Source organism: Apium graveolens, chromosome 6 (assembly GCF_009905375.1).
Source record: "Apium graveolens cultivar Ventura chromosome 6, ASM990537v1, whole genome shotgun sequence".
In the NCBI taxonomy this organism is placed as follows: Eukaryota; Viridiplantae; Streptophyta; class Magnoliopsida; order Apiales; family Apiaceae; genus Apium; species Apium graveolens.
The window spans coordinates 299272479-299344567 of NC_133652.1; the positions used below are offsets into that span (position 1 = coordinate 299272479).

At 32.5% G+C, this 72089-nt stretch overlaps 5 protein-coding genes and 1 long non-coding RNA gene across 7 annotated transcripts in view; 4 read left to right on the forward strand and 2 right to left on the reverse strand.

Annotated features, from left to right (window-relative positions):
• Positions 1-160, forward strand: part of LOC141666289 (uncharacterized) — a 761-nt gene extending 601 nt beyond the window's left edge. Inside the window, exon 2 of the mRNA XM_074472280.1 lies at positions 1-160. This exon is cut by the window's left edge and continues 524 nt beyond it. Within this exon, the coding sequence (XP_074328381.1) occupies positions 1-160 (160 nt within the window).
• An 11350-nt stretch (positions 161-11510) lies between these two features.
• On the reverse strand, positions 11511-13557 carry LOC141664252 (uncharacterized). Its single transcript, XR_012551927.1, has 3 exons — positions 13513-13557; positions 11673-11765; positions 11511-11573 (listed from the first exon to the last, which is right to left on the reverse strand). It is a non-coding gene; the product is annotated as an uncharacterized LOC141664252 (long non-coding RNA).
• Positions 13558-22250: 8693 nt separating this feature from the next.
• Positions 22251-24012, reverse strand: LOC141668128 (berberine bridge enzyme-like 8). The gene has a single exon (XM_074474834.1). It carries the CDS (start codon positions 23983-23985, stop codon positions 22345-22347), a length of 1641 nt encoding a protein of 546 aa, XP_074330935.1. The 5' UTR covers positions 23986-24012; the 3' UTR covers positions 22251-22344.
• Positions 24013-34221: 10209 nt separating this feature from the next.
• Positions 34222-43281, forward strand: LOC141663609 (ribosome biogenesis protein BOP1 homolog). Of its 2 annotated transcripts, XM_074469395.1 has the most exons (17): positions 34222-34392; positions 35289-35366; positions 35624-35752; positions 36696-36813; positions 36943-37044; positions 37778-37928; positions 38053-38161; positions 38246-38348; positions 38447-38597; positions 38855-38987; positions 39083-39192; positions 39280-39350; positions 39466-39526; positions 40001-40228; positions 40356-40440; positions 41640-41818; positions 42859-43281. In XM_074469395.1, exons 3-17 carry the CDS (start codon positions 35643-35645, stop codon positions 42942-42944), a joined length of 1797 nt encoding a protein of 598 aa, XP_074325496.1. In that variant the 5' UTR covers positions 34222-34392; positions 35289-35366; positions 35624-35642; the 3' UTR covers positions 42945-43281. The 2 variants fall into 2 exon arrangements, with proteins under 2 accessions (XP_074325496.1, XP_074325497.1); XM_074469396.1 differs by lacking the exons at positions 34222-34392; positions 35289-35366 and adding an exon at positions 35868-36022 and having other exon boundaries at positions 35619-35752.
• Positions 43282-44398: 1117 nt separating this feature from the next.
• Positions 44399-45305, forward strand: LOC141663611 (germin-like protein 9-3). Its single transcript, XM_074469397.1, has one exon. It carries the CDS (start codon positions 44640-44642, stop codon positions 45267-45269), a length of 630 nt encoding a protein of 209 aa, XP_074325498.1. The 5' UTR covers positions 44399-44639; the 3' UTR covers positions 45270-45305.
• A 1316-nt stretch (positions 45306-46621) lies between these two features.
• LOC141668663 (putative germin-like protein 9-2) lies at positions 46622-47338 on the forward strand. The gene has a single exon (XM_074475634.1). It carries the CDS (start codon positions 46660-46662, stop codon positions 47290-47292), a length of 633 nt encoding a protein of 210 aa, XP_074331735.1. The 5' UTR covers positions 46622-46659; the 3' UTR covers positions 47293-47338.
• Positions 47339-72089: the final 24751 nt, after the last annotated feature.

Consider the following 72089-nt stretch of genomic DNA (forward strand, 5'->3'; position numbering starts at 1 on the left):
TTCAAACATTAGTTCATTGTTATTCATTAAACGATCTGCAAATGTAGTTGCTCATTGTTTTGCAAGGGCTTCTTACAAATATCCTGATCGTAATTTCAATGGGAGTTCTGTTCCTGTTGATCTCCAAGATTGTATTTTGTCGGAGGCTGTTAGTGATTAAAATTCCAGCATTTTGTCAAAAAAAAAAAACTTAGAAATTGTTTTCGAGATATGATTTGTGTAAGAGAATGAGGAAAGTTCTTTTTTTATATATGCGATGTTCGAGGGTATATTTCCTTTAAATATTTTAGATGTAACAAAAACATTTGCTTAAAAATTTTAGAAGATTCAGTACCATTTTTTAGTAAGTCTGTATTAACAGGTACTTTACACATAATATATAACTTACGGATATTATATAAATTTTAGACTCTGAAATTTATCTATTAGAAATTTTTGATAATATAATTTGATAATTATTTTAAATATGCATGTGTATAATTTAGTGAAATTTTAGTTTGTAAAGAAATATCACTGATTGCAAGATTTAATTTTGTTCAAATTCAAAGGTGCGTTTATAAAAGATAATTATGTTTTAATTAAAAGATAAATTTTAGCTCAAATCAATAGTAAATGAATTATCTTTATTTTGATATACCGAACAAATCTAAATAATTATATTAAAATTTATTTTGGTTTAATTTGTTTAAACCCGAATCAATGATAAAAATTTAATGTATCAATAATGAAAATTAATGCTAACCGGAATAAAAGTACATATTATTTTATTTTATCCGATATAGTTATTTTCTTATTTTAATTTTAATTTATCATAAATCAACTGTATAATTTTTTTTAGCCCGGATGAATAACATGTATTTATTTTATATTAGTCCTAAGCAATTATACTGACTAAGGAATCATCTATATTTTCATTTTATTAAAATAATTTGAATATTACAGAAATTGGAAAAACCCATAATTATATAAACCCAAACATTCCATACACAGATCTTCAATCAAATTTTTAATATTTCGGCTAGGGCGGATCTTAGTTATCCCACAATCCTAAACCTATATTATACATAACAACAAATTAGGTTGACTTTAATTTTATCTTAACACTAATCAATAATATCCTTTAGTTTGAATTTAATTTTAGTTTTAGCACAAATCAATAATATACATTGTTTTATTTTAGCCCTAGGCCCCTTATATCAACTATCTAATTACATTTATTTTGTTTTTAATTTTATTTTAGCTCTGATTAAATATTATTTCATTTTAAGGCGAATAGATAACATATTTTATTTTATTATGATGACATTATAGCGACGAACACATTATGTTGTAGTCCAATTTGATAATATTATTTTTATCTATATCGGTAGTATTTATTATAATGTTTTATCCCGAGATAGCAAATCTTGATTTTAGTTTCAGACTCCTTATGTCAATCAAATCCAACTAATTATATTTATTTATTTTTGTTTAATTTCATTTTAGTCGGGAATGGATATTATTATGTTTGAGACCAAATGAATTATAAATATAATTTTATTTTAGTCGGATGATATTATATATGCCAAACAAATTTACTTTCAATTTATTTTGTTTTAACTCGTTTATTTTTTTATTTTAGCCTAACATTATATCGACCAAATGAATTGATTTTCAAATTTTTATCAGTATTTATTATTTTATTTTAATCTGAGGCTGCAAATTCAACTAATTGTACATAATTTATTTTTATATTTTTATTTAGGAACAGATCAATAGTATAATTTTTTTTTAATAATATATATTATTTTGTTTAAATCAAAAATTAAAACCATTAGACATATTACAATTCTATTTGTATTTATATAATTATATTGTGAATGATAATGTAATTATGAGAATATTTTATTTTAAACACTACTATAATTACCGTGACCACACCGACTACCAACCAAATTTTCATTATTTTTAATTTAATTTTAATTCTGGTTAAATATTATTTTGTTTTAATCTGAATAAATAACATATTTTATTTTGTTATGATGACATTATATTGACCAACACATTATGTTGTAGCCCGGTTTGATAATATTTTTTTAGCTAGGTAGTATTTATTATTTTGTTTTACGTTGAGGTAACAAATGTTGATTTTAGTCTCAGACCCGTTATGCCAACCAAATGTAACTAATTATATTTAGTTTCTTGTTTAATTTCATTTTTAGCCCGGAATGAATATTATTATATTTTAGACCCAATTGATAATATGTATAATTTTATCTTAGTTTGATGATGTTATATCTGCCAAACGAATTTACTTACAATTTATTTTATTTTAGCACGTTAATTTTTTTTGTTTTAGCCTGATGACATTATATCGACCAAAAGAATTTGCTTTCAAATTTTTATCAGTCTTTATTATTTTATTTTAATCTGAGCCTGCAAATCCAACTAATTGTATGTAATTTATTTTTAATTTTTATTTAGGATTGGATCAATAGTATAATTTTTATTTAATATTATATATTATTTTGTTTAAATCAAAATCATTAGACATATTACAATTATATTTGTATTTATATCATTAGACATATTACAATAGTATAATGATAGTGTTTTATTTTAAATATCATTATAATTACGATGACCAGAGTGACTACCAACCAAATTTTCATTGTTTCGTCTTTAATATAATAGTATAGATATAGATAGATAGATGGTATAGAAGATTGATAGATTGATTGATAGATAATCAACATATATTAAAAAGAATTGTACATAATATTTTTAGAGTAAGAATAATTTTATTTGGAGAAAATAAAAAAGACAACATGTTTTACTTAAAAAAGGTAGAAAATAAAAGGAATAGTCTAAAATGTTTGTAGAGAAAGAGTTATTTTAGTTGGTGAAAATAAAAATGGCAACATATTTTACTTATAAAGGTAATTGGTTAGATATTAATTAAATAAGAGTAATTGAGTAAAATATTAATTTTTTTAAGAAAGGGCAATTATGTAATTGAAGGAAGAACGGTAAAGTTTCGTATTTAATATAATAATACAGATATGTAAGTAATTCGACTTCAAAAATCAAATATTTTTTTATTTTGTTTATGTAATTGAAGATAATACTTATTTTAAGTATATTTGTATTTACATTAATAGTAAAAAATATATAAAATAAATATTTTTTACTGTGAACCCGTACAAAATATATTTGCGACAACTACTGATTAGAGGTGCAAATAATTTTGACTTTTGCATTATTTTAAGAACAGGGGGTTTTTGCATTGTCTAAAATGATGAGATGAGATTGTCGTTGTTGGAATAAGGATGATGATGTTAAGAACATTAAAAATTTATGGATTGATAAAGTCAAAGAGCTTAACAAAGTCATATGCAAACCAATATTTAAATAAAATAAATAATTAAATTGCTGAAAAATGTAATTTACTAGTCATTATTGGTTATAATATTATTATTTTATTTTATTAAATAAACATGTATGTGATATTTAAAAGAAGTTATTTTAATTGAGAGGAATAAAAAAGGTAACGTGTTATGGTTGAAAATGATTTTTATTTCTTTTTCTATTATAATTGGTTACTAAAAGAAGTTGTTTTAGTTGAGAGAAATAAAAAGGTAACGTGTTATGGTTGAAAACGATTTTTATTTCTTTTTCAATTATAATTTGATTACTAAACAAAGTTGTTTTAGTTGAGAGAAATAAAAAAGGTAACGTGTTATAGTTGAAAATGATTTTTATTTCTTTTTCTATAAGAATTCGATTAGTAAGGCTAATAAATTTTTTAAGTAAAATAAAGGTAATTCAGTAAATTCAACGTGTACCAAGAAACAGGTACCGTACCAAAATTTTCAATATTTCGTCTTTTATATAATAGTAATAGACTAGCTTAAATCTCGTGCGATGTACGGGTTCCCGCTAATGTTTAAAAATTTTATTTATCTCGTCATATTCTAATTTCTAATTTTTTTTTGTAATATATAATAATTATAAATTCATAATAAAAATGTTGGAAATATTGACTATTACAGCAACATAGAAGCAGTTATATATAATATTTAACAAGCCAAGAAAACAGTTAACGAAACAAAACATGTAGATAAACAACATGCATATCAGTAACTGTAAGAAGGAAGAAAGAAACGAAAGCGTACCAGTAACCATACTTTAACACAGTAAAAAGAAACAGAAAAGCAGTGGTAGCGAACCGGTACAATGAAACAAGAAAACTAATCAGCTGAGTCATCAGGCCTTGCTCGAAGCCCTGACTACTCTTGAAGAGATAATTGCCCCCACCTGCTGCGTTGGGTTGCTTGCAATTCCTCCTCCAAGATAAAACAACTCCGGATTTGATGTTCACGGCAACAACAAATCCTACTTTGACTAGCACCTCAGTCGCTGGAAAAATCAGGAGCTCAAAATTGTGTTTGGGAGAGAGGAGAAAGAAGAGAGAAGAAGAGAATGATGGTGTGGTACATTTTCATCAACAACTTAGACCTCTATTTATAGTAGAGGCTAAGTGTAACTTGCCATCCTGACATTAATAGACTTTAATATAAGGAATCAAAACTCCTCATTTAATACATGAATCAAAACTCCTGATTTTGAATTTAAATAAAATATAACAGCTTTTGTATTTAATCCACACATTAAATCAATTTTAATGTTTTCAATTATGAATATATATTATCAGTTACATGTCCAGATTCATTGAATCTAACCCAGCCCACTTACAATGTGACCAAGCCCAACATAAATAAGAACCCAGCCCGACTGATAAATTAATTCTGATTAAAAAATTATATGACAAATAAATAAAATCCTCACTTTATTTATTTTCAATGTGGGACAAATGACACATTCTCCATTTCAAACTTTTACAAGCTACTACTTTCAACTCTATTTCTCTATGGATTTCACTAAGAAATTACTTAAATCCATATATAAAAGTTTAAATTCACATATCATGGAACAACTTTCAATCATTAAATTTTAGTATTATCATCAAGAACATAATAAAATTATGATCTAAAATCCATTTTTCTAACAATCCCCCACAAATCCATACAGAATTGCGATCAGGTTTTTCATCATGACTTGTTTTTTAGAGTAGGTACCCTTCCGGATTTGAACCCTCCTAAGTCCTCTACTTTAATGGCTACCGGATTTAGATAGAATGTTTCACCTTGAATATTAATCCATTTAGTATAACCATGTTCCATAGATGACGACAAGTCAACAGCTATGGTGCTAAGCTACGGCTTTGAGACATTAATGGTCTTGTCTCGATCCTGTTCGTCGAATGCTTCAAGGAATAACCATTTCCTCTAATTGCGACCACACAATTATATTCTCTTAGCTGGGCATCTCCAGAGATATACTACTACTATCTCGTCAAATGACTTGACCCCATTCATAGTTTTAACACTCTTACTTTTCTAGCAGTGTCGGTACCTTCTAGGTTTACAGGGGATAGACTCAGATACAGTAGTATCATCTATGTGGCAAAGGTACTACCAATTCATCCTTATAGCTTGTTATTACCACATTGAATACACTTTGAGGGATCTCCTCTCATGTATATTGGGTTCCTACTATTGATGAATTATGATGGGTTGACAGTCCCATCCCCAACCTTGACTTGAGGACCACTGCAGGTTCCAGTCCCTTAGTCAAAGGATCAACTATATTATTCTGAGTTCATATGAACTCTATAGCTATAATCCTATCAGACACTAAACCCCTTATAGACTTGAGTCTAACTTGGATGTGTCTCTTTATTTTAGCATTATATTTTTTACTGCTAATCTTGTCGATAGTTTTTCGACTATCACAATGAATAGCAATAGCAGGAAGCGGTCTGCTTACTATAGGTATCACAGACATAAGTCCGTGTAACCATTCAGCCTTCGTCCCTGTGGCATCTAGTGCACACAACTCAGCCTCAAATGTAGACCGAGTCACCATAGTCTGTCTGCTTGACTTCCAGGATATTGCTCCACTTTCCAAGCTGAACACATATCCAGTCGCTCCATTGGAACCAGACTTCTTAGCTATCCAACTTGCCTCACTGTACCCTTCAAGCACACCAGGAAATCTCTTGTAGTGTAAACTAAGGTACATTGTGCCTTTTAGATATCTAAGTACTCTATCAAGAGCATCCCAATGAATTCTGTTTGGACAGCTTGTATATCTAGTCAACTTAGATAAAAAAATATGAAATATCTGGTCTAGTACAGTTAGCTAGATACTGCAAACTCTCAATAATCTGAGAATACCTTAACTGAGACACAGGCAATCCTAAAGTATTCTTGACAAGGGCAACTTTAGAATCATAAGGTGTACTAGCGATTCTACACTGTGAATAACCATATTTCTCAAGTATAGATTTCTCTATATAATGAGATTGAGTCAAGGTTATTCCCTCAGCTGACTGAATCAGTTTGATTCCAAGAATCACACTAGTCTCACCCATATCCTTCATTTCAAAATGCCTTTTCATGAATTCTTTTATCTCATTAATAATCTCAATATTGGTTCCAAACAATAAGATGCCATCCACATATAGGCACATGATAACACACTCACTACTTTTAACTTTAGTGTAGACACACTTGTCACTTTCATTAATCTTATAACTGAATGGCAATACAGTTTCATCAAACTTTTTATGCCAATCACTGGGAGCTTATTTTAAGCCATGAATGGATTTGATCAACTTACATACTTTCCTCTCATTTCCAGATGAAACAAATCCCTCAGGTTGGTCCATATAAATCTCTTCTTCAAGTTCACCATGAAGAAAAGCGGTCTTTACATCCATCTGATGGATGATAAGACCATGGAAGGAAGCCAATGCTATAAGCATATGGATTGTTACCATCCTTGCAACCAGAGAGTATGTATCAAAGTAATCAACCCCTTCCTTCTGCTTAAAACTCTTAGCTACCAGTCTACCTTTGTACTTATCTATTGAGCCGTCAGGGTTCAACTTTCTTTTAAAGACCCATTTGCACCCGATAGTAGAACACCCGGGAGGGAGATCAACCAACTCCCATGTTTCATTAGTAATAATAGAGTCAATTTCACTCTTTACAGCGCCCTTCCAATGCCTAGACTCCGAAGAATCCATATCTTTTCAGAAAGTTAAAGGTTCGTCCTCGACATTGTAAGTGATAAAATCACCTCCAAAGTCTTTAACTACCTTTGCACGCTTACTTCTCCTTGGTTTCACTACTTCCTCAGGAATAGAGCTACTACTAGGTTCCGCCCCCACATCTGTCATCTTTTCCACATGATTAGGAATAAAACTCGATGTGTGAGTAGGATCTTCCTCAGAAGTCGTTTCCAGTCTTCATAGGGTAGACATCCTCAAAGAATGTAGCATCTCAAAATTCAACTATCGTGTTTGCCACTATACCATTTAGTCAGATTATAATATCAAAAATCTCATAGTTGTAGTGGTTTCAAGATAGCCCAGAAAGATATAGTCAACAGTTTTCGGACCTAGTTTCTTTCTCTTGTGTTCATGAACAAGCACCTTAGCAAGGCACCCCCACACACGAAGATACTTAAGACTAGTCATCCTGCCTTTCCACAACTCCAAGGGTGTCTTTTCCACGTGTTTCAGAGGGACTCTATTCAAAATATGGCATGCCGTATTTAGAGCCCCTCCCCACATATATTTAGGCAACCCAGAGTTAATCAGCATACTATTAATCATATCTTTAAATGTTCTGTTCTTTCGCTCAGCAACCCATTCGACTCAAGTGTGTATGGTGGAGTAACTTCATGAACTATACTATTGTTTGCACAAAATTCATTAAAAGCGTTACTCGTATACTCAACACCTCTATCAGATCTCAATCGTTTAAGTAACTTACTAGTTTGTTTTTCTACTTCAGTTTTATATAAAATGAATTTAATAAGTGCTTCATCCTTATGTCTAAGTAAATAAACATAAAAATATCTACTACTATCATCTATAAAAGTAATGAAGTATCTAAACTGGTCCTTGGTCAACACACCACCAAATTCACAAATATCAGTGTATACTAAATCTAACAGGTCTGAATCCCTAATAATGTTATAAAAAGGCCTCCTTATTTGTTTAGCAGACACACATACTTGACATCTAGAATTCTTTTCTATGGTATATTTTGGAATCAACTCTAAGTTCATCATATTATTAAGAGCACCAAAGTTTAAGTGACCTAGTCTAGCATGCCATATATCCGAGGATTCAACACAGTTAATAGAAGGAATAATATCATTATTCAAATTTCCCAAAACGGGTTCAGCATTAATAACAAATAAACCATTTGACAAGTAACCCTTTCCAAAAAATATACTAGTGTGAATAAGAACTACTTTATTACACTTGAAAGAAATTTCAAAACCACTAGAAACTAAACAGATTCCACTTATTATATATCTATGCATGTCGGGAACATGATGCACTCTAGTCAGAGATAGTATACGCCCTAAAGGGAACTTCAGATCCACGTTTCCTATTCCAAGTACTTGAGCGGCACTAGCATTCCCCATCTTCACAGTCAAGATATGACTTTGTTGATAAGATACAAATAAACTAATGTCAGCATAAATATGCACATTAGCTCCAGTATCTATCAACCATTCATTTGATAGATATGTAGAAAATATTACAGGGTTGTAGGATACATACCGGTCAACGTCGGTTCAGAAGTCGTAGCCTCGCCAACGACCATGTTCACTACGGGCCCACTTGCGGTTCCAAGCACAGCATTCGCTTGCGCTACCACCTCGGCTTTCTTCGCTTTCTTCGTAGGGCAGTCCTTACTCCAGTGCCCAACCTGCCCACAAGACCAACATGGTTTGTTTGCTTTGAGTTTCTTGGCCTTGTCATTGTCACTCTTAGGGTTATTACTATTAACTTTCTTACCAACAGCCTTCCCCTTCTGTCCTACAGTTGCTACGTTTACCTTCGAGGTACCGTGCTCAGTTGGCATCACATGTCCATGTTTGAACTTGTGTTGTTCTTGGACCGAGATGTCCAGCATAAGGTTGGTCCAGGTGATCTCTCCTTTCTGTCTTTTCAGGGAGAGAGAGAGAACTCTTCCCAAGACTTCGGGAGCTTTTCAATCACGCTCATAACCTTGAACTTCTCAGGAAGGTCCATTCCAGACTCCTTCAAAGCATGCACTATCATCTTGAACTCATGCACTTACTCAGTCATAGACTTATTGTCCACCAGCTTGAACTCAAGGAACCTTGCCACATAATACTTTTTCAGACCTTGTGAGTCAGTATTATGTGTCTGGTCCAGCTTCTCCCATAAGAGTTTTGCGGAGTAGGCATCAGAAAAATAGACATCAAACAAAGTGTTTGTTAGAGCAGCCCATCCTAGCCACCCCATTCTTCTCCGCCCACTTCGCAAAAGCCTTAACTGTGTCAGCCTTTTCTTGATCTACAACCGGTTTCTCATACTCCATAACCGGCCACAAACCCTCTATAGTCAACCACAATTTCATCCTTTTCTGCCAGCGAGAAAAGCCGATGCCAACATTAAATTTCACCGGTAAACCAGTTAATTCAACAGCTTGTGAAAAACTATAAGTGGTCCAATCAATGACCCCAGCAGTTGCACCAGAACTACCACTACCTACGGGAACCTCAGTTTCGCTGACCATTATACTAAATAATATATAACTAATTATCTCTTCAAGAATGTTGGAAATATTGACTATTACAACAACATAGAAGTAGTTATATATAATATTTAACAAGCCAAGACAACAATTAACGAAACAAAACATGTAGGTAAATAACATGCATATCAATAACTGTAAGAACGAAGAAAGAAATGAAAGTGTACCAGTAACCACAGTGAAAAGAAACAGAAAAGCAGTGGTAGCCAACGTCCGGTACAATGAAACAAGAAAACTAATTAGCTGAGTCGTCAGACCTTGCTCGAAGCCCTGACTACTCTTGAAGAGATAATTGCCCCCACCTACTTCGTTGGGTTGCTTGCAATTCCTCCTCCAGGATAAAACAGCTCCGGATATGATGTTCACAACAACAACAAATCCTACTTCGACTAGCACCTCAGTCGCCGGAAAAATCAGCAGCTCAAAATTGTGTTTGGGAGAGAGGAGAAAGCAGAGAAAAGAAGAAAATGATGGTGTGGTACATTTTCATCAACAACTTAGACCTCTATTTATAGTAGAGGCTAAGTGTAACTTACCACCCTGACATTAATAGACTTTAATATCAGAAATCAAAATTGCTCATTTAATACATGAATCAAAACTCCTGATTTTGAATTTAAATAAAATGTAACAGCTTTTTTATTTAATCCACACATTAAATCAATTTTAATATTTTCAATTATGAATATATATTATCAGTTACATGTCCAGATTCATTGAATCTAACCCAGCCCACTTACAAAGTAATCAATCCCAACATAAACAATAACCCAGCCAGACTGATAAATTAATTCTAATTAAAAAATTAAATCACAAATAAATAAAATCTTCACTTTGTTTATTTTCAATGTGGGACAAATGACACATTCTCCATTTCAAGCTTTTACAAGGTACTAGTTTCAACTCTATTTCTCTATGGATTTCACTAAGAAAATACTTAGATCCATATATAAAAGTTTAAGTTCACATATCATGGAACAACTTCCAATCATTAGATTTTAGAATTATCATCAAGAACGTAATAAAATTATAATCTAAAATCCAATTTTCTAACAAAAAATAATAGAATAACTTGAGTAGAATAAGTAGACTGTGTCTAGTGGTTTAACAATTTAGTAGTTTAACGGATATATAACACTATGATACGTTGTGGTCATAGTTTAGTATGATAAGTACATTATATCTAGTATTTTAACAATTTAGTAGTTTAGTGGATATATAAACGACCGAAATCGGTGGATTTTACTATAAAATCCACCGTCCCCTTTCGGTGGCTTTTAACCTGGTCGAAATTGTTTTCAGCGGTGGAATTTATATAAAAGCGACCACTTTGTGGGTTGCTTTTATTCCAGGTCAACTTTTCAGCTTTTCCTTAAATATTTTGGTAAAAATTTGAATCTCCCGCTCTTGATTTTCGTTAAAATTTAAACTTCCCGCTTCTAGATTAAAGACACCAAAGTCGGTGGCTTTTTTATGGTCAAATATTGCAACCAAAATGACCAGGAGCCTGCCATTTATTCTCAATTTTCTTGAATTCTTACAAACAAAATCAAATTTAATAACAAAGGCTAAACACAAGAAATGAGAAACAAGCTTAAATGAAAACAAGATAATAGTGCATCAAATCTTAATTACATTCATTCCCCACAAATCTGTTAAAAACTGTCACACAAATACCAAAATATTACATCAACATTAAAATAAATGTTCCATATTTTACTTTAAAACACCAAGTACCAAAAGTAAGTGACCAAAAGTATGTTCCATAATTTAGCTGCCTCGTCTGGCTTTTATAAGGAGAGCCAAGTATCGCTTCCTTCGACTAGCCGGAGAGAGAGGTACCTCGGGGGCTGGTTGAGTGCTCATCATGGCCTCTAAAGATTCCTATCATACATTTTGTAACAAATAGACCAAATAATGAATAAAATATACAAAGTTATTATTGGTTCAATTCAATGAACTTGGATAAAGTTTGCCACATACCATTATCTTTTTAATTGTTGGCTCGTCAATGTTGTAGACATACTTAAAAAATTCCAGATCTGTCATAGGTGTCTCCAAGTTAGCATCCAACGCCTGTAGACACGTACACATTATAAAAGGAGTAATAAAAATTACTAAATGCCACTTTATGTTCAAGTAATGGTTGCAATGGAATAACTTATATGCCTATTATATAAACTATGTATTTTAAAGAATTAAAGTAAAATGTATTGGAATTTAGCATAGCTGCATAGGCTGTTTGTTTCTGCGGCTCCCAACAAGGTATAATTTGAATGTTTGTCTATTACGAAATGGAAGACTGGAACTCTCCTAAGTTTCTGATTTCATATGTGATGAATACATAGTTGGCTGGTCTATAACAATACCAGTTGCAATTTAGTAAAAAAACACTATTTTCAATATCAAAATTTAGTTTAATTATGGATCTAAACTATATATCTCTGTAAACTATGCAAAATTCATGCAGTACCTGACAGAAAAACCTAGGTTTTAAATTCTAACTAGTTAAGAGTTCTTTTCACAGTATCAATTATCGGAACATCAACTTTAGCATAGTAAACATCTGTGTATATAACTAACTAACAGTTCCTTTTTTACCCTGATTATCAAGATGTTCTTATAACTTGTGTTTTGTAAATTAAGGATGTGGGTAACAAATATCGTAATGCTTACAAAAAAAATTAACAAATATCTTAAAAATTGTCTCACCTAGTCCTAAATAAGAATACACCTAATAATCTATTCATCCAACAAAATTAAATTTTATAATAAATAAAAGTTGGCTTTAATTTAGCCAAAAAATAGTTAGCTTTAATCTTAAATTATCGACATAATATTAATACGAAAAAAAATATTATCAATTCCTTGCTATACTAGTAATTACAGATCAATGAGAGTATTAATTAGATATCATCTCAAATCTATACAAGCAAGCTATAACTATACATATACAAAAAAACAACAATCTAGACAAGTAGGTTATGAATTTTGAAAGTATTAGTTCTCTTAGCTTGAAAAAAAAATTAAAAGAGGGTACTCGGAATTTATCATATAACAGGAGACTGCAAATGTGCCAGAAAAAAGAAATTTGCAGTTACTGATTCTCTATCCAGAATGTACAAGATGGTACAAAAGATGTTATTTTTCATGGGGGTATGAATTATTCATGGACAGTGTATCAGGTAAGCTGAAGCATCCATCCATAACTATAAGTATAATGACACTCAATCCAACACTGACACGAGTTGGTCAACTATGTAGTTTTCCTTTGAATTGCCTACAAATGCTAGAACTGACAGAAAAGTATTAGTTCAGTTCAATAACTGTTTGTTATGTCGGTCAAGTCATTGCTAACTTTAACTCAGAGTTGGTGACTATTATAGTAAGCTTATAAAGTATTCTATAAATACCAACACTTCTGTTCCGGTCCTTACAAAGTATACATGTTTATTTAAAAATGAATCCTAATAGAGGTGCTATCAGATGAGAACTCTTAGGCCTGATTCTTGTTATTCCAAGAGACTTATATACGATAAGTTTTGACTTCTCTAAACCTAGTTCCTACAACAAAGGCAACATTTCACAGAATATGCTCGTATTATAGATACGCCTAATGTAAAGCTCACAAATAATATATGGTTATAAATGCACTTGTAATGTTCTTTGTCATTCAGTTAAATCCAGACTCCAGAGTACAGACCTAATGCAACAATAATGTTTCAACAATATCTCCAAATCACCTCTGAATAGAACATATCAGAACACATGTACGTATAAATTGCACAACTATAAATTCATAACAGAAGGGATAAGAATGTACCCATCTTCTCACACAAAAAGGAACAACACCACTTTTGTGATTGAAGTCCAGCTTGGCCCGATTTTGTCTCCCTATATCTGAAGCCTTCTTAAATCTTTCCGTCTCCCAATGATTAGTGATGCTTTCCCATGCACCCTCATTAAAATAATGCGGCTTTATCATAAGTCTGGTTGCATGAGTGTAGCCTAGACTAATGGCTAGTTTCACTCTCTCATCCCGCTCGACTCTTCTCCTTGCTAAGAAGTTGCTTCCAGTTATTTTGAATATGAGCTTTAACATATCTGTCTCCTTCTTCATCTGTACATTCATAGTTGTAATAAACCTGCCAAACAAAATACATACAATTCTTAGCATAAATTCCAGTGGTAAATGTACCAACTCATAAGTACTTCAATACCCTGTAATCAATTGCACAACTGTCCATAAAAGTTTCTCTCATTTTTCCACTTGTATTTATGGTATCTTTGTCCCAAAGACTTCGAACTATAGCCAATAGAGTCTTTTTATAATGAGCCTCTTTGATACTGTAATAGTTTAGATACACAAACGTTCAAGGTTTGGCAAAGAAAAGGATTAAAAAAATAAGACTATAACAATTCTAACAAAATAAATATCAAGTTATATTACCATCCGTCGGCAAAGTGAACAGTCCCAAGTTTAACCCCGTTTATCGGTCTCCTATGAAAATCGCCTTGTGAAGCTCTCCGCTGAAGACGTTCAACAATAATTGCTATATCTTCCTCCCCATCGTCAACTCTGCCACCATTTTCAATATACATGGCATCATCTCCATCACCTCTTCCCATAGCTCCTCCCTTTCCCCTGTCTCCTCCATCACTTCTACCCCTATCCCATCCACTTCCCCTTCCCCTTCCCCTTCCCCTTCCGCCACTGCTAGTACCCCTTTCCCCCACTGCTAGTACTTGCGCCACCCAATGCCATGAGAACCAAAAATACAATCAACAACCAAATATGACTCCCAATCTGTTACAAAAATAAACCAAATTTACAAAAATAAACCAAATTTTCTGTCAAATTGGTATAAACCAAGTTTTAGGTCAAACAAAATATGTAAATATTTCTCAAGATACTTACTGTTATTTCAGTATTTTCTCGCGCATGAGCATGGTTGAACAAGTAACACAATGAAAGTGTGCGTACCATAAACTGAATCTTGTGGACAAACTGGAATATGGATATAAAAAATTAGAACAAATAAAACTAAAACAAAGGATTTCAATCAAAAAACTCAGGAATGGCAGTCAAAAGATAAGCAGCATTAATCACTTAATCAAAACTATAGCTCCTTGAGTAAATTTTTCCTTCTGCCAGTAGATATCAAAACTATATCATAGTAAATCACAAAACAAATAACGGAGAAAATAACTAAAATATAACAAAAAGAAAAGACTCAATCAAAAAACTCAGGAATGGCAGTCAAATCCAACTATAGAAAAACTAACAATACACATGGATCGGCTTCCCATGGTAATAGGTACGAATTACACAGTCCCTAAGACTCAATCCACGCCCCAAGTTCTTTAAACAATGTCTGTAGAATTTAATTATGGCAAAAATAAAGTCATCCACTAAATCTGAGAAAGCTGTATGATAACACTTATTGTGTCCTTTATATACCTACATAATACAAAGTATCAGGACAAAGTTTAAAGCAGAAAGTTGGCAACGGCCTGTCTAAATAGTATCAGGACAACGTTTTACCCACAAATACAAAAACTAATGCCCAAGAAAAGACAAAAGCATAATAACTTGCATACAGGGATTTTAGCATTAATGATTTTAGCTTTATGCCTTTAACATCTTGATATTTAGCAGTCATTTGAGATGGCAGAACTTTTTCCCCACCCACCATTTCACCACTATCATTACACATCACAGATCAGATATCACGTACTATAAACCATTTAATCTCTAGTAGAAACCATGGTAAACTTTATATAATCTTCACAAAGCTTCAAAAATCCACTTAATAAACATAGAAATTCATCAAATATTCAAACAAAATTCACAATAAAAGTATAGCCTATAATACACTAAATACAAAGTAAAACCTTAATAGCATTAAAAAACTTATTACGTTCATGTACCATGTCTCAAAATAACATATTATGTCATTGACACTAAAAATTCATTAATGAGTATCAAGTTTCAACACCAGAAGCATACACAAATTACCTTATAATATATAAGCACACATTTACAAACATATGCACCATCAGAGATTTTAACAATAACTAAACATTAAATACTTTAAATTATATGACTTTACACCATAATGATGGAACCTATTTATAACAAACACTTCTAATCAACTTAATAAACACATAAAACACAGCCAATCTATACATAAACTGGAAGGGCCTGCAAATTTCGGAAACGTGGAAAGCAGAGATCAGGGTTGTTTTAAAGACCACTGCAAAATGAAATTATAATATTATATTTAAAAATTGTACTCACAAACTTCACAAGCGAATAAGATGAAATTATAATATCATATATATAAATTGTACTCCCAAGCTTCACGAGCGAACAAGAAAAATATTCTTGTGAGTTGTGACCACCTAGATGCAGATAATACTGATTACAAAATTTAAAAAACTTAAACATAATGTGTTACCCAATTCCCAAAGAGGTAGAAAATTTGGCTTAGTATTTAACAATATTTAACAAAAAATTGTACAAGAATGTGAATATATTATAAAACAATATTATAAAACCCTAATCCCCAAATCTCAATCCTAATCTCAAAACCCTTATCCCCAAATCTCAAAACCCTAATCTCAAAAACTCAAACCCTTAATCTATAAATCTCAAAAACCCTAATCCCCAAATCTTAAATACTAACTGAGATTTCAAGAGAGAGAAGAAAGATTTTAGTCAAAATCTTTCAAGACAGAAGAAATCGATATTAAAATCAGTTAGTCATACAAGATGAAGCGAAAATCGATACAAGAAGAAGAAGAAGAGGCTAACCTGTTTATTTCTAACCCGAGAGTACAGAGAGGTGGGAGCATCAATTTTCGCCGGATACAGTCGACCCGCCATTGCTTAGCCGAGAGAAAGATGAGATATTGGTGGAGAGAGATAACAGTAAAAAGAAAGAAAAATAAATGTGAGTTGGTGTATACATGTACCTAGTAATTTTAAAATCGACCGATTGTAGTCGTTTTTATTTATATAATTTCGACCCAAACGGTCATTTTTAGTTTACTGTATTTGTCCAGTTCCAGTAGCTTCTGCCTCTTTTTTTCCCCTCAAACTTGAACTCCCAAACACATTATATGAATTGCATAAAAAATAGATAAAAAAAGATCAAATTGAATATTACATTAAAATGACTCAAATAAATGTGATACATAAATTCGACAATTTCAAATTTAATACAATAAAAATATTAATCATCGTCATCGTCATCGTTATCGTCATCACTTTTATTTTGTTCGTCATCACTCATGTCTTGGTCATTTTGTTGTTTAATATCTTCATGTATAGAGTAGTCATCTTCAAAACTTCTCAAATCAATAAAAAAATTTGAAGGATCACGAATAACCACTCTTTCAACTTGTGATGATGAAGCATTTGACACGTTATTTTGAAAAACATCTTCATCAAATGTATCCTCTTCGGTTGATGAAAAAAATTCATTAACTTGTCGACTCTTTGTGGTGAGAATTGTGTACCATGAAGACTTTGCATTTGTAATACTTGGTGCATAATACACTTGATGAGCTTGACTAGCTAACACGAACACATCTTCGGCATTCAACTTTATTTGATATCAACCGTTGTAATTCGGTTTCTATCCACTTTGACGTGTGTTGTGTGATCAAACCAATGACATTTGAATAAGATAACATGATGACCATTGTAGTAGTAGAGGTCAAGTACTTCTTGGAGTCGTCCGTAATAATTTCCAAAACTTTCTTTGTAAGAACTTCCTAAAAATCAAACATAGGAAAATTAAATACAAATGATACAAAATCGGTATAATTTCTCTTTTAGTAGCTTCTTTAATCTCTTACCAATGACAAGTACACCGGAATTGGGAGAAGTACGTTCACTAGGATTTCCGCAGTCAAATTTATAACCATTACACTTGCAACATTTGTAAGATTCCACTTCATGTGATGGCCCTCTTATTAGGTCCTTGAATTTGTTTTTAAGTTCAGTGTCATCTTTTACCTAAATTATTTTATAAATGAAGCATATGGATAAGTATAAGAGTGCTAAGATAATGTCACAAAAATACACACTTACACATTTATATATTTATAAACGTACCCTTCTTTCAAACCAACCCGCGAATAGTTCTTTTTGCTTCCCTTCCTTTTATGCATCATTAAAATTCGGGTGATGCCGACGTACCAGGCTTTGAAACTCCCTATAATTTAAGAATTTATTAAATTACAATTTACAAAATTCAAATTTGTTAAATCTAAATAAATAAAAGTAAGAAATAATATAATACCGTAAGTACTGTGCAACCTCCGGTGAATTAAAGGACATAGTATTTCACTAGTCTATGTTCAACACTACTCAAAAGTCTACGCCCATTACGTAGTATAGGTTGTGTAGGATACCTATAAACTTCCAACAAACTCGGATCAAGAAACCTTCTAGGAACCTCATTTCGACGAAGTCGATTATGCGCTGTTTCAACTTTGGATTCAAAATACAACTCACAAAAGTGTACAGCTTCCTCCTCAATATAGCGCTCTGCCATTGAACCTTCTGCTCGTGCTTTATTTTTAACTTTCAATTTCAAGCCATGCAAGTATCTTTCAATAAAATACATCCATCGATGATTAGATGGGCCTCCCAGCTTACACTCAATAGCCAAATGTAGAGGCAAATGCTCCATGGGATTAAAAAAACCTGGAATATAGATGGTTTCGAGCTTAGACATTATCTTCACTATATCTTTTTCCATCTTCCCCAAATCTGTGTATTTCAAATTTGCTGAGCATAAATCTTGAAAGAAGTTAGACAACTCAATAAGAACATCAGCTATATTCTTTGGTAGCAAGTCACGACAAACAATGGGCAATAGCTTTTGTATGAAAATATGGTAATCATGTGATTTCATCCCGCGAATACATCTTTTTTCCATATTTACACACCTAGATATATTTGAGACATGCCCATCTGGAAGATTCAAACTTTTAATCCAATTGAATAGCTTATTAATTTGCTCTCTCCCAAGCACAAATGGCGCAGTTGGCATCGTGCCATCATCTCGAATCCACAACTCACGGTGTACAACTAACTCCTTACAATCATTTCTTGCATTTGAGTTGTCTTTGGTTTTTTTCTTATCACCAAGCATTGTGTAGAATATGTTATCAAAGACATTTTTCTTCGTATGCATTATATCAATATTGTGACGAAGACTTAGTGTCTCCCAATATGGTAGCTCAAAAAATGGAGAACAGTGTGTCTAATTATGTGTCACGCCATAATCCCTCGGCTTTTGCCTAATAGTTTTTCCTGGAGGAGGAAACTGTATCTGCTCACAAAGTATTTTTGCCCGTGATCCTGAATTTCGAGTTGTGACTGAATGTCTCTCACATCGTCCAAACTTTGTGCTTCTCCTTAGTGGATCATCTTCTTCCAAAAAATAACGTGTTGTACTGTAGAAAGTCGATTTACCACCATGGTTGAGTTGCTTTGCCTTTACCAATCCCATACATACTGGACATGCGAATTTTCCCTTAGTCGACCATCCACTAAGCATACCAAGTGCTGGAAAGTCATTTATTGTCCACATCCATGCTACTTTCATAGTGAAATTTGAGCGTGATACTCTATCATATGTTTCCACCCCAGTACACCACAACATCTTCAATTCATCAATTAGTGGTCGAAGATAAACATGAAAGTCTTTTGTCGGATCATTTGGCCCGGGAATGAGAAGAGGCATAAACATGTATGGAGCTTTTGTGCACATCGATGGTGGAAGATTGAAAACAACAACAATCACAGGCCACATTGTATATTCCCTTGCATGTGCATCTCGAAAGGGATCAAATCCATCACTAGCAAGACCTATTCGGACATTCCGTATTTCTTTTGCAAATCGAGGAAATCTATGATTGAATTGTTTCCATTCATCTACATCAGCTGTATGACTTAATTGACCATCAACTGCAGCTCTATCATGATGCCATGTCATACATTTGGCAGTCTTGTCGGACATGAATAATCGTTGTAGTCTCAATGTAAGAGGAAAGTATCTCAAAATCTTCTTCGGAATTAACTTTTTCATAGAATCCTTCTGCATCTTGTATCGATCTTCATCACATATGTCACAATGTATTTTCTCACTATTTTCTTTGTAAAATAACATGCAATCATTCACGCAAGCATCAATTTTTTCGTATCCCATGCTCAACCCACTTACTAACTTTTTCACATCATAATATCTCAGGGGCAACTTGTGATCTTCAGGCAACACCGATCCAATGAGTTCAAATAACTCATCAAATCCCTTATTACTACAACCATGTCTGTGTTTGAACTTAAGTAGCTTACTCACAAATGATAATGTTGTGAAATTGTACAATTAGGATAAAGTGGTTCAGAAGCACTATCAAGCATCATATAAAAACTTTTTGCTGTTGCATTCGGCTCTTCATCCATATTTTCAAAATTATTATTTGCCTCGGCAAAATCTCCAAGCATTTCACGTGCATCATAAAAATCATCATGCGTGTTATCAATATTCATAGAACTCGTCCCAGTGTCAACCCGCGATCTAACACTCTTCTCATGAAAATTCCATGTTGTATATGCGGGCATGATGCCATGTCGATATAAATGTAATATCACATCATCGGGATATTTTATATAAAAATTTCCACATTCATTACATGGACATCTTATTCTCCCCTTTGAATCATCCGTATTTGCAACGTTAAATTTAATGAAACCATCAACACCAATTTTATACTCTTCCGTTATATTTTTCCTTGCATCAAATCGACGATTCATCCAACTACGATCTGATGTCATCTACAAGATGTATAGATACTATAATTAATAATCTATTACTAATTAAAAAAACATACCTAAATAAATTCATTATGTGTGCAATATATTTAGTGAAAACAAATGAACAATAATTATTTCATTTTTTAAAATTATTTCAATGATTTAATTCAAATTATCTTGTATCAAGCGGAGAAAGTTAACAAATATATTCAACTCTTTTAGTTTTTGAAGACTACATTTAAATTTTTAACAATTAAAATTTAAAATTTCATTTAAATTATATCAATTAATATTACATTTATGTGAGAAATAAACAAACAACAAACATGATAAACAAAGTGTAAGTAGTTCAGAAATTGTACTTACTTGACTTGAAAGTAGTAGAAATTTGAGCTTGAAATGGAAGGAAAATGGTAAAAATTTTGAAGGAAAGGAAGTGGAGATGGGGAAAAGGAAAGTATGGACAAAATCGAGAGGAAGAGGATAATGCAGTAGCTTTTAATTTTTTGGAGTCTAAATTCCACCATATGCGGTCGCTTTTATATTCGGTGGATTTTATAAAAATGACCACTAGTGGTTGTTTTTATTAAAATGACCGTTGTATTTTTTTAATATTTTTTGGTAATTAATTTAAAAGCGACCGTCCGGTCGCTTTTGTTTTCTAATTTCAGGCTTCATTTTGGCGGCAATTTTCTCACAAAATCGTGAAACTTTAAAATCGACCGCTGAAAAATAGACGGTTGCTTTTGTTAACAAAAGCAACCGACTAAAAGCCACCGACCTTAAATTCCACCAAATAAAAGCGACCGCTTATAAAATCCACCGATATCGGTGGCTTTTATGCGCGGTTTTTGGCCAAGTGGTATTGACCTTAAAAGCCACCGTTTTTGGTGTAATTTATAGTTGGTCGCTTTTGTTTGGTCATTTTAACTCTTTTTTCTTGTAGTGACACTACGATATGTTGTGATCGTAGTTTAGTAGAATAAGTACAGATATAGTAGTTTAACAGATATATAACACTATTTATTTATTTTTTTAATAACCAAAATTAGTGAATAACCGTTGAACCAAATTAAATCCATTCCGATTATTATAATATAGTATATAGAAGTATAATATTTTTTCGAGTATGCCTTATACAGGAATAATAATCTAGTTGGGTAAAAATTCCTATATAAAATGTTTCATGTTGAGATTGCTCAATATTGCAGGATGTTTCTTCGAGTATGCCTTGTACTGAAAGTGGATTAATGTAACCGAATTTATAAATATGCTATACAGATTTAAAACTTGGTGGAAATCTTTGAGATTTAATTAATTATCAGCTTCTTAACAAATAAACCAAAATGATTCCATGTAAAAAATTAAAATACAAATTGGTTCGGAAGAAATTGACAGCTACGGATTACCAACCATTAATTATATGTAGTTGTGTTATTTACAAAAATAAAATAAAATTTGTAGTACTAAGGTCCCGTTTGGTATTACTATTGCAGACAGCTACAGCGTAGCTTTTTGCTGAAAAGCTGTCAGAAATGTGTTTGGTAAATTCTAAAAACTGATGTCTGAAAAAACGTTTTTGATCTAAAAGCTGCTGTTAGAAAAATCATGTCCCCGTACTTTTGGAAAGAGCTGTTTTCTAACTTTTGCAGGAAGTAGCTATCAGTTTCACCATCAAACCTTCTCAAAAATATTATTTTTATATATTATATCTCAAAATATGCATAAATTAAAAAAAATTACCAAACAGTCATCTAATTTTCCTGAACAGTTTTTAACAGCACGGCAGTTTTTAACAGCACTTCCAAACCGAGCCTAAGCCTAAGAGAAAGGAGGAATACTCTGCTCATGCCTGAAGAAGTTATGAGGATCCACAATGGACTTAATTACGACGAGCCTAGCGAAATTATTCTTGAAGTATTTTTTACCCCGTTTGCTTGCTTGCTTGTAGCTGGTAGGACCTTGAAGATTGTTCACTCCCAAGTCTAGATCATTATAATTTACGTATGCACTTCTGGGAGAATTAGTAACGTAAGGAGTCAAGTACTTGTACAAGCCTCTAATCCATTTCATGGAATTTGATGTGTCTCCATCAGTTCGCACTCTCATGTACATCATGTACAGTGTTCCTGCTCTGTGAGGGAATGGAATTGCGGATTCTGATATTTCAGCCATCTTCCCTCCATACGACGTCAAGAGGAAATTTGTTCTTCCGGGCTCTTGCTGCAGAAGTATTTTCCACAAACCCTCAAGTCCTTGTTTGGAAATAGGTTTTTCCACAAAGTCCGATTTGGCCTTGAAAGGAATTTTATAGGCAGTCCTATTTAACAAACCAATAGGCGAATCATCAGCTCTAAAAAGAGAGAAAAGGAGCACTGATTGTATATAAGTAACTTCAGTGCAGGCTTCTTCCACCAATCCTAACTCTGGAAACCTTCGGTTCATCATTGAGAGCAGTCTGTCTTTTCGTCCAAGATACTGTCCTAAGAAATCTACTCTCACAGTTTTATTATCATCCAGACTTCCAGAAGAACCATCATCCTGTACAGTTTTCTGAGGTTCATTACGTGAAGTCTTCCATATTGTGTTTGCTGCAACTCGGAGTTCAACATCTTTGGGAAGCCTTGGGGCTACAGTCTGCCAACGGTGAAGTACTTCAGTTGCATTCTGCTCTAAAGTTCTTTGAACTTGGAAGATTGTTACAATTTTCGGAACATTGACTAGCTTGAGTTTCCAAGAAAGAATGACACCAAAACTAGAAGCGCCACCTCCTCGTATGGCCCAAAACAGATCTTCACCCATTGATTTTCTATCAAGAATTCTGCCGTTAACATCAATCAACCGTGCATCAAGTATGTTGTCAGCAGCAAGGCCATACTTTCGTCTTAATGTGCCATATCCCCCACCACTAACAAGCCCGCTAACACCCACTGTTGACCATATTCCAGCTGGAAATCCAAGTGTATTACTCTTCTGAGCAATGTTATAATAGACCTCACCGAGTGTTGCACCGGCTTCAACCCATGCAGTTGCTTTTACCGGATCAACACTAATAAAACGAAGATTAATCATATCCAGTAACACAAACGGGACTTGTGCTACATATGACAGACCTTCATAATCATGTCCTCCACCTCGAATCCTCATTTGAATGTCATGCTTCTTGCAACAATAAATGACAGTCTGGATTTGCGAAGCATCTTCAGGCTTGACGATAACAATAGGTTTGGGAGTACTTGGGGTGTCAAACCGGAGGTTATTAATTGAAAACTTTAACACAGATGTGTAAGTAGAGTTCTTCGAGGTGTAAATAACTTTGGATATGGAAGATGAACTCGAACGGATAAGACATTGAACGAAATCTTGAGGAGAACTATTGGGATTATTACTAGCTTCTGATGAAAAGGTTAAGAAGAAAAGAAGAAAAGAGAATGAAACAACTGAACAAACTTGAAACTTCATTCCTTACTGTGTTTTTCCTTATAAAAGAATTGTGATTACTTTGTGTAGATTTGTGTTTTTGTGCTGAAGATGGTGTGCTAGGTCAGCTATTTATAGGAGAGGGGCAAGTAGTTCTGTTGTTACAGACTGACTGTATCAAACACACAACACGATGTACAAAAAAGTAAACGTGACCCGCGCTTATTATAGAAAAGGTCTATTTATGGTTTTGCCGAACATTACATTATTTATACATATACAAGGTCAAAGTCAAATGTATAGGGAAGTTATACATCAGTTTAATCTTTCAACAGGTTGACGTGCATGTTTTGGAGTCCGTAAAGTCGTGAGCGCTAATGGGGGGTGTGCGTGTCTTCGCATTTTTATCTCAAAAATTTTGTTTTTATTTATTCTAGTTGATAATCTGCACGAAGTTAATTAATTTAAATAATTTTTAAAATCATAAGGGTATGGATGTTATGTCAAAATTTCAAATTTTTACTCATAAAACCCAAACTAAACTATCGGGCGTTCGGGAAAGATTGTCCAAGATACCCACTAAACACGAATGTGAATATTATATCACGAAAATACATATTTTGTATATATGTAGGCATAAACATGTCAAACATGCATGTTCTAATAATTTTCTTTTAATATATGATACGCATATTGAACATTCGTATTCAACAAATTTAAAACTTTAATTGTAATGATTACGCATAAAAACATAAAAACATGTGTATAGTTCAAACAAAATATTAGTACGCATTAGTTGGTCGGTATTTTAACCACTATTCCACGTTAATATGTATTTTCGGGCATCTAGTTTTCAGGCATCATACAACTATATGTTGAAATCAGTATAAGAATTATAATTAAAAAGCACGTAAAATAATACATATAATATTATAAGTCATATAATAATTAAAGAAGAATACCTAGGTGATACTTAGAAATCAAGAAGTATAATTAAAGCAAAATTCTACTAATTATATTAAATCAAAACAACTAAAAATAATATATTTTCAAGTAGGAGTGTATCTATATTAATATATGGAATTAGGATGGCTTGGGTGTTGTTTAGAAATCAAAAAGTATAATTACAATAGAATTTTAATAATTATATTAAAAAAGTATATGATTAAAAAATGTTAAAAAGATAAAATTACTTTTATTATAGTGGTATAATATATTTTAGACTGAATAATTAGTATATATTATTTTATTTTTGTTGGTCGAATTATATTTTTATTTTATTATGTTTTAGTCTGAATCAATTGTATAATGTATATTTTTATCCTGGATACATAAAATATATTATTTTGTTTATCCAAGTTCAAATATATAATCATTTTAGGAGGACCGATAGTATTATTATTTTATCTTAACCCGGTTCACATGACATATCAACTAAATCTTAATAATTATATTTAGCTTGCTTATTAATTTAGCCCGAAGTAACAAATTAGAATAATATAGAACTCGATATGAATTAAAATATAAATTGGTAGAAGAAGTTGAATTTAATATAAATTATAATGATACAGAGTTCGATATAAATTAGAATTGAAATTGGTAAAGCAATAGAGGAAGTTGACTTCAATATCAATTAGAATTAGAATTGATGAACCCAATAATTAGAATTGAAATAATTAAGTAAGGGTAATTAAGTAATTTCACCAAGTACCGACCAACCGACTACCAAACTTTTAATGTTTCGTCTATTATAATATATTATAGATATAGATGACTTCATAATAATTATATTAGTAAATGTATATGTTCATAACTTTTTAGAATATTTAAATTATTTAAAGTGATATCGTTGGTAAGGGGGTGAATGTTATTATAACGAAATTATTATTTTATTGAGGATAAAAATATAATATCTCCATATGTTCGGACCTTATAAATAGTATTTTAGCATGATTACTTAATCGATTAATATTAAGTGGCATTTATGACACTTATTTACACTCTAATAGGCTTTGAATAGGTGTATTTGTACTCGAGTTATTTGCGTTTTAATGTGTTTTCAAGTGTTTTTGCATTTCAGGCTTTACTTCGTGAATCAGGTGAATTAGCATTGTTTTTATGCTAATATGGTGTTTAGGATGTGTTGGAATAAAAACTTGAAAGATTGGCTCAAAACTTCAAGGAATAAAGAAGAAGAAAAAATGAAGTTTTGGCAGAAGGCAGGCGCTCCCGCGCTGTTGTTGCGCGCGGCCGCGCCGGGAGAACAGAAAGTCAGCGCGTCCGCGCTGGTAAAGCGCGCGGCTGTGCTGTGTCGGGATATTAAAATCCCGATTCTTTTATAATTCGATTTGCTAGACTCTTGGGATGCATGAACTGCTATATAAGCATAACTTAGGTCGTTTTTCAGGATATATTGAGAGATATCAAAACATTAAGCAAGGAGAAGACGACAAGAGACCTTTTGGGCACAATTCAACAAAGGCGAAGATGATCTAGTTTATTCTTGTGTATCTTTGTTTTGAGTTGTAATTTGTATGCTTGTTTCTTATTTTGTTGAACCAATATTCTTGTTTTGTACTCGGTTTTAATTATTCGTATAAAGACTATATTTGCTATATCATGTTTTCACTGGAACCCACGTTGGCGATGAGTTCGACTATGGGCTAATAGTTATCGTGGGGTTCTAGCGGATTTATTTATGGATTTCTTTAGTTAAGTTGTTTGATGCCTTAGTATGTGGTGATTGTATGATATCATAGTATTGGTTGTACTTATTCGTCTTGTGAGCGTCGCGAACTTATAAGATATTGTGTTAATTCTTAATGAAACGAAAGTGAATTTAAGGATTTAGAACTTGTCATGCTAGCATAGGTTCATGTATTTATTGTGCATGATTCGTAGGTAATTTAAACCATCTTACTTGCCCTGTGTTATCACGATAAATAACTTGTGCTTAAACCGTTATGTTGTCAAATTCTATAGACATATAGGGTCTCAATATAATTGGTGCCTATTCAGCTTCTATCTCTTTTTTGTGGATGTTTGGTAGAATGGTACGCGTGGAACGAAAGTTGACGTTTATCAGTTTAGTGTTGTCTGATTAGTGTTATCACCATTGCATGCTAAGGTTGAGAATAAAAAAACTATTGAATGAAGTATTTAATGAAGTTAGAATCCCATGTCTGTCTTATATATTATCCAATCAATCTTATTCTCGTAGTTTTAATAGTTAGCGTAATTCTTAGTTATAAACATTCTCAATTTGTTATCGTCTTACCATTGGATAATAACCATACATTGTTGCTTAGGTGCGTAAATTAAATAGTTAACCAATACAGTCTCTATCGGATCGAATCTGATTTATATCTTATACTACTTGCGAATAGGGCTGTCAAAAAAATTCGAAATGTCCGATATTCGTCCGAAAAATCCGTATTCGTATTTGAGAAAAAACGGATATTATCCGTATCCGAGAAAAGCGGATATTATCCGTATCCGAACTCGGGATATTCGAATCCGAAACTAAATACATATATGATATTTAAACTATATAAATATAAAATTATATATAATTTAAAATTTATTTTTTTAGTTTATAGTGTGTATAAATGTATTAAATAATACGTTTATACAAATTTTATATAATTGTACACTTACTTTATACATATATAAATATATAATGTGTATTTAATCGTAGAAAATGTTCTATAATCATCGTCAAAACGGTAGGGGCAACAAAAAAAATTCAAAAAATCCGATTTTCGTCCGAAATATCCGCATTCGTATCCGAGAAAAAGCGGATATTATCCGTATCCGAAATAAAGCAGATATTATCCGTATTCGAATCCGATGATTGCAGATGCGGATACGAATATAGGCATATCTGTATCCGAATTATCCGTTTGACATCCCTACTTGCGAACTTGTATACTTGCGTGAAATATTAGCGCGTGTTTAGCGACTAACAATTAACTATAATTCTATAAAAGTTATTTGAAAAAGACTATTATTGATTGAACGATATAGTTTTATTGATAATTTTATATTTATTTTAAAAAAAAATACTATTTATGTTTTAATTAAAATTTGATTTTTTAGTTCACATCAATAGGATACGAATTATACGTAGTTTAGTATTAATTTGATTTATCTCAGATCAGTGATTTACATTATTTTATTTTAGCCCGATTCCCAAGTTCATTAGTATAATTTTTGTTTATCCAAGTACATTAGTATAATATTTTAGGAGGATGGATAATATTTTTATTTTATCTTAACCCGATTCATATGATATATCAACTAAATCTTAATAATTATATTTAGTTAGCTTAAATTTAATTAAGCCCGAACCCAACATCCTAATTTCGGATCTACTCTCTAGAGTCCAGACTCTGGAGTCGAGTATATAACGACCCGAACAACTTTTACCCGAATTTCTCAACACAAAGTCCGACCCATTCTCAAAACCGAATTTAACAATCTTCTTCTGTATGATCTTAAACCTCTTATGCTGTGCTCCCGAGTTTTTCTGAGAGAGAAGAGAAGAGAAGAGATGGGGAGAGAAGAGAAGAGAAGAGAAAAAGTGGAAGAAAATGAATCTCTCTCGTGCTCCCGAGTTCAAAAGAAAGAGTTTCTCCTGTAATCTTTCTTATGCTCCCGAGTTAAGAGGGAAAGAAAGAAAATTTTACTTTTTACCACAATACCCTTAAAATAAATAAAATTGTATATCCTACAAATTATCTGCAACATTCATTCATGTTAGATAATTATTGTCAAATCCTTCCCACGGAGGTTGCAAACACTGGGAAATTCTAACGAAACTGCTGCTATAATTGCTTGTAAAGCCCTTATGTTCTTTTTTTTTGGGTAAATGAGGACTAAGCGTCGTAAAATATAAAAGGAAAGATTATACAAAGAGTCACATCTCTTGGAACAAACCACCAAGAAACTAAACTCGGAACAAGGCAAAATCAAACCAAACAAAACAAAATTACAAAAACAAATATACAAACTTCCAGGAGCAAATAAAACTCCAGGAAAAAATCGAAGCAAAAACCCACCCCAACTCCAGGATTCCAAAGAAGTCCAGAAGTAGAGCAAAACAACATAGCACACCACAGCAAGTCGAAAACCCAGCATAGCTTCCAAATCTGCAAATCCCAAAAAAATAATCCAGCAAAATTCAACTCCAGAATCTGAAATATTTTGCCAAGGATCCACGCACAAAACTACCCAGAGACCATCCCCTTTATTGCTCAGACAAGAAGAAACTGCAGCAACAACATACACTCGAAGCCACCTCGAACCAGCAGAAACAAAAACAAAAGTCCAGGTATAAAATAAGCAACCCCAGACTTTGCAAAACCAGCCAGCCATTCTGCAACAACTCAAATCAAACCAGAAACACTTATTAAGTAAAGAAAATGCCACAACATTTTGGAACCTGCTGACAGAAACTCATCTCTGTAAGTAAAAGCAGGGAGATGTATATTGCCTTCACTGAAATAAATGGAAATACAAAATTTACTCCAACACGAACCAAACCTAATATATCAGCTTTAACAATTCATATCATCATGGCCCCTGACTACTACAGAAGAAGTGCAAGAATAAACAGAGCTTTTAAGTACACAACATGGTTAGTTGCATACAATTTTAGAAATAAGCTTTTGACAATAATTTAATCGTGATTAGGAATGGAGTTCAAGTAATAACAATCTTATAGGTGACCTTATAAAAAAGTATCACTACTCAAAAGACATCTTGAAAAAAAAGCCTCAACTACAGGTACAAGATAATTTTTGAAATTTCTTGCAATTTTTGTTAGTGAAAATATCAATACAACTTATTGCTTTCCTTGCGATAATATCAGGGGACTGATGAATGCAAAGGTTAACTACTCTACCTCGTGCTTGATGACCATCCAGTGTTATCAACAAGGAGTGCTTCAACATTAGGTACATCTTCATCATCTGCTTCAGCTCCCTCATCATCATCATAAATAAAAAAATCTGAAGCCAAAAAAAAAATACCAACCCAATATCACAAACAAGTTCAAGAAGAGCAAGGCAATGAAACCAAAGGTTGCCGTAATCATATTTTTTCTATAGATGTTCACTAAATTAGTCTTGTGTGCATACTGCTACTGGGCCATGAGTTCATAACAAACTGGCACACCTAGAAAGCATATAGCTCCCCTTGGGTTTATAGAACACAGACCTGTATCATTACCAGTTGTTGAATACTCAACATTCTGCACAATATAATAAAATTTGTGAATTAAAGAAAGAATGCATTTTAAAATAAAGAAGAATTACTAAATTACTAGAATAAGCCCAACAAACAATCTACTGCAGAAAAATTTCAGATTAAACCAAATAATCTAGAGAATAAACAATCCATAAAAAACACAATTAAAAAATTACCTAAACGTCTCAAAATCCTAAATTTATCAACTCCTACTCTAGAAGATAAAAAATAAAATTTAATAATAAATCTCAACAAACTCAATCTTTTTTCTTCATCAATTCTTCCAGGATCTCCTTTCGCATTTGAAGCGGACAACCAAAAAAAGCCCTTGCACTTTCAGAACATTTCACTAGGAATAAATAAGCTTCACAGATTTTAGTTGCTTCCAAGCCGATAACTTGCAGCTCATTATATATTTCTTGTTCAGTGTAAACACGTTGTCGGGACCTTTCGAGTATGATGTTACTCTCTTTAAGTATGGCATGTCCTTCCCTAATAGAATTCGCGACATTCTCGAGAGACATCACTATTTTCTTATTTACGTCTTCTTCCTCTTCCAGCTTCCTTTTCTTTCCTTTATTTATGTCCTCCTCCTCATCATACTTCCTTTTTTTACCCTTAGCTTTAGTTGCACTATTAAATGCCTCGTGAGGTGATTGCGTAGCAGCCACAAACTGAACATCATCATCATTGTTTAAACTTTCCAGATTTACATTAGACCCCGTTAGTAAATCATTTATGTCATCAACTGACCAGTCCGTAGAACTTGTACTCAAACTTCTTTTATTTTTTTCCTTGGCCGTTTCAGCTCCAGCACCCGTCGCCCTGTCTTTTGCAAACAACTCCTCCAATTCGTTATAGTTTAAAATTGGCTTGGTCTTCCACTTATTAGCATCATGTTTTACCTACAAAAATAAAAGAAATGAAGTATACAATATTAGTAAAAATAAAGAGATTAAAAATTAATGAAATTATATAAATTGTATAGTTAATACTTACTATTATTAGTTGATCCCAAACATCTTCTGTTGCTTCAAACAATTTAGATTCTGAATTCCAAGAGAAGCCACTCAAACCTACTCCGCGAAATAAATCATAGCATTGAGCAAAGTGATCTTTAAGAGTTTTTAATCGATTCTTAAGATGTGCTTTATTCAGTTCTATATTGAGTTTTTGCCGCATCTCAGCTACCATATTAACATAAGCTTGAGACGTGAAAGTCCCATCAATTCTGTGGCCTTCGTATTGTTGATTAAGCATGGATTGAATAAAAGCACTGTCCATCATAGGGGTCCATATCAACTGTTCTCTCTTTACTGCATCTCCGTCCTTCACTGTTTTGCCCATCTAATATAACATAATAACAATGATAACAACAGAAGTTATATATTTAAAACCTGAAAATTGACATAGTTAAACCTGAAACACATTTAACATATATTTAAGAAACTTTGACATTTTAGATGTCCAATATGTATAACCAAAGCATGTTAACATGGAAAAAAATCGTATGATAAACCTCTTCCTTAAGCAATTATAAAGTTAAAACTTCAACTTTATTTTGGTAACTAGAATTCTAAGACTAAAACTAATGTCAACGAAATACACAATCAATAATAACATTTACTCTCTCATATCAGATTCATTGTCTTGTTCGTGCAGTGTATAATCAGCCCACATTGAATTTGCTATTCTATTTCTTATTTCATCGGCAATAGCACCAGCTTCACTCTTGTCCCTTGGTGCATAATAAGGTACCTCAGGATCTTCCTTTTCTAGCTCTTTTATCACTTCTTCTTCAGCAGCAAGATCCCGATCTTCGACTTGTAAAAAGTTGTGCAAGATACAACATGCAAGGAATATGTCTGATTGTGTTTCACACGAATAAAATGGTTCAGTCGTACTTCTAATAATAGGAAACCTTTTTTTAGCACGCCAAATGCTCGTTCGATAGTATTCCTCAATGATGCATGACGATGATTAAACAACTCTTTTGCATTCTGAGGTCCACGAGCTGAGTACTCTTTCAAATGGTAACGGACACCTCTAAATGGGGCAATTAGTCCAATTCTATGAGGGAGACCCGCATCAACTAAATAATATTTGCCTATATAAAAAGAAATTTATTATAAAATATTAAATTAAAAAACAGAAACTTATGTTTAGTATGTTTAATAATCAATACCTCTTGGAATAATTAATTTATCATCTCTCGACAGTGCATCTTTAATAATCCTGGAATCTGATGCTGTTCTTTCCCAACCACTTAAAAGATATGTAAATTTTAAATTGAAAGTACATGCAGCTAGTACATTTATAGTTGGATATCCCTTACGACCACGATATCTTGGAACATCTTTACTAGACACTCTAACACGGACATGTGTTCCATCAATAGCACCAACACAATCCTGAAACATTGTTATTTAACATTAATACATTTATTAAGTTTTATAAATATAATAATTTAATAAGTTTTATATGAGTCACAAGTACCTTAAAATAGGGAAAAAACCTTCTCTTCTTACGAATTTCTTGTGGAATTATTTGTCCATTGGGTTGTTGAAGAAAACGATCCTCTACAGTCAATATTGCTTTTAAAACTCTGTGAAAGGTTCTACTTGTGGTTGCGGAAGATCGACGATATACCCAAGAAATAAACCGGTTCTTCTCATCACCCCCTATTATATGTAAAAATCTAGCAACTTGCTCTTCAACTGACATTCGTTGGGTTGGTCGTAGGCCTCCATCACTTATTAAAATTTTACATAACTTCAAGAAAGCTTCTTTATTCATTCGAATTGTATCACGACATTTAGCACGATTAGATAGATCATCCATCACTTCTTCTCACACTCTTTGTCTATGTAATCTAAGCTCCCTACTAGGCAAATTCACATACTTCATCCGCTGATTTTTGCGATGCACAAGTAATACCACAACAAGACAAACTAGTTGAATAGCAGCTAATTGTTGCATTTGTACCCAACGACGAATTTGATTTACCCTCTCAAGTATAGTATTGTCAATCCTTACATGTATTAAACAATTAAGTCATATGAGTAACATATCTACTACTAACAAAATTAACAAAAAAATTGAAGATAAAATCACACACAACCTGTATCATATATGAATTATGATATATCAATACTCAAATTTACATATCATTATTATATATACGTATATAGATACATATTACTATCAAAAACAATAATTTTGATAGGAAGCTAATTTAAATACATATAGGCAGAACTATGTATGCCCATATAGCATCTCTAATTTTGAGAAGAAGAAAATACCTGGCGATTTTTTTTTGCTGGCACTGGGAAGTAGAAGGAGAGACTGTTTTTTGTTGGCACAAGGAAGTAGGACTCCAGAATAAGGTGATTGTGGACTCTTGTTTTTGTTTTATGCAAATAGATATATATGGGTATTTTTGGAATACTAAAATAATTGATACAAAATTGTTTCTCTTCCATATTTTGTAACCAAATTCTATCATATCTTCTCTCCCCTTCTCTCTTGTAAAAAACTCTGGAGCACGGGTAGGAGAGAAAATTTTAAAATTTTCTTCAAGGATCTCTTCTCGGGTGATGTTTAAAAATACATACCCATTTTTAAAACACGTGGCTGAAAATACCGTTTTGGTTACGCATTTTGTAATTGGGTAAGTGTAATACGCATTTGAAAATTGGGTATCCAAAAAATTACTAAAGATACGCATTTGTAGTTTGGATATTACCATTGGGATACGCATTTGCCAAATGCGTATCTTAAAAAAAATAAAAAAAATAAATTGGATATCCATTTGACAAATACGTATCTAGTACAAAATAGGATACCCAAATGGCAAATGCGTATCCAAAACGGTATTTTCAGCCATCCACTTCGAGAATGGGTATTTTCAACCATTTGCACCAAAAAATTGTTATTTTTAACATTTTTCCTCTCAACTCTCCTAATTTTAACTGGGAGGCGTCTCTCTCCCTCTCTCTCTCCTTATTAAATTTCTCAACACAAAGTCCGGCCCATTCTCAAAACCGAATTTAACAATCTTCTTCTGTATGGTCTTAAACCTCTTAAACCCAAACTCTCTCTCTCTCTCTCTCATTAAATTTGATTGTCAAGGAGAGAAAGTAAATTACAATGAAGACCCCAAAATCAAAGAAAGATTCAAAGCCCAAAGAGAAAGAACCTGTAATTCAATTAGTAGTTCCTGTATTTTGTGTTAATTGATGGCTTCACACTTTAGTTTTGTCCTATCAATTATATTTATATATATGCATGTGTGTATTAATTTTGGCCTTTTCGAAAAAGTTCGTTGTTTGTTGTGTTAATTATGTAGCTAGTTAATGATTAAGTTGAAGCTAGGCGTGCAGTTGTTAATATTGTTTCAGTCATTTGCGTTTTTCGAGAGTGTAGTTGTTAACAGGAATGAGAGTTCGTTAACTAAGCACGGGTGTTTGGATTAGTTTTATGATCACTTGGAATGGGAATGTGAGTTTAAGTAGCTGGTTAAACGAAACTTAACTGAACCCCTGGGATTCGTATATCATTCCAGATGTCTATCTCTCTTCTCGGGCAGTCTGGCACTTATTTCAGCTGATATTTTCATTTACTATGGTGATATTTTATTTGAAGTTGTGTTTAATTTTGAATATATTATTCATATTCCATTAATCTGCGTGAGTTTTATAGAATTAATGGATTGTAGAGTACAATGTGTGAGCTTTTGCAATTTCATCCAATCTGTATCACTTAAAATATTTTATGATGCTCATATGCTCGATGGATGTTCTATCTGAGTATTTAAAAAAAATTGTAATAAAAAAATTAGTTTGTTTCAAATTTTGATCTATAATATTTCAAATTTAGATTAGAAAAGTAAAATAAGTTTATTTTGATTTGGATTCTGATTACGATTCCGGAACAAACCAGACCCCATTGATAAACCTGTTCACATATCTGTTTCCCCCATTCCCATTTCTTCCAATCCTATTCCCGATTCTCATTCCCTTTGACGATCCAAATGTGCCATTTTTAAATCCAAATGGAACCTTGAGGTCCTTGACGGTTTTTTTTGTTATGTGCAGGAATGGTCAGGGGATGAAGGTTCTGATGGCAGTTTGAGTGATTCGGGATCGGAGCAAAGTGATTTTACAGAAGATAAGGTACATTGTAAATGCAATGTAAAATTATCTGTTGTGGGGAACTGTTATAGAATAATAAGTTATTTTTGATATTTTGGTACTGAATTGTTTTTTTTTTTACTTCTGAAACCTTGTTTTTTCCATATATATTGATAAACTGGACGGTTAGGTTAAATTGTTTACTTACAGCTCCTGGTTTAGCGAATATTTGATATACTTTTGGACAGTTTTATGTTACTGTATGTGGTTTCTATTTTTCGTGTTGCTGAAAATATTAGGGGGACCTTTCTCCAAGCGATGATGCTGTCTCCCTTGATGAGGAGGACGATGTTGGTCAGGGAAGTGAAAGTGAAAGCGAAGAAGAATCCCATCAAGGAGTTGAAGAGAGTGATTCATCGGAAGATGAGGTGTTTCACATTAGCTTACAATTTTTTTTTTTCTAGTTTAATTAGGTCTTCTGTAACCTGGAAATGAAATACTCCTGGCTATGTATTGAATTCATTATCCTGAGTCCTTCATTAGGTTGCACCAAGAAATACAATTGGTGATGTCCCTCTTTAGTGGTACAAGGATGAGGAACACATTGGATATGATATTACTGGGAAGAAGTTAAAGAAGAAACAGAGACAAGATAAACTCGAACAATTTTTACGTAGTGCTGATGATTCAAACAATTGGTGAGTTATTTATGTAAATGGTGGCGCATATAAGAAATATTAATTTGTAGACAAATGTGTGCACACTCTTATAATTTTTTTTTGCTTAAGCGTTATTTTTATGGCAATTTTTCCATAATTATAATTGCTACAAGGCAGCTAAGAACAGTTCATTTAATTTTTTGAGTTTGTCTAGTGACTGTAACCTCATCTAAACAGTAATATTTATGTAATTAGAAACAGCGTTTCTTCAACTTTGCTTAATGAGAGAATAATAGTGGACAATAAATCGTAAATTAAAGAGGGCGGAAGCAAAGTCAAAACCATCTTTTGTGTCAATTGTTTGTTTACATGATGTCCTTGTATCTTTTGTGTTTATAATTAATAAAATATACTGAGGTTGCTGGACTTTATTCATTGCCAGTCCCAAAACTAATAATATATATGTTAAATTGTACCTATTTTTTTCTGTCCTCTTATCGTTTAGTGGTCTTTAGATAAGTGGTGCCAAATGCTGTAGTTAAAAGCTCCCATAGAATCTAAGCAATCTGTAAGGTGTTTAAAATCTTTTGACTAAAAGTAGAAAAGTTTTACCTATTTAAGAGGAAACAGAAAAGTTAATGTAAACTTCCAAGTCCACAAGTTCCTGCCGTAGAAGCTTCTGAGATAAGTTGGTTTTCTTTGTGTTGATCAGGCGTAAGATCTATGATGAGTACAATGACGAGGACGTTGAATTGAAAAAGGAAGAAATTAAGATGGTTCGTAGATTGCTGAAAGGGAAGGCTCCACATGCGGATTTTGACCCACATGAGGTCTGTATAATTTTTTCTTTGAAGCCCTTATTACTCCAAAACTGTACTCATGCAAAGATGAGTTGTTTTCATTTGATACAGTCATACAGAATACAGATCCTTTAGCTTCTTTTGTTGTGTTGATTGCAGGATTCTATAGAGTGGTTTGCTTGGGATGGTGCTAACCATCCACTTTCAGAAGCTCCGGAACCAAAGAGGCGTTTTATTGAATCAAAATGGGAAAATAAAAAGGTATTATTATCACAACATCTGCTCATTTACTTTGCACGTAGAGAAGATTCAAGAAAATCTTATATATATTTAGGCATAGGGAATAACAAAACAAAATAGTGTGAATTTACTTGATAGAGGACAATAATGACGTCCTGAGGCAACAAAAAAGGAGACAAGGATGAGATAGATGTGGAAAGACAAAAGATAATGATTAGAATTGCACTGAACTAAAATTTTAAGTTATGAATCGTGTATATTGTGCGAAACTGGCTATTCGTATTTAGTTTTTATTACATTACTGACAAGTAACAATTTATACAGTCCTTAAGTCATAATGCGAGTTGCTAGTTTTATAGTTATGATGTTTAGCTACTACATCTACATAATTTATTTATTTTTTCTAGTTTATTTGTGCTTTCATATATCCCATCTTCGATCATAGATATGCTTATCATATAATGATTTAAGTTAGAGCTTTTGGATGAAGTTATAATTTCTCATTGTCTCTTTGTAATAGTACTTTCTTTGACATTTGTATTGATCAAATAAGACCTGAAAGCATTTAAAGGGCTTCTATAACTGAAAAAATAACAAAAAATATTAAAAAGTTATATGTGGTGGTGGCGCGGGGGGGGGGGGAGGGGGGGACTAAAAATATCAAAAAAATGTTGGAAAGTAGTGTGTTGTTCGAACTTCCATAATAGTTAATCTTATGTCTTCTGATTTCTTCCCAAATCCCACTAATCTGCAGGTTGTGAAGTTTATTAGAGCAATTCGCAATGGATGGATAAAATTTGATAAGCCAAAAGAAGAACCAAAAGTTTACAACTTGTGGGGTGATGATCAGGCAGAAAAGGCAGGTGGTTTAGCATATATTCCTGCTCCAAAGCCTCATCTTCCAGGTTTGAAGTTAACAATTTCCTTTTGTATCATTTCAATTCCATTTACTATGAAGATCTGGAATATTTTTCTTCTTGCCTGGTAAAATGGATATTATCGTGGTTATAATAAACTTTTTATTTTCAGGCAACGAGGAATCCTATAATCCTGCTTTAGAATTCATTCCAACACAAGAAGAGTTAGACGCATATCAGCTTGAGTTTGAAGAAGATCGTCCTAAATTTATTCCAAAACGGTAATTAGTATAGGTTATATACTCGTTCTTAATGTCTAATTTTTGAACATCTACCACTATCTTATTTTAATTCTGTTTTTATAGGTTTTTGTCATTGAGAAGTGTCCCAGCATATGAGAAAGCTGTCAAAGAATCATTTGATCGTTGCTTGGATCTATACTTGTGTCCTCGGGCCAGGAAAAAGCGTGTAAGAGGAGGAAAATTCTTACTCTGTACCTTGAACTCCCACATTGCGTTTTAATTTTGATTGAAATCTTGACGACTGTACATTCATTTCATCTTCAGATTAATATTGATCCTGAATCTTTAAAGCCCAAGCTGCCTAGCCGAAAAGATCTCAGACCTTACCCAAGCACATGTTACCTTGAGTACAGAGGTCATAAGGGTCCAGTTATGTCAATTTCTACCGATCCGTCTGGACAATGGATTGCTTCTGGTACAGACTATAGAACCTATGTTTCCCTTTATTTGTTAAATAGAAAAACTTATAATTTAACGGTAATGTGAATAGTATATCTTGCTGTATGTTGAAAGCTGGAAAATAGTGTAAGCTAACCGACAACTGTAAAATGTACCTAATTGGGTCCTTTCTCATTGCTGTGGGAACTTAAATATTATGGGAAGTGCCTCCTTTTTTACATTTTGGTGTGTGAACCGGTTATTACGAGTAACCAAAATTTCTAATCCATAAAGGGTCAAGTGATGGAACTGTGCGTATCTGGGAAATTGACACTGGAAGATGTCTTAAGATCTGGGAGCTAGATGAAGCTGTAAATTATGTGGCATGGAATCCTTCTCCAGAGCTTCCGATTCTAGCAGTTGCTGTGTAAGACTAACTTGCATGCGTGTGTGTGCGTATATATTTGTTTTATGTTTCTTACAACTGAATAGGTATACTATGTTGGCGCAAAACAAATGCAGGGGGGCAGATGTTTACCTTCTGAATGCCGGGTTAGGAAGTGAAGAGCAACATAAGATTGAAGAACTTTTGCATGTTGAAACCCCTGCAGCACCTGCGGCAAATGAATCTAGTCTGTTTAATTTTGATACGCTGTGATGGCTTTATGTCTTGTGTGTAGTGACTGATGTTTGATAATTACATAATTTATGTTGTATAGGTAAAGGTGCACCGGGAGTAAGTTGGAGTCAAGATGAAAAGCAAAAGGGAATTAGGTTGAAGCACGCAAAGGTACTTCCGTACTATTCTCCGTGATGTTTTAAGTAGTGCAGTTGTGTAAAATATTCCTTTGTAATAGAATTATAGAACTTCAAGTAATTTAAATTTCATGCTTTTTACTCTGCAGACTGTGTCTTCAGTGGAATGGCACCGGAAAGGAGACTATTTCTCCTCAGTAATGCCATCTGATATCCTTCTTATTAGTTTTGGCGTTTCTTATTTAAGATATTAAATGAAAATCCAAGGAAAATAAATAAATTATGAACTCATGATTTCTGCTCAAGCTTGTGCTTTCATTTCATTGTCTTGTTCATGTCTGTGACCTAGACAGCTAGACTATCACATTTTATAAACACCTTAGATTATGCACTTGCTTACGGATGATAACCTATATGCTTTTGGGTTTGGTTCCTGCATGATGTAGGTACTTATGTAAGTTTCTTCATGCATGACCTGATTATGTGGACATGGGCTCAATGGTGCCATTTTTTTAGGGTCCTAAATGCAGGATATGAAGGAAGGTGTTTGTAATGTCATAGCATTCCTTAGGGGGAGTTCCCTTTTCAGCTTGCAGAGCTCATTTATTTCACATGATTTTCCTACGGTCATTAAAGTGATACCACTTTTCAGTATTATGTGCTATTTCTTAACTTGTTCAATACCAGAATCTAGAGCAATTTCAATCCACCAGCTTTCGAAGAAAGTTACGCAAAGAATACCATTCAAGCTGCATGGATTGCCTGTTTCAACATCCTTCCATCCGAGTAGATCAGTTTTCTTTATTTCAACGAAAATGAGTGTACGTGTCTATGATTTGCTAAAGCATGAGCTCATTAAAAAGCTTGAAACTGGTCTTCGTAATGTTTCTTCTATTGCCATTCATCCCGGTGGTATGTTACCTGTTTCCTGTTCATCTCTAGTTGCAGTTTTGCCTTACGTCGTATTATAAGCCAATTTTATGTGCGACGATATTCATCCTGGTGGTATGTTAATAATTGGTATGCTCTGCTCTTGCAGGGGATAATGTCATTGTTGGTAGCAGAGAAGGAAAATTGTGCTGGTTTGACATGGACCTTTCATCTCAACCTTACAAAATCCTCAGGTATGCATCTCGTTCTTGACGTTCTACTGTTTCAATATATTCTGTTGCTTCATTTCAGAATATTATATCAGGTATTTTTAGAATCTAGATAATTTAATGAAATATGAAGTGGAAGGTCACTTACAACTAGTAATTAAGTTTTTATACATTTTTGTTTTTGTTTCTTTTAGAATTATATAAACTAAGGTGAAGCTTTGAAACATGTCAATTGTCACCCTGCCCTGACCCTAATTCATACTGGGTTTTCACTAGGATTATAACCGAAAAAATTCTTTGAAACGGAATCTTGGGATTACCTTAAAATAATGTCTTTATATAGTAAAAAAATATGATTTAGGCTAAGGTACATAACATAAGCACAACTTTATATGTACTTTTTTCACCCTGTCATTGCAGCACAAGTCTTGAGATCATCAGAGTTTCTTGCCCATAAAATTTATAAGCTAGGTGTGTCTGGGTAGCGAATTGTTGTTGAATAGTTTAATCCATACCAAGAAGATCATTGCATTTCAAAGATATTTTCTGCAATGTAAGAAGTATACCTACATAGTCAGGATTCAATTATACCAGTGTTGGCCCGTTGCTGTTCCGCTTCAACTACATAGCTCTCTGGTTTTTCGTGCCTGTTGCTGCTTCAGTGAATAAAGGCAAATTTACCATAATGTGAATTATAGTATTGTAAATAACATGGGCAAATAATTTTTTGATTCAAGTCTTTGATAACCAACTCTAGTTGAGTAAATATTGGCATGAGATTTGTTGCTTTGGGGAAAGGATCTTTGGGGAGTGATTTGATATTTTAGTACTTCGGATTAGCTCTCTTTGCGGCTGTACTCAGTTAAATAATTATATATATATATATATTAACTTAACTGCTGAGACAAGTATAGCATTATCGTAGACTTTGAGATACGGATACTCATTATTATAATATATGGATAATTGATTGAATCTCTATGCATAGAGACATGTTTTTACCTGACTGAGAAGAAGTACATTTAGTTGCACAATTCGTTTAGCATATGGCTCAAAATTGCGTGTAATATCTGGAACAAACTAAATTCTTTGATCCGAAAATGTTATTGTAAGATACTAGCCTGCTAGTGGTATAGAGTGAATTCACATACATCCTTCATTTTTGTTAAAAATATTTGTTAATGCTGGGCGGATCTCCCTGCTTCTTATTTTTGAATATATAGGTGTCACCCAAAAGACATAACCAGCATAGCATATCATCGGAGCTATCCTTTATTTGCATCATGTTCTGATGACGGCACAGCGTATGTATTTCATGGCATGGTGTATTCTGATCTAAATCAAAATCCTCTTATTGTTCCATTAGAAATTCTTCGGGGACATCAAAGCTCAAATGGAAGAGGTCAGTGCTCTAGTTAATGGCTTAATGCCTCCCTGCTTGTTATGCTAACTGTATTCGTACTTAATTCGTTTAGAGCTCCAAGTATATAATACTATATCGAAGAAGAAATGTATTCCTGAAAATGTTCATCAAAGTTTTGCATGCGATCAGGTGCATCTGCTGAGAGCCATATTTTTACGTAAACAATTTATCCAGTTTTAGTGAATCAAAATTATAATCTTATACAAGTATACATATATTGTGTGTACAAATAGTTAACATAACATTTAAACAAAAGAAAAAATAGAAAACAGACTTGAACTGAGATAGTGACCGACCAATCGGCCATCTTATTAGCGCTAATGAGTGTTATTATTGAATTTGTTTTAGTTCTTTTTGCTGCTCGAATCATCTATCTATAATTTTTTTTATATAGTTTAGCACCCATATATTTGCAACTCCTGAATTATTTGATGCGAGTCATCCTAGTAAAATCGCAGCAAATTGCTGATGTTTGGTTAAATATTCTTTCAATTTTTTTATATGATATTTTAGTATGAAGCAAGGATACGGGTGCAATAGGATTGGTGTAAGGCAAATATGAAGATATGGGGATTTAGGTGCGGGTGGATATGGCATATATAAAAACCCAATAAAGATGTATATGAAATGTTATGTACTTAATTTTAACACATACTGCTTTCTTTCAATAAATCAACACTTAGCAGATGAATACATATCCTACTGATGCAAAATTTATAATTAGGGAAACAAGAGGTAAGGTGAGAATTCCTTTAATAAAACTTGAATAAGCTCATGGGTGGTAAAAACAAGGTGTTGAATAGTTGAACAGTATGTGTTTGTAAATAAAATAACAAAGATTGTATATCAAAAACATACTTGTAATCAAATGTAGTCATCAATCTCAAGAAATACAATTGCAAATCATTAAATTAAATTAACAAGTACATTGACTTTAGCTTTTATTTGCGTGATTTTAGGTTATGTTATAAATCAAAGTGAACAAAATCTTACATGTATAATTATTTTAAAGTGTGTAGGGGTCATGGATTGCAAGTTCCATCCAAGGCAGCCCTGGTTATTCACCGCCGGTGCTGATTCTGTTATCAAGCTTTTCTGTCACTAAGAAGCCTGCAACAGGCCAATGTATAGGAAAACAGGAGATTTGATTTTTGCTAAACTGAGTTGTCCAAACTCAGGAGTCACAACCTGATAAACATGCAACAGGCACGCAAGGTATGTCTTATTACGTCCTGATGCTAGTTTGAGCTAACCGGGCCTTCCAGATGATTAGTTGTTGTCATACAATGTAGAACCATGTGCTGTTATCAAGTTAATTTTGATTGCATTTTCTGGTTCAGTTTTAAAGTAGCTCTATTTTTGTTTATTTTCTTTTTAGATTTGGGATTACACTATCGTATGTACTACTTTATTTTATCATTATGTATTGATAGCTTTATTCAGTGATTGTATGCACAAGACTTGGGCTCTGTTTGGGATTGCTGTTAAAAATTGTTGTGCTGTTAGAAAAAGTGCTGTTAAAAAAAGTGCTGTTGGAAAAATCAGATGACTGTTTGGTAATTGTTTTGATATGTATATGTTTTGATGCAAAAAATTAAAAAATAATAATGATTTTGGTAAGGTTTGATGATGAAATCAGCATCTGCTTCCCACAAAAGTTGAAAAACAGCTTTTTCTAAAAGCATGGGGGACTTACTTTCTCTAACAGTAGCTTTTAAGCCAAAAACATTTTTCCGAAAAGCAGCTTTTGAATTTTACCAAACAGTTTTTTAACAGCTTTTCAAAAGCTCAGCAACAGCAATACCAAACACACCATTAAGTGCATAGATTTGGAATATAGTTGCAAATTTATTTGAACCTATACTGTGATTAGCGAGATTACCTGGTTTAATTGTTCACAACTAATATCAATTGAGCTCTTTATACTTTAGATTCTGGGCTCATATATTACCAACTGTTGTAATAGTGCTAATGAAAGTGAATTGTATGAGCATAGTATGTTCATTTTATCTCAAGGCCACTTTCTTTACTGGACTTGATCCAACTACATAATACATGTATAAAGTAGAAATTGTCCTGAAGGTATGTTTTGCCCTGGTATTTCCATTTCTTCAAAGCCTTACATCAGCTCTTCAAGTGAACCACTCGAAAGCTGGAGAAGTAGTCGATGGCTAGACGTAATGAAATTATATGCTAGTATATTTTAACTGTGGCTTTGCCCGAAAGTCCATTTTTAAGTTGAGAGTAAATCACTAACAACCCATCTTTCCGAAAAACATATGCCTTGTATAAAAAAATTTGGAACGTTGAACGTCGAAGTGAATCTTGAGATCTTTCCCGATCTGCTCAAGAGATGAATCTCGTGATCTTTCCTGATCTGCTCTATCATATTTGCTATGTTCTATATTATTCAAGGCACAAAACAAACTATTTCTGCACACCCTCTGAAGGTGAACTCAACAAATTGTGCATAATTTCGAGATAATTTCATGCTTAAATATTTGGTTTTAAGTAATGATCTTGTGCACATTCTAACCAATGATCATTAATAAGCTAAAGCTGTCATTTTCCTTTTGTATTTGGGTTCTGATCTGATCAGAGAGAACATATTTAATCAAAACAGCAGAAAAATGTGAAAATACATTGTAGTCCTAGTCCACACAATGTTGCCGTAGCCGTCTTCATTTCCAAGAGCTTTGTACAGTCCAAACACCATCCATTTGTATTCTATATATACTGCAACATTCAGGTTCATATCCAACATCAACGAAAACAGTAAACAAGAACTTACCGATACCCAATGGCCTCGCCAAAATCAATATTGAACCACGTTTTCTTACTAGTATCGGCTTTTGCAGTTATAGAGATAGCAATGGCAGGTGATCCAGACATCCTTACAGATTTTGTAGTCCCAGCAAATCTGACCTCAGTCGACGGGAACTTCTTTACGTTCACTGGCCTTAGGGTACTGGTCGGTGGGCAAACACCACCTGGTTTCAAGATTTTTAAAGCAAGCATGGCTGAATTCCCAGCTCTCAATGGCCAAAGTGTTTCGTATGCTGCTCTTCAGTTCCCTGCAGGCACCACAAATCCTCCCCACACTCATCCTCGTGCATCAGAGCTTCTTTTCGTTGTTGATGGAACTCTAGAAGTAGGCCTGATTGACACGACTAACAAGCTTTACACTCGAACACTTCAAACTGGTGACATGTTTGTGTTTCCTAAAGGGCTTGTTCACTTTCAGTACAATGCTGATCCAAAAAAGTCTGTTTTGGCAATCTCTTCATTCGGAAGTAGTAGTGCAGGAACCGTTTCAGTTCCGAGCACAGTTTTTGCCACTGGGATTGATGATAACATCTTGGCTCTATCGTTTAAATCCGATGTTGCAACAATCCAGAAGATCAAGGCTGGTCTTGCCCCTAAGCCATGAAAAGTGAACACATTGATTTATCGTATTGAATGTTATTCTTTCACCATGTATTTGCAATTGTACTTCTTTAATTTTTTTAATGATTAACAAGTCTTCCCAACAAAAATTTTTAACTTTTAGGCTTTTACTCCAAGTTGTTCGTTAGAAAAAGTTATGAGATTTTGAGATCATACGATGCCATGAAGGCAAATTAAATCTAAATGAGATTTTCTTTTTATGAGCCTAACAATAAGTTTTATGCTTTAATTTGAGGTTGGGCTAATTTCCTCAAGAGCACAGTAAGAGTGAACGGGCTAGTAATTCACCTTTGGGAAAACTAGTTCCTTGCCTGTGTTCATAATGGAGAAGTTGACATAGGGAAAATAAATTGAATTGTCTCTTAATTATTGTTATTTTAGTATTTAGGTCTGTCAATTAGGTCATTTAATTTTTTAAATTTTTTCTGATTAAGTCCCTCCATTAAAAAGATTCTAATGGCCGTCATAATCGTGCTCAAAGAAATTTGGTTACCAGAATTTTTGGGAAAAATCCGGCCAAGCGTAACACACCTCGAAATTAGGTTCACAATTAAAAGATTTATACATATGCATAAAGGGGTCGATTAAAGGTTTTTCAGTCAAAACACAAAAATTCCGGTGAATAATACAGTTCGGTCACCAAAAATTTGAAATTACACCAATTATAAAATCTGAATTTAGAAATAAGAAGAGTTTGATCTGGATTTCAGTTTGGTTATTAGAAATTGTGATTTGGAGCTCAATAAGACCTTCAACCATATCTTTGATTCTCTGAATAGGTCAAGAAGTTGAAAAAAGACGTGTGCCACGTTAGCAAAAGTTGAGAGACGATTCATTTATTTTATCTTAACCTTTGACTATGTTATGTTACTCGGACTTCACCAAAATGACCCCCAAAATGACCCATACAGAACTAAAACTTCTTTATGTTTTCTGGCCAAGAATCAGCCAATATCAATGTATGCAGCGAGGGTAAGATTGAATAAAATTTAGGAAAATGGTGTATATGTGCAAAGTACAAACTTAAGAGGCACAAAGTTTAAAGAATAACTAAATTAAAAACATAGAGAAACAGAAAAAGAGTAAGTAATCCAACAACATGTGATAAATGCTAGATGGAATAAAAACTACATCTTCATAATATTCTCATAGGTTTTTACACAACTATTAGCAATTCAACATCAAAAACAAAGGAAAAACATTGTAGTCCACAATGGTATGTGATCCATGTGCAACAACAACTAGAGCACAAGAATGAAAATCAAAATTTGCATACTATAAATATTTGCCTCACGCGGGTTTGTAGTCAAAACATCGAGCAAACGAGCCCAAATTTTGTAAATTCAATCTTATAAGTTGAGATTACAGATACCATGGGATCATCACCAAGATCATATTTCAATTTGTTCATTTGGTTGGTAGCTTCTTTTGCCATTGTCGAGATAACAATGGCTGGTGATCCAGACATCCTCACTGATTTCGTAGTTCCATCAAATGTAACCACAGTTGATGGCAACTTATTTACTTATACTGGTTTGAGGGTACTTGTTGGTGCAGAAACACCACCAGCTTTTAAGGTTTTAAAAGTAAGCATGGCTGAATTTCCAGCTCTAAATGGTCAAAGTGTTTCATATGCTGCTCTTCAGTTCCCTGCAGGCACTACAAACCCTCCTCACACTCACCCTCGTGCATCCGAGCTGCTTTTCGTTCTTGATGGAAGTCTAGAAGTTGGCCTTATTGACACCACTAACAAGCTATACACTCAAACTCTGCAAACTGGTGACTTGTTTGTTTTTCCCAAAGGACTTGTTCACTTCCAGTTCAATGCTGATGCGCAGAAACCAGTTTTAGCAATTTCTGCATTCGGAAGTAGTAGTGCAGGAACTGTCTCGATTCCAAGCACTGTTTTTGCAACTGGAATTGACGACAATATCTTGGCCATCTCTTTTAAAACTGATGTTGCAACTATTCAGAAAATCAAGGCTGGCCTTGTCCCTAAGCCTTAAAAAGTGTGCACCTGCAGAAAAATTGTTCTTTCATCTTGTACTTGCATTGGGGAACCTATATGTTGTACTTCTACAATTGTTTTTGATCAATAAAAGACTTCCATACCAGAATTTTATTTCTTTGCCTTTTTTTTCTACGTTGTTTGTTACAAGAAAGTTATAAGATTCAGGAGTCCTACCTTCAATATTCCAAAATGATCATGGCCAATATAACAAAACTCAAATTATTAGAAATATATAGAAGGCCGGGAGTTCCTAAAAGCTGCACTAGAAATTACTTTGAGACAATTTATTTATTAAAAATTATTTGATCACCCTTCATAAATATTAAATTTAATAAAATATATTAATTACATGTAGCTCATTGATTACTTAAAATTATATACTTATTACTACTCCAAAATTGTATATTAATAACTTATAATTACATATGTATTTTTGAGAGCTCATGAGATTGAAATTGCAAGTATGTCAATCTTCCTATCAGAATTCCTATGGAAAATAAGGGTGGAAAATCGTACTCTGTAAGTTCTAGTTTTATATCAAAAGTAAATACACTATACTTGAATTTCATACATCTTAATATTTATCTTTTATCTAGGCTTATTAGTAGACTTGAAATTGTTCCTAAGAATCTTACTCATAATTTGGGGGAGATTATTAACAAACCTACTCAAGTGATAATGTCACTTTACATAGTCAAATAGATTCTACCATTTGGATTAAGTGATAGGTTGTAATTTACTTATCTTTTACACTTTTCTAGAGACCTCAAATGTTATAGTAGTTTAGGGATTTCTATGCAACATATTCTGGTAAATATTAATCATAAAATAAATCAATTTGGTAGAAGTTCGATTAGGTAAGCTTTTTAAAGATAACAAGTTGCATAAATTTCTCTAAGTTAAATATCGTGAAGTCCAGAAAAGCTATGTCGTGAATTCCACCAAATCCATATAGTGAAGTCCAGTTCAAAGCCATATTGAGAAGTCCAATTTTGTACTAGATCGTGAAGTCAAAAATGATGTTATATCATGAAGTCCAGTATTACACCATATGGACTGAGTTCCACTTTCGATTGCTAACGATCAATTGACAAACGTAGGTTTCTGTAAATTCCGGCCCGATCGATTGATTGGTATAACGACATACGGGGAAGAAGTCCAAAATTATACTAGATCATGAAGTCCAAAATGAACTATATCATGAAGTCAAAGGAAATCAGAGTTAACGATATCTTTACTTAGTCATTTTACAATAAGACAAATGAAGGTAAAATTTTCAGAAATGAAGAAACAAATCACTACAACACATTATAAATAAAGATGATCCATGAACATGTGTCAAATCTATAGCTAAATTGGTGAAAAAAGAAAAAAAAATGCACAGCTAAAGTTCAGGGGCGTATAACAGAATCAAAGTGGCCCTCATAAAGTTTTAGCATGTCTCCTTGCAGATAGGACAACTTACCGTAAATGTGTGTGCATAATTTGTAGTACATTGCTTTATTAATAGAGCACACACCCCATATTTAGTAAGTGTGGAACAAAGTGATTTTCAAGTTGTAATTTTCTTTTATTTGCAAGCCAACTCGAGAGTATTGTTCTTGAGTAGAAGCCAAGAAAATACTATTATTTAATTGGAATTGTAGTATTAGATTACTTCAATTTATATAAAGTAAGCTGGATAAAATTTATCGTGTTTGCACTTGTTTGATATCTACTTTGATATTTTGCATTCTGAGTTTTAAGTTTAAAAATTAAGTAAAGAACAGTTTTTTTGAAACTAGTCATTCACCCACCCATACTCTCCCTTATTTTGGGATCCTTGTTCTTTAACATATACTTATAGTTTACATCACTCGTTTACACAAAAGTAATCCTTCTGATCCTATTTAGCTTTTTTCATACACATTATGATGGATAGATATTTCAAAGCATATCTTTTTTAACAAGGGTCACACAAAGCAATCACTGGGTTAACGAATGCTTAGTTGTGATGAAACAAGTGATATAAGCATAACATCATAAATCTCCATGAAACACTAGTATAGAACCTTAAAAGTGTACCTCTTCCACTAATAGAGAAAAATCCATGATTTTGACGGTGATACTTCTTAACAACTTCTTCATAGTAGGAAAATAAATATCACCAGTAGCAAATACAAGAGTAGACTGAGGTACCTTTAATTCAACATTGTCGGTCTCAACATTAGCATTTGCCATAAGAGCATAATTGATCCCATCAACTGGGTCTGATGAATCATCTTAGTTTTTCTTATTTGAGATCAAAGCTTATTTCTTCTCAGCTCTGGGTTTTCTGCAGTCAGCTGCAAAGTATCCAAGTCCATCATAGTTGTAACATCTCTCTTTTGACTTATCAGGTTTTCCAGATCTAGTTTCCTTCCAATCAGTATCTCTTCTGTTGTTCCTCTTATCATAGTTTGAGGAACTGGAACCTTTTCTGGAAAGTCTTCTCCCTTTCTTGAAGTTTTTGTAGACCATCTTCTTGAAACTTTTAACCTGTAGGGCAACCATTTGATCCGTATCTCCATTGTTGTTATGATCACTATCAGTATCTGATTTAGTATCAGGATTTGAGTGATCATCAGAATTTGATGATTCAGTATCTGACTTAGCAATCATGACTTTCCCTTTGGAGTAGCTTTTCCTCCTAGCTTTCTCCTTTGGCTTCTCCTCAACTTTGAGTGCAACTGGTCTAGCTTTTGATACTTTCCTCTTGCTCCTTTGCTCTATCTCTAGTTCATGAGTTTTCAGAACTCCATAGATCTCATCTAGAGGTGTGATATCAAGATTATAGTTATCCCTGATTGATGTGACTTTAGCATCCCACTTTTCAGGGAGAGCAAATAGGAACTTCAAGTTTAAGTCCTCGAAATCATATTCTTTGTTGACAAGGGATAAGTCATTAGCAACTTCTGAAATCTGTCATAGATCTCAGTTAGGGACTCATTTTCCCTTGATTCAAAGTGCTCATATTTTTGAGTAAGTACTGTCCTCCTGCTCTTTTTGATAGCAGTTGTAGCTTGACACTTTACTTCTAAAGCATCCTATATCTTTTTTATTGTTTTTTATCCAATGACTTTGTTGGACATAACACTATCAAGACTGTTGTGCAAGATATATCTAACCTTAGCATCCTACATGATAGACGAGATATCTTCAAGAGTATACTCCTTTCTGTCTTTATCTATCATCTTCTCTGGTTCTTCTGTAAGTGAAACAACTACCTTCATTAGTTTATGAGGACCATCATAGATCCTGCTTAGGTATTCAGAATCTGTGGCTTCCAAACACATGGCCATCCTGACTTTCCAGATTGGATATTCATGTATCTTCAGGATAGGCACCTTGATTGATTCATACCTACTCATGTTGCTGCTTATCTGTGATCTGGATGGGGGTTGTGGCTTCGGATTCTGCGTCTCTTCTTCTTTGTCTGCCATCGTAGATTGATCTTCAGATCCTAAACTGTTTGTACGTTAACAACAAGCTCTTATACCAATTGTTAGTCCCTTAATCAAATGTAGAGGGGGGGGGGGGTGAATACAGTTAACACAATCTATTCGACAAAACTTCAACAAAATTAACAGTTTTTATATTAACTGATAAAAACTTATTACACATGTACTCTCTCGAAAGGATGAACAAATATCCTTGAGAGCTGCTAGGTTATGCGAAAGATATAATAATGTCGCAATACTTATTGCATGAACCCAATTTGTGCTTTATATAGAGCACATCTACCAATGTATAAGGAATCATATTCTATTAACAATAAGGAAACCTATACTATTATTTCTGAGATAAATTCCTTCACCGCCTTGAGTTCCTGTTTCCTTTTCCTCCTTGAAGATCAACTGATTTGACAAATACTGATTTCATTATCCGTTCATATCATCATCCGTTGAAATCCTATCATCCGTTGATGTTGTCATCAGCATCCGTTGATATATAAGTTCTGAAATGAACTTCTGATAGAATCTGTTTGATATCATCAATTTCTCATAACAAGTGTCATAATGCCCTTGCAAAACTGAGTATAATACTTTATAGAATCATAAAATTTAATTTTTCTTTGTCAAGTTTGAAAAAATATTATGAAAATATTGAGTAGAACCCTTAACATGATCGTAAACTTAGAAAAAGATGATATTCAATTGTTTGTTAGAGGGTCCTCATTGTAGGATAATTTTTCTCCATTATGTGCTTGCTTAATTTTATTCATATATGTAATGAAATGTATTGGTATGTACTGAAATTACATAAATAATGTGCTTGTGGTGATAAAAAACTATCAACGTAATTAGTTATATGGTGCAATATAGGTTTTCTCACATTTTATTTAATAGTAAAAAAAAGTCACGATCAATATTAATTAGTCTATATGCAGTAATTTTTTTCAATCTACACTCTAAGAATAGATCTCTGAGTATATTTTATATACAAACAAACTACTCCCTTCATCTCACTCATTTATTTACATGTTGTTCTCTCATGCACATTTTTTTAAAAATTAATCACACACACAAACTACTCCCTCCATCTCACTCATTTATTTACATGTTGTTTTCTCATGCACATTTTTTTTTGAAAATTAATCACACACGTACACGCTAGGAGTCGAACTCGTGACCTTCCGTAGGTGGGACACGAGCTAAAGTACTGCACCAACACTTTGTTGGCAAAAACTTTATTAATGAGTTCCAATTTTGTCATCAATCTATTTTATTTACATATTTTTCTCTCATGCGCATTTTAAGGCTCCTATTATGTATAGTTCCATAATTTATTTTTAAAGTTATTTTTTATAAAAATTTGGACATTATTTTAAAAAAAAATTAAGACAACTATATTTTAAAAGAGTCTTAAAGTGCACGCCGAACCGCTTCCCCAATATAAAAAATTTGGTTGGACGGAGGGAGTAGTAATATTAGTTATAAGAATAGAAAATTAAGATAAGGGAAAAAATAAAAAAAATTAAGACACTATATTTTTTGTATAATGATAATTAGATTCAGTTCACTACATATTTGACCAATAAATGAATTGGGCTTTTTTGATTCTTGGGTTTGTGAACTTTTGTTTACTTATATTGAATTCTAACAGATAGCTTCATCTAGTTATAATTTTGACCCAATTTGTAACTGGGACCATGTATTGGCACTTTATATGTAAGTCAACCCAATTCTAGTACCTTCTTGACTTTTCTACACCTTTCAACTTACTTGATAAATATTCATTTCTTACATTACTAATTCTTCATTCCATGTTGTGTTTCATGTCATTTTTTCCTAAATTCACCTCTTCATCTCTTTCTTTTTGAGAAACTCTACGTATTTCTCCAATTTAATATAATTGATCGCCAATTTTTTTACCCAATTTGTTATTTTCACTATCTAAATCAACCTTATCTACTGTTGAGAAAATACTTATCAAGTTGTCTTTTTATGATTCAAACCGGTAAGATATCCTAATTTATTTCACATTGATTTTTTATAATGCACAAATTTATCTAATATCTATTTACCTAAATCATGATGTTGGATCTTAATTTTTTCCAAGAAATAAGATTATAGCATTTCAATTATTGTTAGTAATGTCCTCCATCAAAATTCTTTATATGTGATTTATAAATGGAGTTATGCAGAAAAAGGTTCAACTATATATAGTTTGCATTTTGTCCTATTATGCACAAGTATTTCTAATATTTTCAATTGCAATGTGATTTATTCATTGTAAAAGCCACTTACTATACATTTTCTTATCTCAATACATAGATACAAGATATATGCTACAAACAATGAAGAAAATGCTCCATGAAAAATAAATAACCTCCACCATTCACGTTCACTGGTATGTAATTGCATATAATTTCCTTTGGATAATAAATATTAACATATCTATATGTGTTATGGTGTTCTCATCCACAGATTATTAGACATTAACTGAAACATAGAATGTATTGATATTCTTTTTTACAAAAATTATGTGGCTCAAAAATTCATTGATATTTATTGACAATTGCAGAATCAGCAATGGAAATGTTTCAAGAATGGATTAACTATTATGAACTGGTAATTGCTGATATTGGGATGCCGGTAATGGGAATCTCTGAGTTTTTGGAAAAACTTCATGTTCCTGGCATGAATGTTCTCGTCATTTGTAATTCATTCAGTTTAATTTTCACAAATATCTTGTGGCGATTTCACCTTTTCTATTTTTTTTTCTTGTTTTAAATTTCACAAATGTAATAAATATTTGAACCTTATTTAAATGCAATGATTGCTGAAGATTTAACAATGAATTACTGATTGATACTCTTGGCAAACGAGTTTGCTACTTCTTCTCAAAGCCACCAAGCTACCTTTATATTTCATGGATGCATATCCTGCTTGTGAAACATGTATTCTTCAAAGAGACTAAATACATTGATATAGATAGAGATTGCAATCTTGGTAGTACTTTATTTGATCGACAATGGTAAGAAAAATTTAATAAGAAAATAAATTAGATTGACTAAAGTGACAATTTAGTCAATTTTGTAAATTAAGGGGCAATTTCCTTTTGTGGGGCAAGTTCTTGTTCCCTATTTTAGTTGAGAATACATAAAGTGATTCTAAATTATATATTATACAAATTTACTTACAGAACATGTACATTGTTCTAAAAATCATGTGTATCTAGTTTTCCTAAAAATATGTTTTAAATAGGAAATTAGATAATTTCATCACAGTTATACAAATAATTTCAATAAAATTTAACATGTGCAATATTTTGTTTCCATAATTATATTAAAAGTTTTAATGTCATGCTAAAAGAAAATCCTATAATGCCAATTTTTATCTATTCTCTTATTATCTTTTGCTCTTATATATATGATAAAAGTTTAAATTTAAGAACAATCTTAATCTAATATATACTAAATTATAATAACCGTATTAGTTAAAACTCTAGTGTTGATAGTCGACTACCATACCCATTCTCCACTTTCTGATCCTTCACCCCATCCCCCTTGCTCTCCATTTCTTTTATTTATCAATTTTTCAATATAGCCGAGATCTAATTCTTTTTGAATAAGATCTTGTTGAGTATGTTATTTTAAAGATTGTTAATCGTGCCCATTTTTAGGAAGTTATTGTGTCATACTTTGATGTTTTTATTGGCCATATTACGGTTCTATAGTTTCTGTGAGAAAGATTTATTTGATATTTTGTGAGATCTGTAAGAATTGTATTGAACCTCGGAGCATGGTGGATATGGCAATAACTCACATTTCACAACAAAAATTGTTCATATTCTTGGGATATTAATTCCTCCAATTTCAGTTGATGCAACTCATAATTATTAAAATTGGGCTACAAATGATACTTATGTATAGGTGTTACTAGTTTCACAACTAGTGAAGGATTTTTCATTGATCTAGACGTCATTGTATATTTTTTGGATATTATATATGTTAACTGATGTCCAAATAAAATGGCTATTTGTTTAGCTTCAATTTTGTTTGACAATCAAATTATAGTTGAAAGTTCAGAAGTTTGTCGGGGCCGGATTCCGATATTTTAATGAATCTTTTGTTTGTTCGTAAAAATACTATAATAACTTGAATATAGTATACTTTTGTTTTTTAGTTTCCTTATCTCTAATTTTGACTGTCAAAACCTCTTTATCAAACAAAACTGTTAGTTCAAAATACCAAAATAATATCCACACTCAAGTTCCTAGGTTATTATCGTATTTATTATGTTGCATATCACATTTTAATTATTACACTTATAACAAAAGAAAATTAAATTCGAACGAAAATAACAAATATTGTATTCTTATTTATATCTGTATAACACTTGGATTATAAGTTCACAATATATACTTATTTCAAACTAATTATCGTATAACTCATTTTCAGATATTTAAAATTCAAAAAAATACAAACATACATACATATAAACATACATACATATTATACCATGTCATACGTTACGTACCCGGTATATACCACATAACTAGTGTCTATGAGGGTATAATGTATGTAGCCTTATCCCATTCAAAAGAATGAATAGCTTGTTTCCGCAAAAGATCTTGGCCTGTGTATTCACAAATATGTGTATTCTAGGTAAAAAATGATATATACAGTGATATGTTAAAATATGTAAAAACTCAACATAAAAAATTTGGTCCTATAATCTGCAAGTAAACGAGATAATACATTTGCCCATGATTTCTTTACATAGGACTTACATATGCCGTGAAAATCTTCGTTCATTAGATTATTTAAGTCCTTTTTGTCTGACCAGTTTGCGTTAAAGCCTCAATCGAATCAATTAAGATGGCAACATTGTTTGCTTTCTTTGCAATCTCGGGGTATCGACTAGTCTTTCTGTTTTTGCAAGTAACACTCTCTTCTCTTGTAATATTAATTAATAAGTTCTAGTTTAATCTGATTGATGCAATTCTCTGTCCTCTATAAATCAACCAAGATTTTATGGAAGGCATGTTGTGTTACTTGAGAAAATCAAAGCCTTGTTATACATCATTGGAGGATTAGTCGCAAGGTTTTGGAGCCGCCGAGTTTTGATTCTTCATTGTTACTCACATACATACATATTATTATACACGTGCATATATAAATATAAATACAGTGGCCGGCGCAGGATATTTATACACGGGAGGGCCTAAATGTACAATAATTTCTTTATATATAATTTGCAATCAAAATTCTTATAATATCAATAAGGCTTTACATACTTAAACTTACAAATCACAATGCTATTCTACGAGATTTCATATTTTGAAATCTTTGAAGTACATCATCCGTCTTAATGGTTAAAAAAATATCCCGTTCAACATAAGTGACTAATATATCATTTAGCCACTCATCTCCAATTCTATATCGAAGCCTAGTCTTTACAATATTCATAGCAGAGAAGGATCTCTCAACTCCAGTGGTTTCCACAAGTAAAAGCATAGCTAACTTTATAAGTAGATATACTAATTGATGAAACAAATGCTTTCCGGTTTTAACCATTTTTTGCGAAGTCCCGCAATTCCATTTATGTAGAGAACCTATCATCATGACTTGCATCTTCAAAGTAAACCGGAAGTGCCGTTTCAAGCTCCATAATTTGTGTAGGAGAAAATTCGAAAGGATACAATTTTGTAAATTTGATCACTTCTCCTTATCAAAAGCACGAAAAGAATTTTTGGATCAAGGTGTGGCATGTCTAAAAGTAATTCAGTACCAATTTCACTAAATTGATCATTCAATCCCTTAACTTGCTTTTCTAAAATATCCACAAACTTGTCGTTATGATAAACATGGTATTTTTCAACACCTCAGACTTTCTTAAAGGTCTTCTTGGATCCTTAAAACTTGCATTCATGTAAAGAAGGACAATCTCATGTTTTACACAAAATGATGTAACTTCTTTCATAAAGTCCTCTCTTCCATCTCTCCTCATTGTTTTAAGAAAAGATTTAGTGATATTAACAAGATTCATTGCATTTAAAATATCTTGATCTTTTCTTTACAAGGCACATGATAGCCCATCACTAATCCCCAAGATGTTTTTCATCCAGTGTAAGAAAAATACACATCAAAGTTGTTCATTGTTAACAACATTAATTCAACATTAACTCGAATACCTTGATCATCCGTGTGCTCCACAATATGTTCAAGTACACTATTAACCGGATTAAACAATCTAATTAACTCAACAAACTTGAGTAATGAGAACCCCAACGTGTATCATCCCAGTTTTTTTAAAGTTAATTGTTGATTTAATCCCTTCCAGGTAACAATCTCATCACTATAAATCCCTTAAATAACTTCTTGACTTGTTTGTCACGAAGCAAGTCTTGACGTTTACGAGATCTGAAAACAATATTTATAATGGTAGATATTTGTGTAAAAAAATATTGATATCTTTCTTTCTTTCTTTATACCACAAATAAGTGCGGGTTATAATTGATGAGGAAAACAATGGACATTAAAAGTACAAGGATTTTATTTTACGCGGATCGGTTGGTATGTCATCTAAATTTACACATGGATGAACACTTGCACTAGTTCGAGTCACGAATTAGGTTCTTGATTAACTACATCGTCCATCTTTCTTTTAGAAAAATATCTCTGCATCACTATTAAACAATTAACATTCAATAATTTGATACACAAAAGTTAAAAGTACTAACAAAAAGTACACAAAAACCCCCAAATTTGTGATAAACTTACCCCTAATTAAAATCTAGATAACATGAAAAAAATAAACTAACTAAATAGATAAGTATTACAGTAGAGGACAACCTGTTTAGAAGATTACAAACTTTTTATTGAATGTTTACTTTAAATTTCTTGAACCTCTGCTGCTCCTCGTGCTCTGTTTTTGTGTTCTGCTTTTGTCTCCCACTCCCCAGCTTCGGGTTTGTTCTTTTAGTCTCGGGATTTATTTTTGTATGTATTTTTTATACGCCTCCAAACTTGTATACATATTGGGCCAATTAAGTTAAATTGTGGATTGGGCTGGGCTACCTGGACAAGGTACATAAAAAATAAATTAAGAGACCCAAAATAAATTAAGAGACCCAATTAAGAGACCCAAGCTACATACATGATATTAGAAATTAACTCCATTTTTTCATAATCGATGAACAATAATCTTGTCAATAATGAATTTTCATACTATACGGTTATAATTTTAGAATTTAAAATTATTAAACACTATAAAAATACATCTTTTACGAAAGTCATCTATTAGTTGTCTGATACAAAATTGAAAGAAAGTTCATCTCACACCATACTATAATTTTCAACTATATAACATGTATATATTTTATTAACATCTGAGTTTTGATTATACTTGTGTCTCATATCTGCTATAAAATACACACTCTTCCTTATAAGAAATTAGACTTTACACAGATGAAAATAATTTCTCGTAATAAAAAATATATTACATTCCGCAAGCATATATACAAATTTTATAATAGTTGATGTTAGATCATGACAGTATGAAACTACTTAGTCCTAAAGTTTTTTTTACCATAAATCTTAAAATTTAAACATACACACATTTGTATTCATTTATTAAAATTTATGTACATATTTGTTTACGAAAATACCAATATCCAATTTTATCAGCAAGGAAAGTAATAAATTGGGCGAAATCCACAATTCTTAATTTTCAAACAAAATTTAATCAAAGTATCATTTTTCTTCAAAGATAACCGTCGGCCATTATGTATTCAAATTTGATTGTGTATTAAGTTTAAATCACTACAAAAAAATCGCACATTTCTGACTACTAAATTTGGTCAGAAATGAGCTTACTCGGTTGGAAATGAGGGTCAAACCGACCACAACCAATCGATAGGAGTGGTCGGTTAAAACCATGTCGTAAATGACCCCTCAGTCGGTTGGTTATAACAGTTATTACCAACCGCCATCTGACCAGCATGAACAGTCGGTTATCATTTTATAGTTGTCACTTCTTGGCCCCACTTAAGACATGACATCCACCACGATTGCCACATCATGTTATAACTACCATGGTTGGTCACAAAAAATTGGTCAATAATGTTTAAATGATGAACTTTTTTTCTGACCAATAATAAACGACCACTACTCAATGAATATGGTCGGATTTCTGTGTATATATTAAATACGAACTAGTCAGTAATAGCTTGTGGATGGTGACTTTTCTGGGAACAATTTAGGGAAAAATAACCAGGTGTGCCACACTACTTCTGCCACCTGCTACTATACCAAAATCAACACTATGCTACAACTCGCTTCTGTACAAAAAATCATAATCTAAAATTTGAAAGCATAAACTATAAAACAATAAACCTAACGAAAAAAACTAGAAAATTAAATATACCAACTTAAATAAAAAGCAACACAACATTCCGTAGTTCACCATTTGTCAACATCCATGCCAAATGAAAATATAAACTACTTAAGTTCATTACCATACATGGAAAAACACAGCTACTTCCCATCATCAAATTTAAGTCACCAGACTTTGAAAACATAAAATAACAGTTCATTACCAGTCCACTAAAGTTAAGTTGTAGCATTAAAACAAGAAAAACACTACAACATGTTTAATTTCCAGATCCAGATGGTAATATTTTAGCATCACCGCAATAATGACTTTCGAGACTGCACCTGCGTCACTACTCATCAAATTTAGAAATTTGTCCGTCCATAAATTCTTCATTTTCTTCTTCGATTGCCTGCAAGCAATAAATATATCGATAAAATTATTTTACTAGTATTATGGTATTATCAATAATACTTGATATTAGAGTAGAACTAATTGAAATTCTTTGCGGACAACATGGCTTATTTTACTCACCTAATGGTTGTAAATCTACAGTACTTAGTTCATCCTAGTATACTAATTAGTAAATGATAGCCTATAATAATTCACGCCTAATAGTAGAGGCCCAGGGCCCAAGTACAAGAGCCCAGGAAATACTCAGCTCTGACCTTGGGGAGCCCAGGACACGTGACAACATCACCACCGTCCAGGTACCCGGGATCCAGAACGTTCCTACGGTCCGGATCTGATAGTACTCTGACGCATTTAACTTTGACCTTGAGGAACCCAGGACACGTGGCAACATCACCACCGTCCAGATACCCGGGATCCAGGACATTTCTACGGTCCGGATCTAATAGTACTCTGACGCATCCCAGACGTCCAGATGCCCTACAGTCCAAAAGGCAAACCCACGGTCCACATTAAAAGGTGCAAACCCCTAAACCCTAGGGAGAGGCCTATAAAAGGGAGAACAGAAGGAAGGTTACAGGTTACGATCTCACATACCCTCTCTCACCTATACATACATACACACACGCGTTCACCATAAGATATATTCGCATAATCCCTGTTTTGCCCTTCTTCTCCTTAAAACCCTTTCTCATTCTCACGCCGGAGGTGCCGCGGGGACGCCACCCCCCTCCGGTTCTGTTTTGTAGGTTCCCACCCTACAGCAACACCGCACGCCGTCGCCGTTTCCGTCCAAAAGGAGTCTGAGTCCTGGCCCGGCAAGGAGAAGGTCCCGGGGTGATTCGGGATTATCAGTAAATGTGACCACATTCTTACAAGTATCTTGAATTTACAATCACTCATGTAAGGTTACTTTATTCATGCTTGGGTGGCTCCTCCTTCAGAGTTATTAAACCCACGTCCCTTTGCTTTAAGTGTAATTATTAGTCTTACTGTACTTTAACCCAGGATGACGAAATGAAAGGAGAAAGTGACAAATTGAGAGCTAGTTCTTACCTTGTCTTGTATTTAGGTACTATGTGGTAAACAGTATTTTATGATATTTGGAGGATCTTGTAAAATTATTTTGAAAAGCGTTAAAAGAATCTACTTGATTTGTGTGTGCAATGGAAGAACTGCGGAAAGTTAGCGTATGCTCTGATAGAACTGCCAGCCCTTCCACTGGTACTCCTTTCGGATGCAGTCACTTAGCCTTTCCCTTTGTAGTCTTGATGCCATGTTGTCTGCTAGATAAAACACACATATATACATATATAAACTGATCATGAACATATCATCATTACACAATTAATAACATACATAATACATGTGCAGTTTGATAACTAAAATCAGCAAGAACTTAACAGTTACAAATTATACACATTACAGTGCATATATTGTATAATAACATAGGGGAATAGAGGGGAAGGTAGCACACAACTCAAATAAGAACAAATTGTATATTCTTTCGGTTACCATAGTCCTAAAATTTAAAAACCAGAAGGAAAAAGCAGGTACCGACCACTGCTGTGCATTTGAGCATGTAGGAATTTTATTGAGTTGCTACTGCAGAGCTCCTGATATCAATGTGAAACTTATGATTTTTGTATATATTCATGCTGAAAAAGTACAATGTAATATATATGTCCTTACAGATGTTTCTAGAATATTTGTAGATATCAGATTCAATGAATTCTTCATGATCAGATTACTATGGTCCTGAACATATAATTTGTTCATTAAAACATCTCTTACTAGAAAATACTAGAGATACATGAATGTGAAAGTGCATTAATTCCAACACCCCCCTTAATGCACTTGTTTGACAACTCCAATGTGATCTCGTAGATAGCAGAACTTCTCTCTGTGAAGGGCTTTTATAAAATATCAGCGAGTTGTTCTTGAGACTTGTAATACTGTAGTCTAATTTCGCCTTCTTCAACCGCATCCCAGATGAAGTGATACTTGATTGCTATATGTTTTGTTCTTTCGTGACATACTGGATTCTTTGCAATAGAGATGGAAGATTTATTATTACAGAACAAAATAGTTGCTTCCTTTTGCTTTTCGCCAATATCTTCAAGAATTCTTCTTAGCCAAATAGCTTGGGAGGTGGCCTTTCCAGCTGTTACATACTCATCTTCTGCTGATAATTACGCAATAATCTTTTGCTTTTTTGACAGCCAAGAACATATGTTTGTACCTAGTAAAAATGCGTACCCTGAGGTACTTTTCATGTCATCAATACTTCCAGCCCAATCACTATCCGAGTAAGCAATCAGATTTAAATTTTTTCCAGCCTTGTAACAAATGTCATAGTCCAGAGTTCCTTGCAAGTATCTTAAAATTCGTTTTGCTGCTCCAAAGTGAATTTGACTAGATTTTGCTTAAATCGTGATAGTAAAGTAGGAACAAACATGATGTCAGGCCTTGTGGCGGTAAGATACAACAAGCTACCAACTAAACTTCTATAGGGAGAGCTGTCAACCCTTGATGTACCATCATCTTTTCATAACTTTTCACTAACAACTAATTGTGTAGAAACATGCCTTGTAATGTGACATATTAAAATTTTCAAGAATACTTTTTGCATACCTCTTTGGTGAAACAAGAATCCCTTCTGGTTTTTGAGTTACTTCGACACCCAAAAAGCAGTGAAGCAGCCCTAAATCACTCATCTCATATGCCTTCATCATGTGTTCTTTAAAGCCTTGCATCATTGTTTTATCGTTTCCTGTAAAGATGAGATCATCTACATAGAGACAAACAATCAGAAAATTGCTTCCATTTTTCTTTACATATAAGGTTGCCTCACTCTTACTTATTTGAAATCCATTTTTTAAGAAGTATCAATTTCTTTGTACCAAATTCGAGGCGATTGTTTTAGACCATAAAGGGCCTTTTTGAGTTTAATACTTTAATTTCTCCCCCTTCTACCAAGAAACCTTGCGGCTGCTCAACATAAACTTCCTCATCCAGCTTTTCGTTTAAGAAGGCTGACTTAACATCAAGCTGAAAATTTTTCCATCTCTTTTGTGCTGCAAGAGCAATCAAGGTTCTTATAGTTTCTAGCCTTGCCACAGGTGACAATGTCTCTGAAAAATCAATACCAACCTTCTGAGTGAAACCTTTAGCGACTAATCTCGCCTTATATTTCTGTATTTCTCCATTTTGATTTAACTTAGTCTTGTAAATCCATTTTAGCCCGATAATTTCTCTTCCTTCAGGCTTGTCTACAAGTTCCCATGTTTTAAATTTCTCAATCATATGCATCTCTTCTTCCATTGCTTGCTGCCATATATCATGCTTCATTGCTTCTTCAAAGGTTTCTGGTTCACCAACTATAAAATTACAGGTCTGATAGATGTCGCTTAATCGCCTCCATTTTCTTGGTGGAGATTTATTATCATCCTCAGATCTAGATTCTGATATATGAGCTTGTACTTCTCTTTCATCACTTTCTTCACATTCTTCACTTATTATTGAGGAATTATGATGACTGATATGGTCTTCTTATTTTTCTCTCCAATCCCAGGCTGCTTTTTCATCAAATAAAAACATCTCTACTAACAATCAGTTTGTTAGTTTTAACATTATAAAGTCTGTATCCTTTAGTCTCAAGAGTATATCCGATAAAAATGCATTTTGAACTTTTATCATCTAATTTAGTACGCTTCTCTGCAGGAATATGAGCATAACAAACACAACCAAAATTTTTAAAATGACTTACCGAAGGTTTTTCACCACTCCATGCTTCCAAAGGTGTCACGTTTTGTACAGTTTTCGTGGGACACCTATTAAGGATATATACAGCCGTGTTTATAGCTTTGCTCAGAACCTTTTTGGCAGCCCTTTTTCATTCATCATGGATATGCCCATTTCAACAATCGTTCTATTTTTCCTCTCTGCAACTCCATTTTGTTGCGGACTATATCCAGCTATTAGTTACTTCTAAATTCCTTCATCTTTGCAGTATTCTTCAAATTCTTTAGATGTATATTCTCCTCCTCTATCGCTTCGAATGCACTTTATACTAGAACCAGACTGCTTTTCTACAAGAGTTTTAAATCTCTTGAAGACAGTAAAAGGTTCTAACTTTTCCTTCAAAAAATAAATCTAAGTCATTCTTGTAAAATCGTCAATAAAAATGATAAAGTACCTTTGTTTTCCCAGAGAAGGAGTCTTCATTGGGCCACAAATATCGGTATGTATAAGCTCTAGACGTTCCCTAGCTCTCCATGACTTCCCTATAGGAAATGGAATTTTGTGATGTTTTCCCATGATACAACCTTCACAAGGATCCATCTTACTTTATAATTCTGGTAGTCCGACCATCATGTTTCTTTGCTTGAGAAGCTTTAATCCCTGAAAGTTCAGGTGATAAAATCTTTTATGCCAAAGCCATGACTCTTCAACAACATCAGCCTTTAAAGCTTTGTAGTCAAATGTTATAGGAAAGTTTTTATTGCTCTCCATTTTTACTTTAGGAATGGTCTGATTGTTGTTCTTCTTGTCAAAAATCTTGCAAAACTTATCTTAAAAAACAAGACAATAATCATGCTCCAGAAGCTGTCCAACACTTAACAAATTTTCTTTCAAATGTGGAACAAGAAGAATATCACGGATATATTTTACACCAGATTTTGTTTTGACAGCAATCGTGCCTTTGCCTTTAGCTTGAGCTGATGTCCTATTTCCCATTCTCACCTTTGGATTTACTATAGTATCCAGGTGCACAATTTTTTTTCATTTTCAGACATATGATTATTGCAGCTACTATTGAGGAACCAAACATTATTATCTTCATGGTGACTAGAATGACATGCATAAAATAAACAATCTTCCTCTTTGTTATCCACCTTTTCTTCAGTAAAATTTGCTCTTTCCCGAACTTTAAATCTGTAATCTTTCTCGAGATGACCAAATCTATTACTATAATGACATTGTGGTTTCCCCTTAAACAACATTTAGATGTCATATGACTAGTCTTTTTTCAAATTTTGCAGAATAGTTTAGAGTTAAAGCTTGTACCTCTGTCATTGTTATCTACCTTCTTGTTTCTGTTAAAATATTCATTCTTTTTCCTCCAATCAGCCTTTTTATGCTCCTGATTGTAACCACCCTTCCTTGTAAATGGTTGCGCCTTCACCTTTGTCTTTGACTGAAATGCATTCTCTGTTTTCTCCTTTTGTTTAAATCTTCTTTTTTCATGTGCTTGAAGAGAACCCATCAATTCTTTCACTGACAACTTGGTGAGATCTTTAGTTTCTTCAATAACATCAACGATATTTTCATACTTGTCCGTCAAACTGATCAAGATTTTCTCCACAACATGTTGGTCAGATATATCATCACCATAAGTTCTCATTTGATTCACAATTTCCATTACTCGAGCATGATAACTTTGAATATTTTCAGATTCCTTCATTTTTAGATTCTGGAAATCTTTTTTTAAGAGCTTGAAGATTGATACTTCCCACCTTCTCATCTTCATGAAATTCAGCCTCGAGGATTTTCCATGCTTTTTTTTTGCCGTAGTTGCCCTTGAAATCCTTAAAAAAATTAGTTTTGTGACACCCATCTGAAGCTTGCTTAGTGCTCTGGCATCTTGGCGACGAAATGCTTTAATTTTCTTTAATTCTGCTTCTGTCAAGCTAGCCTCGTCAGCAGGTTCTGCAAAGCCTTTCTCCACGATATTCTACAAGCCTTCAGCCCGTAGAACAGTCTTCATTTTTATCTTCCAGTAGACATAATCTTCACCATCGAAGAAGGGAGTTATTGATGACTGGGACTCACCACTGGGAACTGAAGTAGATGCCATATTTAACTTCTTATTTCAATCCCAGATTGGAATCGAAACACTACTCTGATACCAATTTGTAGGAATTTTATTGAGTTGCTACTGCAGAGCTCTTGATATCAATGTGAAACTTATGATTTTTGTATATATTCATGCTGAAGAAGTACAATGTAATATATATGTCCTTACAGATGTTTCTAGAATATTTGTAGATATCAGATTCAATGAATTCCTCGTGATCAGATTACTATGTTCATGAACATATAATTAAAACAGATCTTACTAGAAAATACTAGAGATACATGAATGTGAAAGTGCATTAATTCCAACTGAACATGTGGATAGATTAATATGCTCAGTGTGCAAGACTCATGTACACTTCTAAACTTTTAATCAGGAGATTTAATGCTAAAACAGGATGAAGATAAGAGGTAGACAACGTAATATCAAAAATATTGCATGGGAGGAAATTGGAGTGTACTGATAAACTCTGGGTAAGACTCCTTCCAGCAACAAACATATGTGTAATTACAGTGGGGTCTCAATCTTCAGATCAAACTCAACAAGTGTGATTATATTTACACTCTCATATACTGAGTAGATAATTTGAAATGTGTAGAGTTAAACATATATTCTAGCTAACAAGGCACAGAACTTACAGAGAGAGGGTGAGAGAGAAGTCCTGGAAGCTTAAACACATTCGCAACAGTGGAATTATAAAAGACCTGCAATATATAGTGCCAAAAGACCATACACAAAACACATGACATAAAAAAACAACCATGTACAAGATCTAAATTAAACTAAAAACTACATGTACAAGTATACAACTGTGTGAAGATCAAATAAAAAACAAATCAAAAAATAGGAGAAAATAAAAATCAGACGAATGAAAAAACAAAACAAGAGAAAAATTGATATCGGTTGCGGGCTTGCAAACAAAACAAACAATAAGGATCAAACATTAGAATTTAACAAGGCCTAAAAATTTATAAAAAACATAAACATACTTGCAAAAAGACATGATTACAAGTTATCGAAACAGAGCAGAATTGAGTAGACTTAAGCTGCAAAAACAAAAAAAATATTAAAAATTCCAGAAATTAATTATATCATTATATACAAAATTATATGTAATAGATACCAGATAGGGAATTTTAGTTCACGGCCCAATTTCATAAGATCTGATCGAGTTTCATAAGATCCAAATCTAATATGTTATTTCTCTGTTCGGATCAGGTTCGGTTCTAGATATTAATAACAAAGATTCAAATCTGATCCATCAGATTTTTTCGGATTTTGGATCAATTTTGGGTTAAATTCGGATATTTTAAAAGTAGCTAATTAAAAATAAATAAATTTATATTATTATACAAATATCTTATGTAATAGGTTTTTTTGAATGTTAAGAATACAAAAATAGTACTCAATATATTGTTAATAAAGGATTATTGCAGTGGTCGATGTCTTAATTGCTTTCCTAAATTTAGGTTAAAAGTTTGACTTACTCATCTGTGCACGTTATTTAACTAAAAAAAATATACTCTTCATATTTAGATCATTCAATATTAGCATCAAATATGGTTTAATCATCGCTAATCATTCAACGTCCCAGTTATAAACATTAAATTTATATATTTGATGTATATAAATCATGTATTATTATTATAAAATTATGTAAGATAAGAATATGTCATCAGATTTTTTTCAGATTTTGAGTTCAGATCGGATTTGAAACGGATTTCGGGTTTCAGTTCGGGGATCGGTTCGGTATATCTAAGATCCAAATTCAGATCCAAACTTTTTCGGGTTTAAAAATAAGATCCAAATCCAAATCAGAAAAATCGGGTTCGGGTAAATCCATACGGATCGGGAAGGGTCGAGTATCCGACGCGTCGCGTCAAATTTCCACCCCTAAAGGTTCTTAATCATAATCAAACAAAATTAGTTATCTTATATCGTCCCAGGTCCTGGATTCGATCATCTCTCAACCCGAAAATTTATGAGAACGGATAATCATTTGTAAGGTTATAAATTATATTTGCCTAAAAAATCATAAACAAATAAAATTAGTTATGTTATTTATCATTTATAATTATGCTAAGTTAAAGCACGTCATATTGAGGTATTTTGATTTTTAATTTAAGCACATCATATTGGTGTGCAAAAAGTTAAATACCCTATATTATCGATTAGATGGAGTACCATACTTCTAACTAATGTTTCGTCATTTATAGGTTTTTTGATTTTTTAGCTATACATTCAAAGCACATCACTTTGAGGTGTATGCAAAAAATCAGATGTATGCAAAAAGTCAAATGTCCTATAGTATGAATCAGATGAAGTACTATACTTCTAAGTAATTTTTCTTCCTTTATAGGTGTTTTTGATTTTTTTTAAACATCAGTTGGTGATTTCACCAATACTTCTAACAAGTGTTTTATCTCAGGTTGTTGTTTTATTATTTTAAAAAGTATCTATCGACGTTTGAATCTTCAGATCTATATATTTCAGTTGTATTCCCAAAATTTCATAAAAGAATTAATTTATTCGGTTTGAGATTTTAACAGTCAACTAGTCATTTGACTAGTACTTCCAATCAGTGTTTCATCTAGGATTTGTGTTTTTATTTTTTAAAAAATATTTATCAATGATCCAACCATATGTATATCAAGATCTATATGTTTAGTAATATTATCAAAATTTCATAAAAGAATTAATTTATTTAGTTTGTTATCTTATGAGTCAACTAGTTATTTGACTGTTACTTCTAACCAATGTTTTGTCATATATTGGTGTTTTTTTATAAAATATTTACCAAATGATCCAACCATATAGATGTCAAGATCTATATATTTTAGTTATATTGCCAAAATTTCATAAAAGAATAAATTTATTTGGTTTATGAATTTATGAGTCAACTAGTCATTTGACTCGTACTTGTAACCATTGTTTCATCTCATATTGGTGTTTTGATTTATAAAAAATGTTTATCGACAATCAAACCGTATGGATGTTAACATCTATATATTTTAGTTATATTCTTAAAATTTTATAAAGAAATAATTTATTTAATTTTAGATTTTGACAGTCAACTAGTCATTTGACAAGTACTTCCAATCAGTGTTTCATCTAGAATATATGTTTTCATTTTTAAAAAAATATTTATCACATATCCGACGATATGGATATCAATATCTACATATTTTAGTAACATTCCCAAAGTTTCATAAAAGTATTAATTTAAACATATGATTGTTTTGATTTTTTTAAACATATTTATCGACAATCCAACCATATGGATGCCAACATCTATATATTTCAGTAATATTTTCAAAATTTCATAAAAGAAACAATTGTTTGTTGTTTTAATATTTTCATACATTTTAGTAATATTTTCAAAATTTCATAATAAAATAAATTTATTTGGTTTGTAATTTATATCGTAACACGAAGATTTCTTTCTGAATTGAAACTATTAAATTTAGTTGGTTGGAAATGATATTGTCGGTAGGAAATGAATTGGTCGGTTTTGACCTAGTTGGTGGGTTATAAGTTGGTTGAAAATGACATAAGGTGATGGTGTGGCCCTCTATACCTAGGGTTTGGTCGGTTTTGAAGTAGTTGGTCGGTTATAAGTTGGTTGAAAATGACATGAGGTGACTCTCCATACCTAACATTTGGTTTTTTAAGTAGTTGGTCGGTTATGAGATGGTCGGAAATGATATTGATGTGGATAATGGGCCCAATCATTTCATAATCGACCGTTATTGGCCGCTTATGATATTAGTTCCGACCGATTTTAGTGTTTGGTAGTTTCGGTTAGTTATAATCTATCTTTTCCGACCATTTTTGTTGGTTGGAAATGAGTTGGTCAAAATGTCCGCTTTTCTTATAGTGAATATTTTAAAAAGTTAGATGATATTCTGTCAAGTTTTTTTAATAAAAATATCTAAATTTAAATATTAAAACAAGATTTTAAATAATTCTTTAAAATCTCATAGTATTAAATTAAATTTTCTATAATTTTTACAAACTTACCATATTTACAAATTTATGCATATTACAAATCGATACATTTTTTTCAAATATATTACTTAAATTAGTAAATTTTTCTTTGCTACCTGAATCGTTAGGCTTCACTATAGATACAACTAGAATCTTTAAAAAATCTAAATTGAATCTAATAAACCAAATACTCGACAAGGGGATTAGAATATAGTGTATCTTATGAGTTCGATTTAATTTAGATTGTGCAAACAAATATAGGTGGATATCGTAATGGAATATTTAATTAGATTTTAAAAAATCCATTCCAGTGATATTTAACTTGAATCATAAAATTAGTATGATTTAAAAACAATATATATATTATATATATATAATTATAGTTGCATTCATTTGAATTAAAAAAAAGATTCATTAAAATATTATAAAATTCAAATGTTACACATAAGAGAAAAATGAATTTTGATATATTACGAATATTTTAAATATAAATATTAAATCCTGCTAAAATCAAGAGATTTCAAATTTTTTATGATATATGATCTTAAAATTTATGAATTTTTTTTATATCAAATTTTACAACAAAAATTAGCAAGATGTTTTGTACAAATCATATCATGTATTTTTTAAAAATCAATTACTTACTCCACTTCATTGGGTTGATGGAGAAAGAATATGTAAGATATTGGGAGGAATGGTTGGATGTTCAACCAATCATAGGAAATACATTTTTCTATTACTCTTCAAATACCAAAATATTACCCGTAACCAAACTGCTAGGTCTTACTGACTTTGAGGGTATAAACCAGGCCCCTACATATTCTTTAAAATTATGAAATTTAAGCCGTAGCTGATGTATAGAGTGAGGTCTAGCAAGGTGAGATCACTTAACATAGGTATTGCCTATAAACAGCTGCTTCTGGATTTTGATCCCCAATAGATATTGATATAAGGGTTTGAAAAAATGACATTATCAACATTTACCATAAGTATCTGTGTGTGTAGTTAATTGAACGTATGATTAGTGATATAAAAATTGGCTAGAAGGCAGGTAGATAGCAGCAGGAATTATGCATGACAAAGTAAGAGTTTACCAGTTTTTGCAATAAGAAATGCTGCCATGTGCCACTATACATCTATGTGCAATAAAAAATACTGCCAAAGGTTCTAAAACTCAAAAATTGGTTGGAGTACAACTTAGTACAATATGATAAAATGATACAAGTTTATGATTCAGTTCATAATCACTAATTCATATTGTTGTTTACATTATTTCAGTAAATAGTATTTTACAATTTGTGATCCGATTCATAGCATTGCTGCAGCATTTTTTCTCAAAAATATCAAAAAAATGGTTTTTAAAACAGCCCTTAGTCACTACTACTTCATAGTACTAAATTATTTTAGTTGATTAGTCTATTTTATTAAACAATTATCACTAATGAATCTCTAATATATTTTGATCATTTTCCAAAAAAATAATTTAAATTTGAAATTAAAAAGGTATGTTTATAACATGCTTGATATCCTTTTTTCAGAATTTTAATATTATTTTTTCTATTTTTTTAAAAAAATTATTATAATTCTACTTTGTTTGAAATATATTATAGATTTTAGAGGTTTTACATAATAATTTATTCAAAATTTCTATTCTTTTTTTGTTTAACCAATTCTATTTAGTAAAAAGAATAAGTTTGGAGTAGATTCTTAAAAATATGTTAAATCATTATTTTTATTATTTTCTCGTCTATGGTTAGAATTTTATTAATACAGTGTTGTTTAGTTTTATGAGTTTAACATAGTTTTTTCTTAATCAATTTTTTAATTGAATTAGACATATTTTTGAATTAATACTATGTCTTTAACTTTTTTTTAAAAACACTATTTGTAATATTTAAATTTATATTTAGTGTTGAAATACAATTTTAGAAAAATCATTTTAATATTGTTTGCAGGATACTCTAATCTATTTAATTTTTTATATTATGTAATTAACAAATGCCTTGGAAATATTAATATTTATACCGTATATCCACACATGCCAAATTTTAAAGTCAAAGATCAAACAATGAAAAAAATTAATAAATTTTAAAAAGTGAATACAAAAGTTTCGAAACAATATGATCATACGAGATACAAGAATGTATATTGAAATTAACAATACAAGATTAATTTTTTCCCATAAATTATTAAGTAAACGACAAAAAGTAGATTTGATCTAAAAATGGTTGTAATAACTGTATAAAATATTATTAGATTTAGGGTTTTATATATATACATGTATATAAATATATCACAAATAATGTAAGGACATGTTTATTTGCAAATATACCTTCTTTCTTTCTCCATTTTCAAAAATACGTTAATTCAGTTTGAAGAAAAAAATTCGCTCCAAACGCAATTTTTCCTCACTCCAACACTATCTGATCATCAACTAGCATCTAAACTCTATAACAAGGTACAATTTAGTTTTTTAATTTCAGTTTTAGTTGCAATTGAGATTTAAAACATATGATATTAATTCGATTATGTAGATTTGATTTGAAATTGAAGTTGAATACTATGTATTTTTGATTGCCTACGGTTCCAGATTCTTGTATGATTTTGAGGTTTGAGATTACAAGAGTTTTGTAGATGTTAATGATGATTTTGTAAGTTTGTATTGTAGTTTATCTTTATTTGAATGTTATTCTG

Coding starts and splice junctions, on each gene's coding strand:
- LOC141668128 (XM_074474834.1), bottom strand. CDS start 23,985: ATGAAGTTTCAAGTTTGTTCAGTTGTTTCATTCTCTTTTCTTCTTTTC.
- LOC141663609 (XM_074469395.1), top strand. CDS start 35,643: ATGATGCTGTCTCCCTTGATGAGGAGGACGATGTTGGTCAGGGAAGTG. Junction 38,162..38,245: donor CCTAAATTTATTCCAAAACG/GTAATTAGTATA, acceptor CTGTTTTTATAG/GTTTTTGTCATTGAGAAGTG. Junction 40,441..41,639: donor CAACCTTACAAAATCCTCAG/GTATGCATCTCG, acceptor TTGAATATATAG/GTGTCACCCAAAAGACATAA.
- LOC141663611 (XM_074469397.1), top strand. CDS start 44,640: ATGGCCTCGCCAAAATCAATATTGAACCACGTTTTCTTACTAGTATCG.
- LOC141668663 (XM_074475634.1), top strand. CDS start 46,660: ATGGGATCATCACCAAGATCATATTTCAATTTGTTCATTTGGTTGGTA.